The 60,948-nt window shown below is 44.6% G+C and overlaps 2 protein-coding genes across 2 annotated transcripts in view; one reads left to right on the forward strand and one right to left on the reverse strand.

Annotated features, from left to right (window-relative positions):
• LOC129387942 (diamine acetyltransferase 1-like) overlaps positions 1-15,954 on the reverse strand; it is a 17,610-nt gene extending 1,656 nt beyond the window's left edge. The window contains exons 1-2 of the mRNA XM_055077790.2: positions 15,592-15,954; positions 1,958-2,218 (exon numbers count right to left, since the gene is read on the reverse strand). Coding sequence (XP_054933765.1) covers positions 1,958-2,218; positions 15,592-15,900 — 570 coding nt within the window. The 5' untranslated portion in view covers positions 15,901-15,954. The remainder of the gene's footprint in view (positions 1-1,957; positions 2,219-15,591) is intronic.
• Positions 15,955-32,151: 16,197 nt separating this feature from the next.
• On the forward strand, positions 32,152-60,535 carry beta-PheRS (phenylalanine--tRNA ligase beta subunit). The gene is made up of 15 exons (XM_050168557.3): positions 32,152-32,350; positions 32,648-32,703; positions 33,237-33,334; positions 33,400-33,456; positions 36,113-36,295; positions 36,791-36,941; positions 41,710-41,818; positions 42,317-42,449; positions 47,069-47,120; positions 48,319-48,380; positions 52,440-52,725; positions 53,537-53,629; positions 54,575-54,692; positions 57,047-57,202; positions 60,073-60,535. The coding sequence occupies exons 1-15, from the start codon at positions 32,293-32,295 to the stop codon at positions 60,222-60,224; spliced, it is 1,764 nt and encodes a 587-aa protein (XP_050024514.2). The 5' UTR covers positions 32,152-32,292; the 3' UTR covers positions 60,225-60,535.
• Positions 60,536-60,948: the final 413 nt, after the last annotated feature.

The raw sequence follows: 60,948 nt of genomic DNA on the forward strand, positions 1-60,948 counted from the left end.
AAGAATACTGGTTCTTACGCGGTGACTGGGTTTTAACTTTTCCTTTTCGATGCAACAAACCTGATATCATTCTGTGGAGGAGTTGTCCGTTCCCATGTATATAGACGGGAGCTCCAGAGGGGAAGCTCCCTATTCATTCATGAGGCCCGAACTCCGATTTTCCTATTCAGATACATGCGAAACACGGAAATTCTCTAGTTAACAAGCCTGGACCCAATTTGAGCGACATTTGTTGCGTTTGAGCGAAGAAGCTGAATTCTGTCTGCTTTTTCAAGTATAATGTTGATTTGTGGTCTGGATGTTTTTACCTAAGATTGCCGAGAATCGGTTTTGGGTCTGGTTATGTTTATTGCAAATTGTCGAGAATCAGTAAGCATAAAGAATAAAGAGGTTGGAGCACTCAGTTAACAATTGCGTAACTTTGCAACACCAGATAATCAGGCAATCACAATTCTGCGAACAGAGATCTGTTAGAACATCGCCAGGGGACAAATATGGCATAACAGCTTGCGTGAAATATTTACATTGTTTACGTGACTTCTGCAAGACGGCTGTTCAGAAACGATTGCTATACTACTGTACATTCTGGGCGGGGTAAAATATGCCAGGTTTGCCTGCTTTGGATGTTCCATTAAATCAATTTGACAGACTTGTGATATCATTTTATTGCCGAGTAAGCATGACAGACGAGATTATTCTCCTTTTCTTTTTTTTCTTGATTTATGAAACTTTTTATTAAGAAAGACGAAACATTGTTTTCTTTTAAATCTACCAATGCTTTATTAAAATAGATTCAGTTGATGCTGTAGAAAATGATTTATCCATTCTTATGCATTCAGGTAGGAATTCCCATAGCATAAAGCTTCCTGTCATGTTTGATACGCACGGGAGCAGTGCGGTAGTAAGTAGGGATAAATTGTTCACGTTGCTTCTTAAAGTGTGCTTAATTGAACAGCACAACGTAAATAGGAGACACGGAAACACAAGTGCAAGTCGAAGCGCAGGACAAAGTGTGTTTTCGCTAGGTGCATAAAAGTGCGTCAGTGCGTCATCAATGTCATCTGTACGTAGAAACTGATTTCATAGAGAGTAGGTAGTAATGATATAGTTCGTGTAGGCGAGGGTGCCGTTTTACCTCTTACTACTTTCTTTTTTTTACAGCTCCATAAATATGACAACGCATGGAAAAAGAAACCGTCGCCAGTCGCACTTTGCCCTGTGCTTTCGTTTCTGCCTCTGTGAATAATGGGAGGAAAGAGAATAAGGGAAACCGATGGGGCTCGATTTTCTTTTGGTTACAACAATATGAAACAGACAGACAATGAAGCTAGGGAAAGCATAAGGGAGATCACCGGTTATGTTTAACTGAAATGCAGAAGTGATAAAGAAAATAGAAATGAAAGCCCGGTGAACAAAAAGACAACTTCTCGCAGGTGGGACCCGAACGCGCTTACTGTGGATTACGCATGCGCTACTTTCCCCTTAGGCCACCGCAGCGCCACCTTCCCATCGACTTTCATGGGTATTTGTGCACGTGTTAGCGGCCGCCAGTCATTTCCATAGCGGCGGCTGTGGCAGATCCTTTCAGCCGCATGCGTCACGTAGTTTGTGATCTTAGAAGCAGGAAACTGGCAAATGTTTGTTGTCGCTTCTGCTGTGTTGCTAGTGCTGAGGTTTTCGATAGAGCGTGCCTCGGGAAGTAACACGCGCGTAGAGCCATTCGATTCGCCGTACGACTAGTCGTGCAGCGCGTAATTAGTTGCTACGAAGCTTCGTATAATTCGAATTGCTTCCGAATCGACTGATTTCGTGCCGACAAGCATGCACTTGTTATATACCATGCGCGTCTTGTCGCTAAACTGAGCTCGGTAATGTTGTCGCTGTCGTTCAGCCAATGACGGCAGTGGAGGCAGTCGAGACGCAGCCCACTGTGTCCTAGAATGCAGCCGAGACTCGCCTTGAACTGGACGACCCGGCAGGTGTCCCGCAGCGCCTGTTCGCAGGCGGCGCGCAGCAGGGCGACGCCCAGTCCGCGTCCGCGACACTCCTCCGAGACGAACAGGTCCTCGATGTAGAGGATGCGGCCACCCAGCGCCGCCGAGTAGCGGTAGTGGAAGGTGACCATGCCGGCGGGTGCCTCTTCGGCCTCCACCATCGCTTTGCCGGTGTCCTGGCGCCGGATGGTGGCGAGGAAGGCCCACAGCTCGCGAGGGTGACTCTGTGAAGGCGGTGTACACCACACCACCCCGTACACATTCCTTGCATATACGTCCGTTTCTAATGCTGACTCATAAGTGATCGTTGTCGGCGTTCCCTGCCGGCATATGCATTTTTGAACATAGGTTTTGTTTTGTTTTGACCGACCAACCTCCCGACCGAACAAGGTGACAGTCGTTTCAGGAACCAACTGTGTATGTGCGCTTGCCTTCCTAAATTGATGTGCCCAACTGTTGAAACGTTTGCGGTGAATGCCCTCTCTTCTATGTTTTTGCACTTAGTTCCTGTCATTCTCAAACGGACAACGCCATCAGTTGCCCTTCGCCTACCTGCGCTTTCCGTGCCTCTGTGCCCCACATTATGCTTGAGTGCAGCCCCAAGGGCTGGTATAGACAACCACAGTACCGCAAGGGGGCGTGGTGACGCCAGTTGCGGACGCAACCAGGAGCAAGAAAGTTACAACGGCCGAGTGTACAGAGCGCGTCCTCCTGCATTTCGCTGCACTGTCGAATCATGATTTTTCCCGCGCGCCGGACAGCGTGCGCGAACTTTTCGGCGATGGTCTGCCACAAGTGCTTCGTGTCGAAAAAGGCAACTACACCATCTGATCTCGACCAAGTTCAAACAATTATTTTCACCATCGAAACGTCGAGAAAGCACAGCTAGCCCTCCATCGTTACCTGGACGGCGCGGCGCAAGCTATAAAACAAAAGTGCTTGTGCGAAGGAAATGCGTGTCTTCTGTGTCAAGTTTTCTTTCTTTTTCTGCCTGCAACACAATTCCATTGTATGTAAGACAAAATACGTTTTGACACAGTAACTTTCGAGCTAACTAATCGTATTTATAACTGAGGGCGAACAGCGCGAATAAGACAAGGACACGAAGAAACAAATACCACTTGCAAGCGCTGACGAGCGTATTTGTTTTCTCGTGTCCTTGTCTTATACGCGCTGTTCGACCCCAGTTCTAAGTATGAACCAACTAGCCCTCAGCAAGACTTTACTAAATAATCGTTATCGTCAAGTCCGTTCTTCTTTCTTTTCTTTTTTTCAAGTAATGAAATGATTGCAATGGCGGCTTAAATGAAGATCAGCCTGGACACTTATGGCAATTTCCTGCTTCTACATAAAAATTCGAGTCATCAGAAGGTTATGTTCACTCTCAGGAGTCTGCACAGACTTCTTGCATATTTCTTGATCTCGTGGGCGCCCCTGTCGAATTTACACTCCTCACTTCCGGAGCCGGAAGGCTGTGATTTAATTATTCTCACTCTGTATACGGCGTTTGTATTCCGATATGTACGCAAAATTAACAGATCATTCACACTATTTTTCTCTGTTTCTCTGCGTGTGGGAAATATTCATAAAGCTAGTGTTGTTCTTCCAGTACAGAGAAGTGTGAAAAGTGTTAGGTTATTTTAAATTGAGAGTTTTAACATCCAGAAGCTGAAAAGTTTTCTACGAGGGACACCGTAGTGGAGGCCTTTGTATTTATTTTACACCATCTGATGCTTTTGACTGCACATCCCTTCAAAGCGCGATACACGAGCATTCTTTGCATTAAATCTCTAGGAATGCGGTCGCCGTGGTCGGAAATCAAACCTATGGTCGCGTGCGAAGCAGCACAATGCTATGCAGCCGCCGAGCGGATTGAGTAAGCAGAGCAAATTTGAAATCAAAGCAATTAGGTTGAAAATGAGTCTATTGAAACTACTCGCTTTCTGTTAACTTTTCCTTTAACTTTTGTTGCTGGTTTTGTAACCATCAGAACAGTATATCTCTTCTTCCTGTTGTCACGAAAAATTAGGCCCCTGGGATTTACAGGTCCTGCTTGCACGTGAGGACTCTTGTGTATTTCGTATTCGTACTTCCCCACGGAAGAATCAGCTAGACCTCTCCGCTTTTCCGCTCTACCCTCGTTCCGTGACTAACATACACTCGTTTTTACAATATTTCGACTTCTGCCATCATTCTCTACACGCCCATTCAGCAATTTCATAGCTGCGTGTTTCCATCAAGCATTCGTGGAAGTTGTTGTTTCGACCCCGACAAGTGCCGTTGTTGAAAGGATGGCTCAGAGGCAACCCTTCTTCAACCAATGTTAATCTTTTCACGTGAATTGAATGAATGGTTAAGAGAAGACGCGCAAACGATAAGTACAGAGACGGTAAAATTGCAAGGTAGTCGCAAGCAGGAAAAATGGCTGGAAATTGAAGCGCAGCTGTATGACGAATCTATTAGCGTGTACGCCTTGACCGAAACGCATCTTCGAGATTTGGAGCAGCCGCCTGTTATCGACGACTTTGTATGGTAGGGGCGCAACTGAAAGACCGGGACAAGGAAAGGTGGAGGTGTAGGCATGCTAATTAGCCGAGGTATGAAGTGACAAAGGGTAAAAGAGAATGTACAGAACATTTATGGATCAGCAGCGCATGGAAAGACAAATAAAGACGTGGGCTTGGAGTAGCTTACCTATGGACAGGTAGTGAAAGCAGAGGTAAAAATAAAGAATTGATTGATTGAATTAGAAGCAATATAAAGGACTTTTCAAAAAATCAGACCAGGTGTTCTTAGTAGGAGATATAAATGCGCACATGGAGGATTTAGACGAATAAACGAATTACAACGCTCCTCAAGTGCTGGATCTGAGCGACAAATAGAACCTTGTAGTAGTTAACAGGGAGAATCAGTCTCATGGACAGGTAACATGGGAAACAGGCACTCATGTATCGACTACGCCTTAGTCTCAGAAATTTTCTATGAACGACTAGACAAAATGATAGATGAACATGTAAAACATAGCCTGCGTAGCGATCATAAACGTTTAACCTTAAAACTTGGGAGAGATACAAACGCAAAACATGACTCAGTAGCATCGGAATTCCTAAAACGAATGAAAAGCAAATGACAGAAATTGCGACAAACATAGAGAATAAATGGAGTTATTTCCTACAACAGTCTGGAAATTTCAGGAACTGGTAGACGTTATACAGCAGGAGATAAGACAGACACGATAAAAAATTTTTTTTTGGATTGGAAAGCAGAAACCACGTAAATGGTGGAACAAGGAAATAAAGCAAGCTATAGAAGAACGTAAGGAGGCGCAGTGGCGTAGCTAGGTCGTCTGGCACCCAGGGCCCATAGATCTTGTCTCCTCTACCGCCTGGGGAGAGGGGAGTGGGGGATGTTTCAACAACAGCACAGCTGCCGTGGATACCGCGCATGAACCCCCTTCCTTTCGTTTTCGTTCCCAGAGACCGCGATGTAGCAGGTATACATGCTGTTTCATTTTCTGCACCAAATAACACAGGGTACTGCACTGGTAACTTATGATAAGCGCATTTTCACATCTGCAGTCATACTGTAAGGCTCGGCAGCCAATACAGATGCGGCATCGTGGAAAATATGGCTCACAAATAAGCAAAATATTTTAATAAAATTTTAATTGGCGATTTTAGAGAATTGCATTTTCAAAATTGAATCCCGGCAGTTATATGGTTACACAGCGACAACTTCACAAAAATAGTCGTAAGTACTGCGGCGTGTAGTATTTTGACTGCGGGCAGCCCTGAACCCAAACGAAAATTAAAAAGCGTCTCAGTGATGCTCATCTCCCCAGCCTAACAGAAAACCTCACCTGCTTACCTGCTGCAGGGCGCTAATACTGTGACAATTATAAGTTGTTTTTTCATTCTGATCCATAAAGCCTTTCTTTATTTACTGTTATTGACAAACGCGATCATCTGAGCTGCGGCACCGCCACAAGGTTGCGAACGAAACAGCGCACGCTTCGCGTCGATTCCTGGCGTCACCATGCGCAAAAAAGCTGAGGCCGCGATGAACCACGTGCCAGCGAAAGCTTGCGCTACTGTTGGTCCGCACTCGCAACGGAGAGGATTGAGAGACCGACGTTACTGGGGCACTGTTTCATATTTCTTTCGGTACCGCTATACTGGGCCACCCGCAGTGTCAAAGTACTGCAGGCTCTAGCTCCCAGGACGATGTTGTTTTTGATGAGTTAATAATATAACTTTGGATTCTTAATTCGTGAATTGCAATGTTTCCTCTATAATTGCTAATTAAGCAGTTATTTAAGCCTTATTAATTACCACCCATATTTTTGCACGATACCGAGTTCCTAGTGGTCAAAAAGAAAGATAAACTGATATAATATCGGGAAATATCCTTACAAAATTCACCTTTCTTTATAATATCCCGTGCAGCTGAAACAACGCACTGTGTCACTCATTGTGACGTGATTAATTCAGACAATAAAATGATAAAGAGACGGTTAGCTAGGATTAGGAGAGAGTGCTTTTATGCAACACCGCGAAACTGACACAAAACTAATACAAGCGATGCGAAACTAATAAAGGGAACACTGTATACATACTGACGACGCACAAGCCATGGTGGGACATTGAGTGTTTTACGCTAAATTGTTGTACCCGGGAGGACTCAGTTCCTTCAGAAGTTCTTTTTCCGACACTACTTCTGCGAATCCATTAATTTCAGTAGCAAAGTTTACATTTTATGGGTGTACTTTTTCTGTGGTCACTATCGCCAAGTATCGCGGATTTCCCCGCGCCTCTTCGGAGCGAGGAGGAGAGGGAAAATAAAAGCGAGCCGAACACCTCTCTCGCAGCGCCCGCGACTGCGGCCTGTCGTGTCGTTATAAGCCGCCAAACTCTTCGGCCGCACCGAGTCTGAAGACGATCCCTAGAATCCCGTTCGCGCGTGGCCGGATTTGTAAACGTTGCACCGTCGCTCTCGAGGCACGCTTCGCCGAAAACGCGAGCACCGGGCGCGCTCGTTCGTACCGGGGGGATCGTGCCGCTGTTTCTGTTCGTCTTCGCGGCGCGGACTGAACGGAAGAGGGACCCAAGAGTCCCATCGCCAGACTGTATGTTTAGCGACGCCCGCTCCGAGCAAGGGAACACCGCGCATGAAACGTTCCGCTAAGACGAGCACTTTAGCGACCACATAGCGAATTAATTTTTTGACCCCGCGCACTCGTGCCAATATTATGTAGGATGTTGACAAAGCTGCAGCCGACAATCCTGCGGCTACATCAGGTACATACGCTCGAGCTGTTGATTACCGGAGCATTCGTTACCATTTACGCCCAGCCAAGCCGGCGGAAAGAGGGGGAGGGGGGGTATTCGGGCATGTATGACATCAACTGGCAACTGGCCACCCAAGCCCCCCCCCCCCCCCCCCCCCCGGTAATACTCCACTGAGAAGGCATCAAGGGATCATCGAGAAGTTGGGATTGCACGAAGAAGAGATACTCCTTAGATCGAACAAATACCGAGAAACGAAAAGGACGAGCGAGTTCATGCAAGAGAAAACTAAATGCATAAGTGAACGTTGGGTATACATAACATTCGCAAAAGAGACAAAGGCGCACCAAAAGTGCAGAAGAAATGTAGCGGAAACGTACTTCGCTACGCGTTTAACTGCGACTTCTGCAATTTACATGCTCATAACTACCGATGTACACCGCAGGATAACTTTCTACGGCACGTTTCTAAGGCAACACCGCATTCACTAGAGGCGCTTTTGTCACGCTTTGAACCATCGAACTCATGGCTGAGTGGTAGCGTCTCCGTATCACATCCCGGAGACCCTGGTTCGATTCCCACCCAGCCTGTCTTGCAAGTTTCTTTTATTTATGAATTGCCTTTCGAGATTTTTCGCTCATGGCCAACGCCACCGACACCGGCTTTTCTGCGACACGAGCTCCTGAACGCTGTCGCGTTAAAATATTTTGGAAGCATGTAAGCGCACCCGGATCTGCAAGTAAACATTCGCAAACGGCTATAAGAGATGAAGACGGTAGCACCTTCAAGAGAGACGATGCGCTGCTGTACATCACAGGCGTTATTAGGGATAACTTCGGCACGACAGAAAGCGTAGTTACGACTCAAACAGATCCATCAGCAACAGAGAAGCCTCTGAGAGATCAAAATTTAGCACAGAACGCGTTTACTCGAAAAAAGTTCGACTGCAGGACCCGATGAATTCCCAATACAGTTAATCAAAATCCTCTGACCAAAGAGCAAGGCACTGCTAATTCCATAGAGAAAGCGACTACAACGAAGAAAATTCCAATTGGATGGCGTGAAAGCAAGATGAACCTCATCTACAAAGGAAAAGGTGATAGGACGAGCTCGTGCAGGCCAGTTACGGTAACGTCAGTGATAATAGGATGGAAGTACAAGTAATAAAATTGCAACTGTCGAAGTGTATGGGGAAAAAAATGATGTACTGGGGGAACTACAGGATAGTTTCAGACCAGGCAGACGCTTAGAGGATAATATTTTTGTACTAAATCAGAGCATAAGGATTTCAGGAGCTCAGAATAGATCTTTATGGATAGCATTTCTAGATAATGAAGGACCCTATGACAGCGTATACAGGGAATTATGGGATATTCTCGAGCACGAAAACATAGATGACAATTTTGTGGAGCTACTGAGGGATACAGAAATATGTAGAGACGGCCGAGTACAAATTATATCGGTGGCCGAAAATATAATGAAGTGGTGGAAATTCACCAAGGACTGAAGCAAGGATGTCTTCTGTTTCCATTGTTGTTCATGCTTTATGCTAAAGGCATAAAAACCCGAGTGGAAAACAGTGAATTCGGGTTTGAGTTATCCTACATGCGCAATAGACTAATGGAGCAACAGGTCGTCTCCTGAGGGATGCATGCGGACGACATTGTGCTGGTAGCGGACAATGCAAGAAACTTGCAGACACTGCCGAATATCTGTGGCAATGCAGCGACAAATCTAGGTAGGCCTCAAGTTTAACGCAAAGAAAACGGGAATGATGATCTTCCATGAAGAGACGAGTAATTCATCAACATCATCATCAGCCTATGTTATGCCCACTGCAGGACGAAGGCCTCTTCCTGCCATCTCCTATTACTCCTGTCCTCCAGCGCCAACCAATTTCAACTTGCGCCTGCGAATTTCTTAATTTCATCACCCCACCTATAGTCGTATACAACTTTAGAAAAAAGGGGAGGCCCCGCCCAGATGACCAAAGCGCGACAGCCGATTGCCTCCGCGACTAAAATAGTCCCGCTAGAAAAATCATGCTTATGAAATGCGTAATTCTCGGTATAAATAAAAACTTTTGCATTTTGATGACTGGTTTAGTAGAGCTCACATGTGCTACAGCTGCCGGATAGCGACAGAAAAATAACCCCGTGCCTTCAACAACGCTGCCCGTCGTCTGCTCTTTAGCTTCGTTGCAAGTGACAAAAGTGGAAGCAGCAGCTCTGCAAGGCTTTTGCGCTTGTTCACATGTACACGGCGTATCTACTACTCGTTTTCCAAGCTTAAAATGAATCAGTTGCTATTGAAAAAGTACTTACATAAAACAATACATTTATCGCAACCACTACAAACCTGGGGCGAGAATACGGTCGAGGCAGGAAGGTAAAAAAAATGCTTCATTCATCGTTTTAAATAAATACTCTTGGTTTTAAATAGCATAAAATTTATATTTATTGGTTTCGTGTTTTCACAATTTCACAGCACGCACTCTACAGCTTGCGTGTGCAGTGAGCATTGGTGGACAGCAATCAATCGACGGCGCTACACAACGCTCCAACACCGTCGCTAGACGCTCGGCTATCTCACTGCTGACAATGATCGTTCACGGTAAGTTGACGGCGACAAATCTTTGCGTTGAAGGCTTCTTCTGCAAATATTTTCTGTTCAGACGCTCGTAGGTTTGTTTCATGCGCGCACACTTTTTCTGATTTCTCCTGAGAATGGTTTTGCTCCATCACTTCACCCCGTCCGACGAAAAACGCAGCGACACAGTACACGAACACACCCGCCGCTAACAGTAGGCACCAGTCTTTGGAAAAGCTTTCTCGTCGTAACTTCACTCGGGAGCGAAATAAAACAACATGGAACAAACACGCAGGGTGTGTGTTCGTAGCGGTCGACGCTGGATCTTGTTTTCAGGCAAAGCGTAGCGCAGCGCCAGCGATGCTCGCTGCAATGTTCCTTCGCTGGATCACGGCTCAGAATAAACGCACGTGGCACAAATGCCGCATCGCAAGCTCGCAGTAATATTTCGGGCATGATAGACCATCACAAACAGTTCTGGAATCCACTCTGACGAGGGGCTGAAGCACACAGCTGACGTGCCCTCGCCCAGTTCGAAGCGCGGGCGGCCATCTTCTCCGTCGGCGGAGTCACCGGCCGTCCGGCTCATGACGTCAGTCCAGAGTGCGCGCCCATTGGTGGATGCTCGTGTGCCTCCGCCTCAGAGGAGTAAACGCCTCCTTTTTTCTAAAGTTCTATCCGACTATAGTCTTCTGTCGTTCGCCACTGCGCTCCCCTTCTCTTGGAACCCATTCTCTAACCCTAATGGTACAACGGTTATCTAACCTACGCGTTACATGACCTGCCCAGCTCCATTTCTTTTTCTTAATGTCAATTATAATATCGGCTATCCCCGTTTGCTCTCTGATCCACGCCACTCTCTTCCTGTCTCTTAACGTTACGCCTAGCACTCTTCCTTCCATCACTCTTTGCGCGGTCCTTAACTTGTTCTGGAGCTTCTTTGTCAATATGCAAGTTTCTGCCCCACATGTTAGCACCCGTAGAATGCACTGAGTGTGCACGTTTCTTTTCAATAATATTGGTAAGCTTCAAGTCAGGACCTGACAGTGTCTGCCGTATGCACTCCACCCCATTTTTATTCTGTAAATTTCCTTCTCATTATCAGGGCCCCCTGTGAGTAATTGACCTAGGTAAACGTACTCCTTCACCGACTCTAGGAGCTATAGAGACATATAGAGAGGCTGATTGCACTCTGCGGATTTCTCAATTACCTGATTGATGACAGATTTTATCCATAGTACGGTATCCCTTCCTGAAGCCAGCCTGTTCCCTTGGTTGACTGAAATGCTGTATTGCTCTTATTCTATTGGAAATGATCTTGGTGAATATTTTATATAACACTGGAAGTAAGCTAATGGACCTATAATTTTTTCAATTCTTTAACGTCTCCCTTTTTGTGGATTAGTATAATACTGCCATTCTTCCAGTTCTCTGGGACCCTGGAAGTCGATAGACACTTCGTATCGAGCCGCCAGTTTTTCGAGCATTGTGTCTCCTCCATCTTTGATTAAATCGACTATTATTCCATCTCCTGCCGATTTTCCCCGTTTCATGTCTTGCAAGGTCCTTCTAACATCGTCGCTAGATATAGAAGGAGCCTTTGTAACTTGTTCATTACTACTTCGAATGGAGGTATCGTGGCTGCTCTAGGTACTGTACAGGTCAGTATGAAATTCTTGCGCTGCTTTTACTATATATTCAATATTGCTGATATTACCCTGCTTATCTTTCAGTGCATACATTTTGGTTTGTCCTATGTCAAGTTTCTGTATCGCGCTGATTTCAGGCTGCGCCAATTCTTTACGGATTCTTCAATCTTTCTCACGTTATAGTTTCGAATATCACTTATTTTTGCCTTGTTGATCAGTTTTGAGCTTTCCGCGAGTTCTATCTGATCTCTTTAGTTGGACACTTTCATTCTTTGCCATTTTTGTATTAGGTCATTTGTTACTTGGGAGTGCTTACCTACTGGTTGCCTTGGTGCCTTGCCTCCCACTTTAACTGCTGCTCCTTAAGCTAGCCTAGTTATGGTTTCATTCATTACCTCTATGTCATCTTCATCTCTCTGTTCTAATGCTGCATATTTGTTTACAAGTACTAGCCTGAATTGGTCGGCTTTCAACCTTACTGCGTCTAGGTTGGCCCGTTTCTTCCTGACCGATTTTACTCTTTCTCTTTTCAAATTGAAGTGAATCCTAGACCTATCGTCACTGCTTTCACGCTACCTAACACTTCTACATCCTGCAATACGCTGGGATGTGCAGAAAGTATGAAATCTATTTCATTTCTTGTTTCACCATTAGGGCTTTTCTAGGTCCACTTTTTGTTGCAACGCTTCCTGAAAAAGTGTTCATTATTCGAAGCTTATTCATTTCTGCGAATTCTACCAGCATCTCTCCTTTAGCGTTCCTAGAATCAACGCCGTAATAGCTAATTGCTTGTTCGCCAGCCTCCTTTCCCCGCACTTTTGCATTGAAGTCGCCCATTACTACAGTATACTGCGTTTGCACTTTTCTCATCGCTAATTCAACATCTACATAAAACTGATCTACTTCATCATCATCGTGACTGGATGTTGGAGCGTAGGCTTGTGCTACCTTTAATTTATACCTTAAATTACTTTGATTACGATTACAGCTACCCTCTCATTAATGCTGTAGAATTCGTCAATGTTGCCCGCTAAGTCCTTATGGATTAGGAATCCTACACTGTATTCCTTCATATCTGGGAGACCTCTATAGCAGAGGACATGTTCGTTATTCAGCAATGTATTAGCCTCACCAGTTCTTCTAATCTCACTAAGGCCGATTAAAGGTTGACAGGCTCAGTTTCCATTGGCGGCCTATCCGGGTCCAGAGATTCTTAGCACCCTCTGCTGCGTTACAGGTCTGACCACCGCCTTGGTCAGGTGCGCCGAAGCTGGTGGGGACTGAGGGCGATTGGTTGATCGAATTAGTCATTGCGGAGGGAATGGACGAATACTGCACCAGGGAGGCCAATTCCTGTTCTGGTGAGGGAGCGTCTTTTGTTGAGGCTCAGTGCGTCTTCCTGATTTGATTCTACCTGGATTAGTATAGCCCCGCTGGCTGTCGGCATCTTTTGCCGGTGTCAGGCGTCGCTCCAAGCCTGGAGATGTAGTGTACTGGAGGAGGTGAATTCGAGATTATCGCCTTCGGATAAAAAAAAAAAAAAGGAAAGACTCATCATACGAGAATTCGAACTTCTGACTATGGCAACCGAGATAGCTCAGTCAGATAATCCTGTAGCTAGCGAGGCCACTTTATCGCGGAGATGTCCAGCCCAGAGGATTTTACAAATCTAAAAGCTCCCTTGATTTATCCTTGATCGGCGGGTCTAATGCACAGTATAGCACTACTCGCTGTCATTTCAAAAGAAAGTCATACCCATAATCAAGCAATGTAAATGCCTCGGCGTACGCCGAAACGAAGGAAAGACTTACTCATGCACGCACCAAGACCATCTGAAAATAAAGGGCAAGCGGAATGCAATAATAATGAAACAGAGCGCTTAGGGGCCACAATAAGTGCGAGATGGTGCGTGTAATCTGGAAAGGAGTAATGGTGCAAGAGCCAACTTTCGCTAATGTCATTCTGTGCTTCAAATCGGATATCTTGTCGGGTTTGGAAGTTAACCAAAGATCGGTGAGCCGGGTGGCTTTGGGAGCCCACCGTAAAACTACAAAGGAGACAGTACAGGTGACATGAGTTGGGCCTCTTTAGAAGTCAGAGAAGCGCAGAGCAAAATTAGTTATGAAGAAAGACTCAGTAACATGAACCAAATAAATGGGCGGCTAAAGTGTACAAATATCTCTACCTGAAAGGCGTGGACACCGAATGGAGGAAGAGGTCAAGAAAGCTGGCAACCAAATGCAGGGTAACTGAAAGTGTAAATAGACAACGAGGAGTCATCAAAAAGAAAGTGAGAGCGAGACTGAATTGGATGCAATGAATGGAAACAAGAAACACCATATGGATTTACAAGATTGAGGAGAAAGAAATTGGAAGGGAAGAATCTGTACGATTACACAAAGGGCACTGCCTTGATGTTTGAGGCTCGAGCTAGTTGCCTAAGGAGAAAAACAAAGCGGAGCAAATATTCGCAACAAGGTGGGGCATGTGTATGCTGCAGCAAAAATCCTGAGACCACTCAGCACATCCTCATGCAAAGTGAAGGGATTCACCCAGTGAGACCTGTGGTAACCTACATCTTCCAGACGTGCTTGGATTTAAAGTGGACGGAAGCATAAACCGGTAAGCAGTCGATATAAGCAAGAGGCGTTTACAGTATTGGTGGGAAAAAGCAGAGGAGAAATTGATACGACCAGATCCTTCACATGCATAGGTAGCGATACAAGGTAAACAGAGACATTTTGAGAAAAACAAAACAAGAAAGATTATGGAGATGGGTACAAAAACGCTAGAATGAAAATCATGTACAATGTACCTGACTAAATCAAACAGGCTAGGTGACTAGTTGTCCCCGCCTCGTTTCAAAGTGGATGCCAATAAAGCATCATCATCATCATCATTGTCGTCGTCGTCGTCGTCGTCGTCAAACTTGGCGTGGGCTGGTCTATACAGAGATGGGCGCGGTATAGTACGAGCCGCGGCTGCTACACACTGCATGTTATTCGCAATTGTTATATCGTCGCGGCGATTCCCCATCCTCCTGAAACGAATTAATAGCGGCCATTGTTGAGCGAAACGACAACGGAACAAATGAAGCCTCGGTTAGAAACCTCGCGCGCTGTTTTATGGTCTTTTGGGTGTATTTCAAATATTATTATGTTATCTGCGACGGCCGTGTTTTGCGATACTCTTGAAGTAAATGGTTCCCCTCTTCCGCCATCTTGAATGCGCACGTGTCCATCCACTCCTGCTCTAAGCTATCCCCGTCTTGTCAGACAGACCTCCGCTCGGAACTCTCGCTCAACTTTAAAGAGCGGAGCTCCAGCACTACCCTTCGACTAAAGAAGCCGCTGTGTTTATCGGTGACTCCTGGGACGAGGAGTTGGTCGAAGCATAAGAAACACTCGCACTTCGTATATTGCAGATACTTATTGATCCTAATTTCTTGCTATGTTAGCCTTATTTACTTTGTTTAGTTTTGCTACGTTGACAATATTGCGTTAATTACTATATTGGTTATTATTATTAGGAGGTAACACTGACTGTTTTGTAACTCCGGGACTGCCTCCCCTACTAATGCTGTAAGAACAAAAAAAGAATGAGGAGCCCGCGTTCACTCCAGTGCGTTCGCGTGGGTGCCGAAAGCGTCTGGTCATGAAAGTTTGATCACAGCCGTGGAGGGCGTCGTCGTGGCGGGCTCAATTGCCGGCCGCGGCAATCGCATTCCGATGTGAGCAGAATGCGAAAACGCTCGTGTACCGCGTATTTGGCACACGTACAAAAAATTGAGATGGTAAAAATTAATTCGGAGCCCTCCACTATTCGGCGTCACTCATAGCAAACTGTGTATGCAGTTTCGGCGCGTTAAACCACTCATTTATTTTATTACTAATAATACCATGGACAGCTTCGACAGCCCTTTACAAAAGCCCTTGCTCACTGCCACCAATGTTCGCATGGGTTCTATTGAAGCACAACGACCTTATCAAATGGGATGCCATCCGCTTTGTCGGGACTGCACAGATGAAGCGTCGAGTGTAGGCACGTTCTGCAATAGAATGCGCGGCTACGCACCTTGAACATGGCGTGCTCGAGCTGCTGCAGGTTGATGTGCACGGCATCGGGCGTGTTGTGGAAGTGCGCCAGGGCGTGCACGAAGCGCATTATGGTGGGGCAGTCCTGAGGCTCGGCCCGGCGCACGGCCGACTCCTCCAGGTAGGTGCTGGGGCCCTCGGCTGGCGCCTTGGCGGCACCGCCGGCTCCTTCGGCCCCTCCGGCACCGCCGCCCCCGGAGCTGCCGCCGCCACCTTCCATGCCACCACCTGCCTGCGCTTGCTCTTCTTCCTTCTTCCCTTCGCATGCCCACACGCGCAACTGGTACATTTCTGGTGCGCATCATAAATGTAGATGTAGAGCCTAGGTGTCAGTGGCACATCATTGTTCATAATTCTTCTTTTGCCCCCCCCCCTTTTTTTTTTCTTTTTGCTGTGCAGAGTAGCGGGCCAGAGCGTATACCAGCTCAGGCGGACATCTCTGCTTTTCCTATAATGAATTCCGTCGTATCTTTACTTATTTGTTGCGCAGGTAAACATCATCGCCCGGCTGAGCACAACCTTATTCGCGTTTTTAACAGACACCGCGTGTTCTTGACGCGTTATAGGGGAACAAAACGGTATTAAAGAGGGCCGCTCAAGAAATAGCAGTATCTATAGCGCTAGGACAACGGCCTAACGACAATTATACAATGACAACGACGACGGTATGGCTACCATGTCATGACAAACACGACGATGTCGAAACTACACAGCGCACATGTCACCAACAATCACCCGCGTAGGCATGAGTCATGTTTTGATGACGCAAAATTAATGCACGAACTCGCGGGAACGCGTCTTGTAAAGGCATAAATAGTGTTTTTTTTTTTTTCTAGCGACTTCTTGTGCCTATGAAACATGATGGCGATATCTGCAAAAGAACCCACGAAATCTGTACATGAAGTGAAGAGCCGTTTCAGTAGCACTTATATTTTCGAGCTTTACATGCCAAAACCACAATATGATTGCCATGCCACATGCCAAAACCACAATACAGGAACCCTGTATTGATGGACTCCGGATTAATTTTGACCACCCGGGGGTGCCTATACGGTGCACTTGAATGCAAGCGCATTACAGCATTTTTGTATTTCACCGCCACCGAAATACAGCCACCATGAACGGGAATCGAACCCGCGACTTCGTGTTTAGCAGCGCAACGCCATGGCCATCACGGCGAATTTTCCGTTACAGTCTAGCCCTGCCATGAAGCAGAAATTTCACGTCTACGATGAAGCCGACCGGATCTTAGAGCCAACCTCGGAGCTCCACCGCAGCTTTTCAGGTACACACACAACGTATAAGTTACGAGTACGTGGTCTCTATCACACCGTCTGTTTGCCTCCGTATTAACTTAAGTATTGCGGAAACAATTACATGGACACTCCAGGCGCATTTTTGTCGTCGCCGTCGCCGTGATGTTCCGTGTAAAGTCCAAGGGCGATAACACCGTCACCGCGCGCCGTATGCTGCATGTGCGAGTGAAAGCGTGCGACGGTGAGCCGATGATCGCGGCTCAATCTCGCGCGCCCAAGGAAGAAAAGCGAGGAGGAAGCGCGCCTTCTTCCGTCGCGAGCCCGATACCGAGGGGGCGAGGGAGGAGCGTTGTAGTTTGGCAGCAATGTGCGGTAGCGCTGGCTGTATCTTGAAAGCGATCTGCATTACGGGTGGAGTCTAGGTGGGCCGTGGGCTCATAGCGTTGCGTTTGCTGTGTTCTCGCCCCTCAGTTTGCGTTGAAGCGACAGACAGCACGAAAGTCATTTCGCTCGCCGCAGCTGCCGCGCTTCAGGCAGCTCCCGTACTTCCTGAACTTCCCATAAAGAAAATCAATCGACCTTTCCTGCTGGGAGTGGACCACCTCCATCCTAGCTCCCCACCAGAATAACTTCTCTACACTCAATCTACTTCCACTGAGGTTCTAGTTGTAAGGGGAAAAACTTCCACTAATATTTTTCACCTACCTAAATGAACCGGCATTCCACATAAAATTGTAGACATGTGGAATTAATTAGCAACTGTCATCCAGAACGCTGTTCCACAGACTTGTACCTTTTATACGGAACACAGCACTACCTGTAACCAGCTTCAAGTGTGTGGGACATCGCATGCGGGCTATTTCATTTGAACACAGTCCCATGCATTTAATTTTATTGTACTGGAGAAGAACGAGCAGCAGGCACTGCTTCCAAAAAGACGACGACAACGAGTGGTTGGAAGCCTTGTGCCTGTGTTGCCGAAGCTCTGTGTTCTCTCGCTGCGGGGCTCTGCTATCAAAAAGATCAATAGATGAAACGTCGTTTCATACATATTGCAATTACGCCACGCGATTTTATGCCCTTCCATTTAGCTAAGGGGAAAATAGCAAAGACTTGGCACTTCTAGCTAAAAACTAAGTGGAGAATGTAGATGTAGATCCTTGAGATCTGCTGGCACGTACCCACTCTCGGAAATTGGCCAAGAATCGGGTAGGTCATAGTAAAGTGTAAATAAGTGGACATGATTAAGAGTTGTCTGGGTCTATCTGATTTTCTTTCTTAACAGACGCACACGCGCGCGGCGTCCGCGCCACATATATTCTTTGGCGACAGCGACGGAGGCTGTGTTCCAATACTCGCCGTAGACGTCCATAGGAAAGACTAAGCAAACAGCGGCCATCTTAACCTCATTCGAGTTCAGACGAAGTCGCCAAAAAGACAGGTTAACGAAGGCCGCATTAAAGTAAATAAAAAAACAATGCAGGCTACTTTGCTGTCCAAACGAGATTGCGGTTCGACAGAAGGCTTGAAAGCTCGACGGGAAGGTCGCGTGCTCACGGGTAAACGCAGTCGCCTTTTATTATGACCGTAGTGTAAGCTACGTTGGGCTTTGTGCGGGTTCGCACACGCCAAGTGTTAGGATACAGCAATACTACAGGCTTTTCTATAGCTCTTTGGTGTCGATGCGAGGTGGCTCGTTGCGTCGCAGAGACGCCTTCCAGACGGTTCTAGATACATTTCATTATAAGGGCTCGAAGCTGTCTTCTTCGCTGTGAACGTAGACTATCTCCTATGATGGCCAGAGTCGGGACGCACTCGATATATCTGCAATAGCACAAATGCATGAGTATTGTCGCGCAGTCGGTCACCGCGCTATGTCGCGTGTGGATGAGGTCGTAAATCCCTTTCCGTGTACACACTACACACAATGGCTAAAAGCTCTTCGCGAAAGCAAAGCACGCTTCCTCTTTTCGGCACCATACGCTCACCTTATATGAAGAGAGAGCTCGCGGAGCTCCGCGCTTCGAAAGCCCTCTTCAAAAGCCTGCGCTCACTGCCGCAAAGCGCTGTATGGGTTCCATTGAACCGCATCGACGACCGCCTTTTCAGTATAGAAAACTCCCTTTTGCCATAGAAGGATCCCTCACCACAAAGCATTGCTCTGAAATGTGTCATACTTTTTTTTTCAATAAAGAGAGGGAAGATGGTTTCTACTTATCATTATACCTTTACTCATGTAGTCATCTCTCTTTCTTTATTTCGTTTTTCTTCTGCTGTTGCATCGCTTCCTCTCGCTTCTGGAAAGTTAGCTTTATGCGCTCGAGTTCTTTTGCTTTCACTGTCACGTCGCTTCATTTCGAATCAGTTTTAACTGCAATTTCTACGAGGTGGGAGTGAAGGGTGAAGTCAGTCAGTCAGTCAGTCAGTCAGTCAGTCAGACAGTTAGTTAGTTAGTTAGTTAGTTAGGTAGGTAGTTAGTTAGTTAATTAGCCAGTCAGTCAATCAGTTAGTTAATTAGTTAGTCAGCCAGCCAATTATTTAGTTCGCTAGTTATGAAATTGATTAACTAATTAATTAATTAGTTAATTAGTCTGTTAGTTATTTAGTTTGTCAGTCAGTTAGTCAGTTAAAGTTAACTGATCAAACGAGCAACCATCAATCAGTCAATCATACTTTCTTCTGGCAACGGAATTGCACCGTACAGTGAAAACACTTAACTTCGAAAAAAGGGATACAAGCTGTTTTTGCACAGCGTTTAGTTCGGGCTATATTCAAAAGCTATCAACTTCGCTCCAGCCAACCGTAAAACTGCCGATGACTTACTCCGCGCTATATATTACTTAAACAACAGTAATCACTTCTTATTTCTGAAAAAATTCAGTGCCCTTCCACTCTCTGAAGAAGGATGATCAGCGAAGCTGTGTATATTGACCCCCTAATGGCGAACTGTACCTCCGACGTGGGTCGGCCCGGTATTGCACTACCTTCGGGATCAGTCCTCGTATGGGGACTGTTTAAAGCCTGTTTAACCTCCGCCACGGGTCGGCCCGGTATTGCGCAATCTTCGGGATCGGCCGACGTATAGGAAGTGCTTAACGCCTGCTTCACCTCCACTGCGGGTCAGCTCGGTCGGCTCGGGATCGGCCCAAATATGAAAAATTTTTAGCCTACGCGCGGACGCGGTCCGTCAGGTCCTAGTCATAGACAGTTTCTCTATAAAGAAAAAGTCGTGGTTTCGCTCGAAAGGCGAAGCATCAATTGCGATGGCAAATTGGTAGACAGCCTACGAAGTAAGGATAGTTTTATCGGCCGCATAAAATTGTGAACACTGGCTTACCAACTAAATATATAAGCATCATGTCAGCACACACAGGCAAAGATGCGCACATCCCACTTGATGGCCTCGAACACTCGCTGTCAAAACACTGGCGTGAGGAAGCGCGGCAGCAGCCGCGAGCGAAGTGACCTTTGTGTTGCCTATCGCTTCAACGCAAACTGATGGGCGAGAACACAGCAAACGCAAAGCTTCGAGCCCTCGTCCCACCTAGACTCTGCCCTCAAAGCAGATCGCTTTCAATATAAAGCCTGCCGAATTAGAAGGCCCCCACCTCCCCTCCTGCCCGTTCCTTGCGCGCGACGGAAGACGGCGCGCTTTCTCCCCGCTTTCCTTCCTTGCGCGCGCAAGATTGAACCACGATCATCGATTCACCCTCGCACGTTTTCACTCGCACATACAGCATACGGTGTTATCGCACTTTGACTTTATACTGAACATCACGGCGACGGCGACGGCAAAAATTGTCCTGGAGTGTCCATATAATCACTATGACACTAAGAAATATGAACATCATGAAATGTATGCACAACGGCAACACAGCCTCGTAACCGAGACTTCAAGCTTTCTAGTGGGATAGCATCTACTGTACCGCGTATGCGTGTGCAGAAATTTTAAACAGCTCAATAAAGATTTGGCAGCGTTTTTGATAGCAGTAATTTTTCTGAACCGTGCAGCGATGACGTACACCGAATTTGGTGAAACAAGAATTGCAGGGGACCGTTTCGGGACGTCCCCGCATGTGCATTAAGTAGTTTCCTTCGATGACGGCAGTGACGAGGATGACGATGCTGATTATGATGACGACGACGACGACGACGACGATGATGGTGATGATGATGATGACCTTAAGATCCCTGCCACCTACCAACTGAAACGCACAGGCCAAGAGCCAACCCTCAAGAGGTCTACCTTTACATGTATCCCTGCCTAATAAATATGTATCAAAGGAGTTAACATTAAAGAATTTTAACATTAATGATAGATGAAAGCAAGGAGATCAGATATTATTTGTGACGGTTTGCAATATACTTGATGGGTTGCACCATTTTTTCTCTTCGGTCCTCTTCTAGTTCTTGTCCGGACGAATATTTCCTCAATGAGAAGCTTGACCTTGAGGAGTTCGGAAATGCTTCCTTGGTATCATTCAACTAGAAAAATGTGAGGCCCAATTTGTGCTTGCGCCGGACTTCCTGTATCTTATCGAATTAACTTCTGTATGTCCACAGAAGTTATTTAAACATTTTATCGAAGTCGTACCACTCTGTTGAGAGTACCCGTATTTCAGCCATGGCTTTGCAAAGCGGTAGTACATCGTCTGCCCCACAACTTTGATTATTATTATTATTATTATTATTATAGTGATGATGATGATGATGATATGATGATGATGATGATTATTATTATTATTATTATTATTATTATTATTATTATTATTATTATTATTATGATGATGATGATGATGATGATGATGATGATGATGATGATGATGATGATGATGATGATGATGATGATGATGATGATGATGATGATGGTGGTGGTGGTGGTGGTGGTGGTGGTGGTGGTGGTGGTGGTGGTGGTGGTGGTGGTGGTGGTGGTGGTGGTGGTGACAGTGATGATTTATGGGATTTATTGGCGCAAGGGCCAGGGATGACCACAGTACGCCAGAATCAATTTTCGTTTATGTGATATCATCTCGTACTTCGTTTCATCATACAGCAATTTATTGCTGAAGCCAGACTTTTGACAGCCGTTGCGACATTCTTATTGTTATGAGAACAAATAGAACAGCCAAGCACGAGCAACGACGGACAACGTGCATCGAATAACATTGAGTTCAAATTGGCGCTGCCCACAGGCCGGTGACTTATTTCTCTGCTTTTCTTCATTCATTAAAAATGACCTCTAAGGCAAAAGGGGCCCAGGACAGACTGATCGAATACGATGCGAATCCAGCAGCTCCAGTACAGAGCACAAACTTCTGTAGAGTTCGCACCTCAGGATGATCCCCGCATAGCGCATGCGGACAAGGCACAAAAGCAAGCAAGCGTCTCTCGCAGGCACGGGGTCTCTACCGCGGGCGCCGGGCCGGTTGCTCATTTCACGCTCCGAGGCGCACCCGCCATACACAGCAGAAGAGCGAGGGTATTCAAACGATCGCACTAAACCCGGGCTGGGCCCATAAACGGGCGCCGAACCTGAAGCCTCCGGCGGACCGGTTGGCGTCTTAGTTCCTCCTTCTCTTGCCCCCACCCTCTTAGCACCGTCAGGATTATTTCGACCGGGGCTGCCGCGTCGGTGCCGTTTATGGCGAGCTGGCTCTCCCGGTTCGCAACTGTACCTGCCTGCCTACCTGCTTGCCGTGCTCGGCGTTCTTGTGCGGGTGGCAATCGGCTGATGCGTGGACCGTGCCCGCCTTGCCGCAACCGACTCGCCTACGCGTGAACCGTGGACAAAATCGCAACCGTGGAGCGACGGAGCCCGGCTTTTCGCACGCCGTGTAGCACGGAGGGTTATATACACTTCTCGCGTCGCGGACTCCCGACGAGCAATTTCCTTCCCCTTTCCACATACAGTATATAAATGTTGCACGTGAGCGTTTGATACTGGCGTCGCTGTGCATTCACTGTTTCCTTGCAGTGCGGGACGACGGCTCCGTTGTTGGGGCATAGTCGAACGTTCTCGGTTAAAACACGATGGCGGGCTAGTTGGTTTGATTGCACGATAGAATGTGTAAGCGCGACTGAACGAGGACGCAGAAAGAAACAAATGCACAGAGACAGCGCTAACTTTCAACTATAGATTTTGTTTTCGCACGCATCGATAAATATGCACCGCACGAGCTGAAACAAATGGTACAGCAAAAAATAACATTCAGTGGTTCATGTCGATGAACCGTACACGTGTTCAAGGCATAGTCAAAACATACACTGCAATCGTTACAACGATAAACTGAGGAGTCGTATTTCTTTTCCAGATAGCCACACTGATTGCTTGCTGACGGCTGTGTATCTGTTTCTTTCTACGTCCTTGTTGAGTAGCGCTTTTGTACACTCTATCATGAACCTTCTCGCCTACGCTGTGTAATAGGTGTCGGTCTCTTGACCATGAAACCGGCATACTGGCGTCTTTCGTATGGATCGCACTATACTCCGAGGTCATTTTCGAAGCAGTGCTCGAGCTTGAAGTTCGGCTTGCTGCATGAGAGTTGCCCTGACTTGCATTTGCGGATGGGGTGGGTTCATAGAACTCGAATCTATTTATGAGATTGCGCGTATTTTTGGTGAAATATGCGAGTAACGGAACTATCTGGTAAATGCTGCCCTAGCTGCTCCTTTTCCTTAATGACTAGACACCCGCGGTGAAGCCATCTCTCAGTGGGGTCCAAGAATATTTGTTTAATTGGGTATAGATTTGGGCGAGTTGGTAAACCAGAGTTAAACTTGCAAATGTGTGCTAGAGATGCCTTTATCGCTCACTTGCAAGTTTTTTATCACTATTCCTCTCACACTATTTCCACAACTGATTAGCAGTTGTCCAGAACCAGAATTGTTCTGTTTTCGTACCGTCAAGTCTCTCTTCTTGACGCTTGAAAAGAGAGACATTTCGCGCTGCCGTACATTTGCCGAAAATTTCCAAATTGCGAAACCTAAGAGTCTCGCTATATGAAGGGGTTTTGCATCATCGCTTTTGGTGCCATTCAGAAATCGCTCCTTTAAAGGGGCCCTCAACCACCTCTCGGGCTTGGCGAAATAACGTAGTCCGCGCTGCGTGGAACTCGCAAGCGGATCGCGAAGTCACCTTTCCCTCAAGCACTCTCTTTTCAACGGAAGGCCCTGTCCTCACTCTCTTCTAGACGCACTGTTTAATCATTCCCCTAGACTGCTGCTATTCGCCGATAGCTGACATCAAGCTGCGGTCGGCAACATGGCGTAGATGTCGCGGCTACCGCGAGTCCACTGGCTAAGCGCACTGCGGCCCGCCGAGGACAAGCGCGTTTGGCTTATGTTTAGCGCGTCGTAGGCATCAAAGGCGGAAGTCGTGGCGTCTATGTTGACATTCAAAATGAAATTTGAACTGCGCGCCACGGTGACATTTAGAAGGCGGGAGCATTGTGGGCACGCTTAGCAGTGCAAGGCATTGAAGAAGGAACGGGAGCACAGCGGAGGCCGTGTTTGATTGCCAATAACTCCGCTTCTGCTGCACGCATTGAAGTACTTCTTGCGACAAAGTATTTCTAAAATAGCCTATTTTCCCTTCAAATGCCTCTCTCAACTTCGATAAAAAGGAGTTCAGGGCCCCTTTAATGTGCAAGCATATATGTCTCAGAGCATAGCCGCGGGTGCCTTACGGCACATCCAAGTCCGTGTATAACTGAATAATCTTATTTTCTTCTCCCCCTTCACGTAGGTCCCCTTATTTTCTTCTCCCCCTTCACGGGGCTCGTCTGATTCGTGGCACTCCTTGCATTTGCAGAAAAGGTATTGCAGGCCATATTTAATACTCAGATGTAGGCCAAAAACGCGCGAAGGCACCGCCAGGGTATTGCCGCATCTGAAGAGCATATATGGCTCCGGTTATACAGGTACATCGGAAGAGGAGATGTGTTCTTGAATTGGGAGATAGAGGCGTCTGCTTCGGACGCCGCAGCCAACGACCATAACTGCCTCGTCCAAAGCCACAGGCCTGTCCTTCACGAGAGTAGTGTCTTCACCACGGCATCTACAAAGGTTTGTTAAGGATACCAAGCTTGTCAATGAATGGTCACACTTGCCTCTGTATTTACGAAAACGACTCGAGAGACTGCCTGGTCCTTCATATTCAAATAAATTAGACCGCAGAACTGTTTTCATTATGCAGGTATTCACTGAAACAGTTTGAACGAAGTCGCTCGTTGCACTGAAAATGAAAATTCATATTTTTGTGACTTTTGAAGCACATTATTTGTGTTAATACGCTAAATGTTCTCAGAAAAAACTGATGAATATACTCGGGAGGTACTGGCGGACTAGTTAATTGTTCTGCTTGTGTGTCAGCGCCAGTGTGTCCATGTATATTAATGTTCATTAAGTGCGCTGACGTTCAGTCAAGAATGAAGAAGACAGTAAGCTTTAAAAAAAAGAAGAATAGACGGGAACACAAGCTTCACGCTCACAATTCCCTATAACTCCGGCAACAACAACAAAAAATAAACAGGTATTGTAATTCTGTCTAAAGATACGCCTATAGTGGGCTATTTAAAGGAAATTCGCGTTTCATCGTAGAGTTGAGGCGAAATCGTACTTCTAGTACGTGAGCTTTGTAAAAGTCTTATTGTAGAAGAGTATGTTGGTTATATCGGCAAAATTTTGTCGGCATTACACGTTGTCATATAGATAATTTTAATTGGCGTCATGCTGGCCGCCGTCTTAGGGTACAAGCACGTCAAGAAGCTACGTAAGCAAGCAACTTAATAGCATGGTAGTTTGGCACCTACTGATAAATTTTAACCGTGATAACCCGGAAAAGAGCGTTCGCTGCGAAAAAAAGAAGCAAAACGATGCACACGTGATGATAAGGTGCAGTGACGTCATCGTGGCCGCCATGTGTGGGTACTAGCGCTACGAAAAGCTGCGTCCGTCATATGAAAGCTACCTATATTTACAGGCTTGCGTTGTTTTTTCTTGTTCTTTCTTTATAGAAGCGATATTAATCTTAAATATCATAGCTCCCCCCTCCCCCTCCTTCCCTCTTTTGGCGTGCATGGAAGCCTGCTGGTGGTGGGTGCGTCGATATTTCGGGGATATATTTGTGGATATATGCAAAGGTTATATGAAGGTACGAGCGAATTGTATTTAGCAGGTGACAAAGTGGGGAAGGGGGCGACGCACGCAGGTTGAAATAGATTATAAATATGTATCGGGCCCTCCAACTGGCAGCAGATTTACTACGCAGTTTTGACATTCTTTATTACTGAATTTTACTTTCAAATCCATAAGAAGGCTACGTACGCATGAGCTGGACACACGTAGCATGTTTCTTATGAAGTTAAGAAGTATTGTTGAATGGGCGAGTTGGTGCATCATATTCTTGCCCTGCTTTAGCACAATTCAGTTTGAGTATGAAGGAGCAGGGACAGGTGACAGGATGAGCGCTAACTTCCAATTGCAGTTGGAAGTTAGCGCTCAACCTGTCACCTGTCCCTGTTGCTTCATGCTAAAACTGAGTTGCGCTAAAGCAAGACAATAACGTGTTTCTTATATTTGTACATATCGAGATCATGTGCCTACCTGTGGGACTTTTTTTTTTTTTTACTTGGGTGACAGAACACGAATGGCAGGAAGTTTTCTTGGGTCACAAGCACACTCCTGCCACCGCGTAGGTGAAATGGTACTATCAGAGTCGCCCTTGCTCATTTGGAATCGCTTTCACTATCCATACTTTTATTACATGTTCCACAACCGCTGTTATGGCCATGGGTGCCACTGGCTAACACTTCCCGGGTTAGATATCTTGTACGCGTACAAGATACCCAAGAACGTGGATGTGAGAACAGACGTACGCTCATTTCGGAGGTTTCGGGTTCAGCTCTCACCCGTGGCAAGATGTTTTTATGTTATTAGCATTCTTTGGGAACTTACCCGAGTTCGCGATTTGTCTCTATGTATGTATCTAAGTCCGTGCCTAATCTCTTTACCGCGTCAATTTTGTGATGACAGGTTCCTCGAGTGCGAGTTGTTAAACTCAGGCAGAGCCTCAGCTCAAGTCTACCTGGCTCCCTACGTAGTCCATAGTCAAATGGGTAAACCACCGGGCTGCAGTGCTGGGGGAACCAAGTTTAAAACCTGACCAACTTTGCTCGCCGGGTACGTAACTCTGCGTGGGTGTGTGGTGCCCTTCAATGAATCTATCCGACGTCAACTTGCGTTACTGGGCATGTGCCACTGGGTACGAGCCACACTGCAATGAACCTCTTCGACGCCAACTCGGGTCGCGATGTGTACCATGCATTTGAATTCAAAGCTGGAGTTACCTACACTACCAGTTGATTGTTCATGGTGAGCAAACATGTTTACTTTGTTGAGCGGGAGAGGCCAATTCCTTACTAAACCAATGGCATATCAGTTATTTTATATATATTTAGTTGGAGCCACTGAATGTTTGTCAATATTAAGTAATACATGTGATGCGCCAGTAGTAACAACTGTCTTTTCATATTCTTTCATTTATATCTATCCGCTTAAGTCAGTGCCTTCGTGTGTGACATATTCAAAAATAGTCGTTTTTCTTTCTTTCTCCTTTCTATTGTGAAGTATGTTTGTGCTGTACCGTTTCTTCTTGTTTGTACTGTTGCCGTGTAGTAATTTTTCTCTTGTACGCTTTAGTACCTACATTAAAGCAAATTCTCTTAGCACTATGTTAAATCCGCTGATGCCAATTCGTCATAACACAAGGAAATAACGCGATCAGGCACGTACCCAAGGGAGGGCCCGGGGGGGCCCGGGCCCCCACCCCCCCACCCCCCCGAAATTAAGATGCATACCCCCCCCCCCTCCCACACGCCACAATTTCTCACACACATTCTTAATGCACCGCCAAATCAATGTTGAGGCTTGACAGCTATTCGGCGGTCAACATTTTGCTGCCTTTCTCACTCCTTTTGGATGGCGGCAGTTATCGGCGTCTCCTGGGATTTTATGGCCAGTTTCCTCATCAATTCGGTGCCCGCGCGATTAATTCGAGATGTATTTAGCTGTCACCGTTTATTCAAATGTCACGCCCATCGTTGTTGCTTCGTATATTCAACCTTCCTCGTTTAGACTGATCCAGAGGCCAGGAAAGGGATTCAGTTCGTGGTCAGCTGGTCTGTGTGCACGTGGAGCGAGTTGCGGCCAGAGAAAATACCAATTGCCTTTAACGTTTCTTGTTGTTCCATTATTTCCTCGAGTGACGGCTCGCCGCGACGCTGACAGATCCTCGGAACAATATACCCGTGATATGGATTAGATAAGGTGGAAAATAAAATGATGCGAGACAGCATCCATCATCAATCCCTGCAATAACCTTTAAACTCATAGCCAATATGACAGTCACTCGTTAATTTGTGTGGTTTTTCCCTAGTTCTACAGCTCTTTTCGTGCAAAATTGCCAACTGGAAACAATAGTCGCAGGGATTTGAGAAATTAAGCGATCTCCTAAGGGAGAGAGCCAAGGCAACAACCAAACAGGAAGGAAAAGCGAAAATTAACAATTGTAACCACTGTTTATGAAAATATTTATGGATCAACATCTTTTTATTTAAAAAGGAAGTAGAGAAAACGCCGCCGGAGGTGGAGGACAATTTCGTGTGTTCTGAATGACGCTTCTACAGTTATCATTTGAGCCGCTTAACGTTGCCATTTCTCTGCTGTGCTTATGTAGATGTTTTTCTAACCTTCCGCGGTGGGCGCAGTACGTGTAGAATCGCAGCTTCCTGCGCCATACGCGGTTGTACGCGGCTCGCGGGCACGCATCGTTACGTAGTTTTCCAAAAAATATCAATACGAGTCGGTTGTGGCACTTGTTAGAGCAGTAAACAAGGGATCCAAAACAACTGAGATTGTTCCGCAAATATATATTTCTGTATATTTCTTCCAGAGCTAATTCAAAAAGCGCTACTATAGTCGGATACAACTTAAGAGGAAGCTTTAGCTCGGGCCCAACTCCGACGCGGCCTATTCAAGTACATGTAAAACGCAAAAACGTTTTTCTGAGATAGCCCCTGGACCGATTTTAATAAAGTTTGTTGGATTTGAGAGAGACAGCTAAACTATAGTGACTGTTGGAAACGGAATTTCGATTTAGGGCCTGAATTTTGTTAAAAAGATTTTCAAATATTCGACAGTTTGAAAAAAATAGAAGCAAGAAGTCTACAAATCCATAGCTCTGCATCAAGAACAGATATCGCAGTTCTGTAAACGGCATCCATTAGACCATTGAAAGCGGAAAAATTTTATATGTCATTTTATATTTCATGTGAATTTGTTACGGTATTTACAAGGGTTCAGGAAAAGCTGTATTTCCATATTACTATTTTTTTTAGATTCATGTGTAACATATCAATTTTGTACGCTTTAGATCTACTATTAGGTGCAATTTACAGAATTGCGATATCATTTCTCGTTGCCGAAAGACAGAGTTGCAAACTTGATAGTCTCGTTTTCTGACAATTTTTGATTTTTGCCAATTTTTAATAAAACATTGACAAGCTAAAGGAAAAATTCGAAGCCAACGGTCACTGGAGTTTAAGTTTTTCTTTTAAATGCAACAAAGCTTGTCAAATTTGGTGCAGTGGTTGCTGAGAAAAACAAATTCTCCTTTTACATTACATATATTTAGATAGGAGCACCCAAGCTAAAGCTTCCACTTAAGTCTGCAATGAAGCCCAGCCCACGCCCTCATAACCGCCAGCCACTGCTCCTCCGCGAGGCTGCAAATAATTCGTACTTCAAACTTTTTTTGTTAACGAAATAAGGCGGTAACTATAAAAATAAAATTATTAGCGCGTTATTTTATACCTTTCCCCTCGCCTATTATTGTGGAATGGCGAATACCTAATTCATTATTGAATTGCAATAACATGCTCGCTTCGCTACAACTATTCGCTGTGAAGTTTCACTTCAGTTGGCAGTGAAGTTTCATGAGTAAAACGGGTTCAGCAGTGAAATGAACTGCACAGCAGATTTTGAAGAGTGAAATGCTCAGATTCCATACATTTTGTGCATGTCTGTTGCACACCTCATTGCTTCCGCCGATGAAAAGACTCTTGAAGAATAGCAGACGCTCCGGAGGTATCAAGTACGACGCCATTTTGAAAAGGCCGCATGACAACGATTTTGTTTGCTTCTGTGATTGGCTGGCGGAGTAACACAACTCCGCGCAGTCCGTGTGCCTTTGTTGTCAGCTGCTGTTTCTTAAAGTTCTATTCTACTAAAGCAATATTTATATTACACGTTCGCTTCTGTACTTGTTCTTGGCAGTTTTATTCCTGCGCTTCTTTCCTGCGCGAGTCCATTTGACGTGGTTCTTTGTTTGCCAAGTAAGGGAGAGGCGTATCGCACAGGCGTACCTGTAAAATACACCTTATTTCATTTCTCTTTTGTGGGTTTACGCGTTTTTATGGCGAATGATGGGCGCTATTCATATTTGTACTAGTCAAGGTAACCCCCCCCCCCCCCTCATTTGCACAGAAAAGTTACCTTGGGTTGGGCCCCTCCCGAAAAAAAATCCTGCGTACGTGCCTGAACGCGATACATTTATACTGACGTTTTCCTTCTCACCGATTTACAAGTTAAGTAAAATGTTCTTCAATCCAGTGATGCCAACTCCGGGAACTCGGGGATCTGGCATCTTTGGTGGTATCTACAGATTTGTTGAAAGATGCTGATGACTTTTGGCACGCTTCCCGACGGCTGCTTACAACTGGGAGTGCATATTTGTAATCATCAAGTTAAATTCCTACTACACTTATACCTCAATATAACGAACTCAGATATGATGAAATATCTGACATAACGAACTAAATATAATATCTTTCTTGCTCATATCAGCATTTAACGACTTTACGCTAGTAATGAATATCGGATATAAAGAAGGTATTTTCATGTCGAACTCAACTCTGTTATAACAAGGTTCGGCTTTATTTTTGCCCTTTGTTGTTGGCTGGGATCCGCCAGGATCAGTAATTTGGCACGAAATTAAAGTATGAAGAATGGATTGTTACAAAACACAACCTCTGCAACTGGGTCGATGTTAATGCCAGCTCCACAAGACATTGAAAGAAGCAAGTGGCTGGTTTCCGTTTTGCTTCACTATCTTGGTTAACACTATCATTTAGGGTAATCTATACATATGCATAGTTTCCATTTCTGGAAGCTAAAATAAACATTATATTTTAGGTCATTACCGCTCTCGAGAAGCTCGGCAGCACTGCAAACGAACAAGGATGTCAGCGGACAGCAATACCCATCGTAACTTCTCATAAAGCTTCGGGGCTTTTCGTGTTGAATCAACTGGCGTTATTACTTCGAGCATAGAAATACTGTCAAAAGTGTTTTTAAAGCCTGAATCAAAGGATAAAAGGGGCTGTTAGAATCCGCGCACCAGATAAGTCACTGCTCAGGTAGATAATTTATAAAGGTATTTTTTACATGAATCGCTGCACGTGAACATTTAGGAAAAAACTTATTGTGTGTAAGCCCTTTCTGGCCCTAGTTGGCCCTATATGAAGGGCCAATTAGCCAAAATTTCCGACAGGGCAATGGTGAAGAACCATTGAAAATTGTTCAAGGGCCCGTCAAGGAAAAAAATTTTCATGGGGCGGCCTCCTAGCCAATAGGTTAACCCGGCCCTGAATGCACTCCGCGCCTGAATTAAACCATCCGTGATCAAACTGCGTCCTTGCTGTGATCGGGACCAATACCAATACATTATTTACATTTATGCGGGTTTGAGTGCAGAAGCTATACGTACTGCCATGCGTACTGCCAATGACACAGCTGGTGCTTGCGGTCCCTACCTGGGTCCCAGGGTTACGCCAATGGTTACACTTAGGAAGGAAGAGGAACAGAGCGAGAAACCCGGAGTGGGTTAGCCAGTCAAACAGGCTGGCTAACCTGCGCGGGGGATAAGAAATACTAGAAAGAGTAAAAAAAGAAAAAAAGAGGACCGCGAGACAGCACGACAACGGCGGCGGCGGCGGCGACGGCGGCGTGAATGCGCTTCGAGCGTCCGTATAATTGCTATCAAACCATCCCAATAAAAAAGTATAATAATACAAAAAAAATCCTTTCGAGTGAGATTTTTTTTTTTTTTTTTTTCACATTCAAATTAACGAGTTTATCGCGCGCTACCTAAGATGGTAGCGCCATCCGCTGAACAAATCTGCAACTTTTCTTCGCATGAGGACGTGACAATAACGCTTGTTGCTATTTTACACGTCAAAATAAGTGTGTGTCTGGCACGTTGGAAGCGAGTGGCGAAGCCAGGCGAAAGTTGCATCTGCCTGCGCGTGTTGCCGACGGTCCGCAGTATTATTTGTTGACATACGCTTGCGAGGGAGTACCACGCCACAATGCCGACTGTAGGCGTTAAAGCAGCTCTGCTGTTTGAAGCCTTGGGGAGAACATACAGTGAGTAACACATGCCTGCTTGTTTGCCACGCATGGTGCCGGATGTTAAAAGGATCACTCGATGTAGGGTCTTGCGCCATCCCCTTAAAAACCTGCGTTGTGATTTTGTTTTATGAGGCTTGTGGATTCATTATTTCAATTCGTGCACAACACTCCATGTGTAGTACTAGCTTCACTGGTATCACCGGCAGATGCCATTCATTCATCACCACAGAACATTCATCACCGATGTTGCCTGCAATGCGGTGCTACCGACAGATGTTTCTGCCAGTTTTGATATTGTCTCGTTATGTGCAGCCGAAGAAGAATTCGCAGACCTGTGCTTCGAGTATGGATTGGAGCTGGACGAAGTTGTATGTACCACGATACATCTCCATGCAGTACATACGCTACACCCTAAAACAAAATTGCACCCTTTGGGTTGTATCTTGCCACGCAGCAATAAACGTCATTTGCCTTGTCCGCATTTTCTTTCTTTAACGCTGTGAGCCAGGTACTTCCCAGTAACGAACGGCATGCGCGTTATCAGCGTGACATTGCATAACCGACAGGAAAGCAGCGGGCGCGGCGTTTTCAAGAAAGGCAACGCAAGCAAGGCAGATGACGATTATTGTTGTGTGGCAGATATACACCCCAAAAGGGGGGGGGGGGGGTGCCTTTGTCTAAGAGTGTACCCTTTCTCGTCGTGGCACACGCCAACTATATTTAGCATATTCAACGTCAGTTTATTTCTCCGATGACTTCACGGCATGCGCTCTTTTTCTTGTATCTAGAAGTACTTCTTGACATAAAGGTTGTCGAGACATAAAGTTAATTGTGGGAATGATAGTAGGGATATACCTCGGCGAATGCATCATTTGATATACATTGTATTTTGTCAATGCAGACAAGTGAAAAACAGATGCTCTCAAAAGAGCAAGGCAGCATGAAAGCTGAAGGTGCGTCGGAAGAAGTCATCTTTCGTGTTGACATTCCTGCAAATAGGTGAGTCTGGGATTGTTACTCATGTATTGGTCGATCAAACTAATTTCGAATTACTTTTTGCACAGGTACGACTTGCTCTGTCTCGAAGGACTGGTACGGGCACTGCTCGTCTTCAAAGGAAAGTAAGTGTATGAGTAAACCAGGCACTGGAATGCGCATTTGAGAAAGCTTCTTTCCGTTAAATGCTATTGGTTTGTGCATTATCCACCTCAAAGGAACTTGTTTTTTCAGCCTTATACTGCTATTTGTTTTGTCATATATTTGCTCCTTTACAGTTTTAAAACCAGTTCCGGCCCCAGTCTTTTCTTTATTGCCCCTGTCCCAATTAAATAAAACTAGGGGTGTTTGAATAGCAAAATCTTAATGAATTGAATATGATTATTACAGAAAAACAACCTCATATTGAATCATGTACTGAATATTTTCTTATTTCTTAACAAGGTGAAATGTAAAGTTAGCATGGAGTCAGTCTCGTAAGAACGCTTATCTAGATTATTTGATACATGCATGTCCAGCAAACTGGGGGCCTCCTAAATAAGGAGCAGCTTTCTTGGGCACTACGACAGGCTCAGTAATGAAACGGGAGCAGCATGTCGCCATTAATAGGGACAATAGTTGGCAGAGTTGATATGGATGCATTGGTACCTGTGCTCGACTGTTGCATTTCTTACCTTGTGTGTCCTGTCTTTTGGTGTGATTTGAATCAAAGCTTGCCACCGGAATGCATGTAGAATGTTCTGTTCATCAAAGTACATAAGTACAGTATGGCATGCAGCACCACACACTGTGGTGTGTGGTGTGGTGCCCCTAAAGAAAAGCCTGTGTCTACATGTACTATGTAGACACAGGCTTTTTTTTACCTCTTTCACTCGTACAATGGTCAAGAACAACAATAGTAAGCGCATGTGCTGCGTTTCCCAGTGCATAAACTAAGTTTCCCGCAATATAAGTTCTTCTTTTCAGCTAAATCCGTCGAGAAACAATGGGTGGTGAGGCTATGGGTAGGTAGAGTCATGACCCCCACTGATGAAGAGGATATACATAACTAGACATAGAATATAGAAAGGCACTCACACGTATGGGCTATGTCTACACTTGCTTTAGTTTTTCTTTTTCTCTCTTTTTTTAGTTTCAGTGCACCAGTTTGGGATTTTCGGCAGTCATATTAAGCAAATAAAATTTTTGTGGTATGCTTATTACACTTTTTTGTTTTACAGTATGATCAACACATTCAAGTTTACATGGCATATGAAACGCTACATAAATTAGGCTGAAAAACATGTTTTTCCTAGCAACCTTACAAGAAGTCAAAGCAATATGTCAAAAACACGCAGCAATATGTTTTCCAATATAGTCCGGTATATTTGTTGAAATTATTCACATCGTACATGCATTGCAATACATTTTCCCGGAGGGAAATGTGCAAGAATGGAGTATGCTAAATATTGATCGGATATTGAAGATTACTATGAACATCGGCGAATAGATTTCCTTACCTGCATATGTAATGTTCATAAAGTCGAGCATATGTAAGTGTTTGAAAAACTGCTTCATGATTAATAAATGCCACAAATTGCTGAGAGATAAAATGGTATTACTTGTCGCACATTACAGCTGACAGCTTTCTTCCCCTTTTATGTTCGAGGGATAAAGCATCAGGTAGGGCATGTACTGGGGCATTTCCGCCCTCCGCTAAAAATTCTCCCGTGGCACTGTCATGTACCTGAGTGGAACAAGCTATATAATGCCACAGAAAATGCATTAGAATCAATTTAACTTGTACTTCTTCATCTTTAGCTAGCTATATAGTCACAGTTCTGGTTTCATGCGGCTCAGTATGCCACGTAATGAAAGTGACGTGATACCGCAAAGTTGTCACAACATGCTATACAACACATTTGCATGCCCTCTGCTTTGCTCATGATCCTCCCCCAGACAGCCATCTTGGTTTACCACTCAAGCCACATATAGGTCGTGGGCATTGCGAATGTGATAAGTTGTGTTGCCTAAATTGAGACAACGAATTCATATAACCTTATAAGCTGCCTAAAGGCAAAGCATTCTTGCTGAATGACTTGGAGTTACTGAGCAGAAGTTATCTGCCTTGTGCATTCACTCAGAAACTGGTGTCTTTGTGCAAACTGCTTCTCTATGGCAGCAGAATTACCAGGAAGAGTTGCATCCATTGCATCAATTATTTTCTCTGAAGACTCCCATGAATGTGGTTATCCGTTAAGTTCAAACAGAAACAAATGTGTCAAAATGTCAAATAGTGGATTCTCTCACTGATTAAGAATCAAACAGCATTGCTTCTATTTGTATTCATAATTTAAAATATTTGAAAACATTAAAATAAAACAATGTAATTCACATGTGCTGTCACAAGCATCATGTCTAGCAGGCAGATTCACCATGGTGCCGGTGCTAACGAAAAGTTCCGTGAGCAGGTAAGCGATATGGCTTGTATGAGGGAGCACTCGTGTTTTCTTACAAAAGTTACTTGTATGACATATTTGTTCTTTTTATTCTTCACAGCAATTCTCGTAATTTGTTACTCATTTTCATTACCTCATCCTGGCATGTTACAGACTGATCATTTGGTAAAATTAGCTTAAGCAAAGTTTGAAATCATGAACGCACATGTTACATTCCATTACAAATGTAAATGTGGTTATTCAGGCAATGTAAACATCAGGATTCGTTTTTGTGAACTAGAGCCAACCCTCAGATAGCCGGTGTACCTTAATTTGTTGCGAATGAGTCGAGTAATGACTGCAGGATTGAACCACCCTGTTACCGAGCCCTGCACCCAGCTGCGCTGCAAACTCTACACGTCAAGCCTAGCACTGCATCAGTACGGCCGTATGTGGTGGCTGCCATTCTGCGTGATGTGACCTTCAACCAGGACCGGTACAACAGCTTCATTGACCTCCAGGACAAGCTACATCAAAACATTGGCAGGTACGGCCGTAACTTGTCTGTATAGCTGGCTTGACACCTTGTTGTGTGTCATCATGCATGCACTCACTGTTTATATTCTTATTGGATGCATTTCTGGATATTGTAACTGTGTAGTTGTTTTTTCATGTATTTGGTTCACCTGTTAGAAGAATATTGCATGAAAAGGGCTTACGGTGCAAATAATAATAATAATAACAATAATAATAACAACAACAATAATAATAATGTATAGTTAAAAAAATGCCCTGTATGAACTGACCCACGAGTTTAGATTCGGCTATTGATGAGTGGGCTCACCCCTACCTTTGTGATTTAAATGTAGCGTTCGTTTCTGGGCATAAGTTTGTTCAGAAGAATTCTTAACTCACAGTTCTGACAGTGTTGGGATCTTGACCGTCGCTACAATGTGATAATACGCTAATTTGTGGGATGTTTTCTGGTGCTGCTGAAAAGGTTGCTTTCTGATTCTGTCTGCTCACTTTCCCCTCCTTGCAGGAGGCGCACAATTGTATCCATAGGAACCCATGACCTGGACACTGTGCAGGGACCTTTTGTCTACGATGCACGGAGCCCCGAGGACATTCGCTTTGTACCGCTCAATGATACAGTTGAACGCTCAGCTGAGGAACTGATGGACCTTTATTCGGTACGTCAGTCTATTTTAAGAATACCTTTATTGTCTTTTCATGCTGTAGATAATAAGGATGATTGGTACTAAGTAGGGGTCTGCGAATATCAAGATGTTCGAACACGAATCGAATATTGAATAATGATATGCACATGCATTTATTAGCAAGGTTGGTTAATTTGTTAACGTTGGAACATTGCAATAGCATGTCATTGTTAAACACTAGACTAGTAAGCAGTTGTACTGAAACATTGTTTACTTGGCTCATGTTAACTTGGAACATTTAGCAATTCCCACTAGCTGTCCTCGCCAGCCTGTGCCTTATTATACCGTATCAAATGGCCATAAACTCGGAGGCATTTGACCCTGTGCCAGTCGTCGCTCATTGCACATACTTTCAAGCAATAAGCTCAGAATTGATGGTGGTACTACAAAAAAAGAAGAAAGGAAGAAAGAAAGAAATGATAACCCCTCTCCTACCGGGAACAGGGGTGCACATGAAGCTTGTGCAACCCTAAGGGTTGGTTTGTTTGAGCATGTGTGACACATTATGCCACTACTGTGAAGAGGGGTACAAGCGGAGATTGGGATCTGCGGCTCTTTGTTGTCATAATTTCTCGGCTTCGCACTCTCTCACGGTGAGGTCGTCGACAACGAGCCCTTTCTCGAGCAAGTTCCCGGCAGCGTTCATCAAACGCCGCGCGTTTTTCGGCTGAATGCATGACACGCGGCCCGCACCCATTGCTGTTCCTTCCTCGCAGCTTTGGTAGAATGAACCAAACGCAGCCTCCCCATGCATCTGACTGCGGGGCCTGAACTTGCGGGAAATGGTGGGCGTGAGGTGAGCGAACACGCGTTTACACCCTTTTCATTCCTCCTCTGGAGGGAGGGCACGCCTGTGATTGGCTTGCGCCTTGCACTGCGCCTACTTCTTCATGCGTACAAAACCCTGCTTTAAAGGGTGCATATGATGAACCTGCAGTGGCTGAATCGGGTAGTGTGGTAGTCGAGCAACCCGGAGGTTGGTGGTTCGAATCCGCAGCCCGACAAGCAATCTTAATTTTCGCACGGCTTGACTTTTTCCGTACCGCAACACCGACGCCGACCCGAGTGAGGCAATACAAGCTTCGCTTGAAAAACAAAATGCGCACTTGCCGTCTGCAAACCCGTGCTCCTTACTGCTGAGGCTGGCTTTTCCGCAATATTCAGACGTTCAATGGGTAAGTGTGCTTTACAGGTGAAATTTCGCTTGTAGCACAAAATTGTCACAAATTCAGCACAAAATCGGCCCAGTATTCTTCGATTAGATAAAAACAAATGCTTAGAACCATGTTTGCTCCCGCACAGCCGGCAATATATTCGATTTGATTAGAATATTTGTGTACAACCGAATATTCGAACATTTTCGAATATGTATTTTCCGAATCAAATACGAATATTAAATATATAATATTCGATAATATTCGAACTTTTCGAATATTCGCACACCCTTAGTACTAATGTGTTCTTAGCCAATGACTACTTGTTCCATCCTAAAATCACATATAAGAGGGGTGAAACTTTTGCTGCATTTGCTCCAGACTGCTGTAAAAGGGGCAAATCTTGCTGTGTGCTACTACAAAAGCCCCATTCTGGCAATAATTGTGCATGTCAGTCCTCCTTAAGGACTTCTGCAAGAAGTCAGGCAATAACAATTGTGAAAACGAAACCAGAGCTTGCACCTCCACAGCTTTGTAGCCTGTAAACAGTGTCAGTACTTGCTGTTATAAATCTGAGTTGTGAGGGGCACATTGCCTCGGCCTTGTGTAAGTGTGTCAATTCCAATAAGCCATTAATTGCTCATAGCGGTAAAAGTTGACTGCAAGCAACGGCAATAGCGACTACTAGAGGCATTATTAGTGAACACAACACTGGAACAAAACTGAAGTGATTCTAATGTAACTGTAGAAAAGCAAATCAAAGGAATCTTGAGGATATAATCAAATCAGCAAGAAAAGATGCTGAGCAGTGCTGAACTCCTAATTCTCAAAGGAATGAAAGTAAAATATTTCTTCAACATTCAGAGCGGTGAGACACTGTTGAAAGAGGGCCACAAGATGCTCTCAGAAGCACTAGCAGGCACGGAGTCTCCAAATTAAGAAGTAAAGCTATAAAGTAATGTTGCACGCATAGTGAGATTCCGCCTTCTGTACATATGTCATTTTGCTACTGTCTTGTAAGCAGCTTGCCACGTGGTGCCTTTCGTAACTTTGTAACTCATTACATGATGTTTTAATTAAACTATGTTATAATTCCTTCTTAATGTGAGTTTGCACAGTTTTTTATGTCTTGACAGCTTTGTAAAATTATTTAACAGTTTCAGAGCTTGCATGTATTGTTCTTTTTTTAACCAAAAATGCCTGATACAGAAAGTCATTTTTTCTGCTACAGAAGCTACTACAAGAATCCACCACTCACACAAGATATCAAACTTCTGGACCTTGCATTAACTTATACAGCAAACTAGTCATGCTGCTGACTGCTTGACTTGTAGGATGGCAAAGAGTTCCTAAGATTGCATTTACATACCTATCTGGGCTTGTAAGTAAGGGAGTGTCGCATGAACTCACCGTGACTCCACATTTCAGATTCAGCGTGGCAAATCGCTCCAAACCTGACAATGAAATGTTGTGGACAGTGCCTGGTCTTAACTGTTGGCCCCGGCTACACACGAAGTGGTGAAAAAGTCACGTGAATTGAGTCTGTTGCACAGATTGCCCTTACGATAACCCACCTGCCGCAGAGTTGGGTTAGCCCTTCTGTATCTTGGAGAAAAACTGGAAAGCAAGACTTTTTATGCAACAAATGAAAGGTTGCCCCAAACTTGGGTCCACTATCAAACTGAGAACCTCACTGGTATTCAGTAAATAGAACCTCACTTATTCATTATTTTCAGAGGAAAACAAGCACTTGATTCTATTCAGTGAAACTTCTACAGTCCAACCCACTTATAACAATATATAAGTGCACGAAAATTCCATTGTTATAACTGATAATTGTTATTACCGGGTTGCATGAAAAAATTTAAATAAGGGGATGGCAGAGCTGATATGAGAAAACTATATAGGCAGGGAGGCCAGTGCCCCTCCCCACCACCTTCCTCCGCCCGGCTGCTGATTGTGTTCACTCGTTTAACTGCTTCCTGGGCGCTCTGATCGCGTGTAACAAGCCGCGGCTGTCGGCGTTAAAGAATGGCACTGCTATAACAACTGCAAAGAGGTGTCACGGGTGGCAAGCGATATGCGAGCACCACTGAGGCATCGCATTGGTGGCCCGGCCTTTTAAAAGTTGCGTGAAGGCTACCATGTCAGCCTGTCAGCTTCAGAAATCCAGAAGAAATGCTTAGGAGAGATCGCCACAAGCATCTCACCATGTACACTGGCTTGCACGAGAAAAGCCTATGTCCGCCAGCCATGCATGCTTTACATGAAGCTTGCCGACATCCTTCTCCAAGGTATCCAAGCGCTCCACGTAGTGCAGCAGAAGGTTCCGCACGAAATGGAAGCCCTGGAGGGACTGCATCATTCCGGGCCTCCTGTGAGGGCAATGTTGAGGCAACCTGCCCTACTGCGTCCCATCGTCGCCGTCGCTATCTGATGAAAGCACGTTCATGACGATCGTCTCATCGGTTAGAAGCACTTAGTTTCCACATCTATAGCCCTGCGCTTTCTTTTCACCCGCAACGTCATGCATTGCCAATGATCAGCAGGCAGATCAGCCATCTTCCGTTTCAGCGGCGAGTCAAGCGAAGTTGAGAAACTGCATGGTTGGGAGCAATTTTGACACAATCAACAAAAGCAAACGCAAGCGATTAAGCTGTTTGCAGAATTGCACTGAATGACGAGCCAGCGAGCAACCTGCGAGCAATCTGCTTGCGGCACAGTTGGCGCGGTCCATTTGTGTTTCAGAGGGTGGGGTGGCGTAGAGTTATGGGCGCAGCCCATTCGTGTTCAGAGTGGGGGAAAAGCAACGGGAGATAGCCGCACGGAGATGGCTGGAAAATGAGCGCGCGGCTGTTGGAGCAGCGGCCCATCGTGGAGCGGCTTGAATTTGTCGTTTCCTTTTTTTCTTTTGAAGGATTTTGCATTTCACTACCTTTTGGCTTGGACACCCAGCAGCGAGGCTTCATCGTTATAACTGATAATGCAGCATCGGGGCATTGTAATAACCGGGTTATTTCACCATGGAAAACACACAAAAGCAGACGGTGCAGCAGCTTCTCGTTGTAATATCCGATATATTGTTAAAACCGGTATCGTTATAAGTGGGTTTGACTGTATTCACAAAACAATATTTTCTAGTCCTTTATATACAAGAACTGAGCTGCAATCAGTGCTGGCATATTAATTTGGTATTCCCTTTAATAAGACTAGACCGTACTGTATATCTTGATTTCCATGTACTTAATTAAGTTACTGATTGCTTGCTACATTCTTGTTATGCTATGCTAGGAGACTCCTGAGCATGTGTTGCACTGTATCTTCTTGCCCAAAATTTGTAAACATTAAATTTTGTGGAAATTTTTCTAATGTTCAATTTAATATTGAGCTTTTCTTTCTTGATTATATTTCATGTTCAAATTGAAATTTACTATTCAGTATTCACACACCTCTACCGAAAAACAAACCGTGGCTCGTGTTTCCTTTTGTTTTCTTATATCAGTGTGATCATTCATTTTCTGGTTTGACTGGCAGTTTCACTGCAAAATACTAATTGGCTCCCTCACTCATGGTTGTGTTCTTTACAGAAGGACAGTCACCTTCGGCACTACCTGCACATTATCAAAGACAAACCCGTGTATCCAGTTATCGAAGATGCCAACGGCACCGTACTCTCACTACCTCCAATCATTAATGGTGAGCTAATTAGGCATTATATGATCATTGAATCGGCATGACACACATCATGCATTAAGATTGACGCAATAGGCCAGCCAAATATTATAGCCAATGTGTACATCTATTCTCAAGTGAGATCATTTTATACAGTAGCCAAGTCAGATTATTTCTGCCAAACATATGAGCATGTTACGAGCATAGTAAGGACAAGGGCTAATGTGCTAGCAGTTTCGTGCGTGACCACAAAAAGGCTTTTTCTAAGACAAATGCTTGAAGTGCCTGAAGCACTTGCTGCATTTACTAACGTGGGCACATTAGTCTATGTGCATTACATAGGACCTAAACATTTGTGAAATATCGTTCTTAAATTTTGTCCTTAAGCTGGAAGGTATTAGATTATTTAGAAGAGTTTCATCGAAATAAGGGATTGTGTTTTTGTTTTTGTTTTGGTGTCCTCTGTGCAATATTCTGAAAATGAATGGAAACTAGTTTCAAGAAGGAAGTATGTTCTTGCAGGCAACCACTCCAAGATTACATTGTCAACACGTAATGTGCTGATTGAGGTGACGGCTACAGATCTGCACAAGGCAAAAGTTGTTTTGGACACCATGGTCACAATGTTCAGTGAATACTGCAAGGAGCCTTTCACGTGAGTAGGCTCTTAAACTTTTGTTAATACTGTGTCATGGTGCTCAATTTATGGACGTCTGGATGAAAATATGAGAGTTCTGGCCAGATGTGGGAGCATTGCCATTATTATACTACTGCAGTGCTTCGATCTAATGAAGGCATCCTGTAAGGTTGCATTCAATTGGAATGAGAAATGTTATCAAGGCTGATTCTTGTCATGTTGGATACCACCTTTTGGTGAAAAATTGTCGTACCAACTCTAAGATGATGTTGCTCCCGAAGCCATTACTTTGCAGTATATAATTGGAACATATATGCACTCCATCTGAGCGTGCCAAATTAGCCATGAGATGTGTGGATTCTGACAATATTTTAGTTATAATGGCTGAAGAAAGTATCTCTCTGAAACCAGATTTTCAGATTATCACTCTGTCTACTGAAAGGTACCTGATACAGTGAGAGCATTGTTGATACGTTTCCGTTACGCACTTTTTACCGGCGCCAATATTCACAATTGAGAACACAAAAAATGGCTCAATAGAGCTACGTTCATTTTTTTCTGGTTGATATGTTCCCAGAAAACACTATTCTTCGGCACCAACAGTCAGTGTGTTTTCCGGCTGCTAGATCCCATGTAAACAAGAAAGTGCAGGATGTGCACGCAATCGAGAACAGTATACAGTAGAACCCCATTCATATGTCTTGGAAAAAGAAATGTGAGAAACACATACTAACCGGGAAAACGAACGATCTGAATTAACCAAAAAATTTGAGACTGAACTATTGTTGACATGTTCGTAATGCGAAGCGTCGCGCAGATCGTTGCGGCACGAGACGCTGATGCGTGTCGAGCTGGTGGTGCTCCGGCAGTCTGAGAGGCATTTTGTTGCTTTAGTATTGCGTGTTGCTTTAAGAGGGCGACGGGAAACCGAAACAAAATCGAGCTGGTGGGTGGCGCTGGATGCCGCCTGCAGCAGGGAACCGTAGCACGTTTGGATTATTGCCTACTAAAAGCGTGCAGTACGCTACCAATGGCACTGTGCACCACGCACTGTAAAACGGATAGGTGAAGATGCTTATCGCAATAGGTTTGGCGGCGATAGCTGTGAATGCAGCGTGTGACGACCTGAACGGAGATTTGCTGGTACCAGAATAAAAATACTGTGCACACTGTCGCTTTCCCGTAAGACGAGCAGCTATATACTGTTCACGATTGTGCGAACATCACGCCTTTTCTTGTTCACATGGGATCTAGCAGCCGGAAAATGCATACGATTTCAGTCTGCAGCAGGGAACGGTGGTGTATTTCGGTTATCGCCTATTAAAAGCATGCACTGTGCTTCTGACAGCAGCACGCGTTATGAAATATATAGGCAAAAATGCCTATCGCAATAGGATTAGTGGTGATAGCTGTGAATGCTGCATTCGGCGACTCCAGAGAAGATTTGCTGGTACCAAAATGAGAAACTGAGTGCACACTGGCGTTTTCACGTGAGACGGGCAGGCGAGTATTGCGGTGAAGCAGCCGTGTTGTGCCACCATCAGCGTACTTACACTGCGATCACGCATGAACTTGCTCGGCCACATGTCCGTTACAATGCCAACAATACATACACCACCTAAATGGCCAATTGTCATACCTAGGCAACAGGTCAAGCAGACTGTTGTGTCGGGTTTAGGAACCGACTTCCTGTTGGAACCAGTCGTCCTCGCTTCTTGACTGCCCTAAATGTTCACATGTCTCTTCGTGCATGCCGCTCAGTGCTCAGATGCCTCATTGCTGGTACATCCCTTCATTCTTGACAGTCTTGCCTCTCCGGCCCCTGTGTCGGTGACTGCCGACACAACAAACACACTGTTAGCTTCGGGAGTGGCTTTCAGCTTGCAGAACATCCAAGTTCATTCCCACTCACGTGTAACCGTGCGGGCACAAACAAATCATGTTCAACGTGGGCCCGTGAATCGCACAGCAACAACTCTTGCACACTGCTGCCGCAATGGTCTCCCTGCAAAGTGCACATGTGGCATGCGGTGGCTTTGTTAAGTTGAAGCTTGCAGAATCCTAAAATTCCATTTGCGAAATGCTCTTGTCTACAAGACAAATCAAGCAGTGCGCATCCCAAGCTCAGCATTGCATGCCTGGTGCCACTCAGTAAAAAGATCAAGCATTATCCACACTTTCTTGTGGAACATGTATCAGATCGGGAGGCCTTTAGCATTCTTGAAGCAGAGTGGCAATCTGCTCTTGGCCGATAACGAACGGCCAAAGTTTGCACAAGCCATGCGTATGCGCAGCTAGCAAAACTGAGAGCACCCTACTCATTTTTTCTCCGTGGCATTTACTGCCCTTCAAATTCAATCTGTTGCTTGACAGCGTCTGCCAAAACAGTGCCGTTTCAAATTTGTCAGCATTAAATATTTCTGAGAACGGGAGATGCGATTGTGTATCCGTTAGGAGAAGCGGCAGCGGTGCGGCATTCAATATATCGACTGTGACAGTGAACAGGAGTTTGATGTAAGCATAATACATCATTATACTCCTGGTATTTTTAAAAGGTTTTTTACAACTGTTCACTATAGACAATAATTCGATATATCCTGCAAGTGTGCTTCTCCTAATAGGTATGCCATGACTTCCTGCACCGTGGGAAATATTTAATGCCGACGAATTTAAAACTACACTGTCGCGGCTGTTGCTGTCAAAGAAGGCATTGAAACTGAAGTGCAGCACATGCCATGGAGGAAACATGAGCAGAGCTAGTTTTGCTCTCTGTGAATATGGATGGCTCATGCAAACTGCAGCCATTCATTATCAGCAAGAGCAGATCGTAGCTCTGTTTCAAGAATGCGAAAGGCCTATCAGTCCGATACGATTTCCGCAAGCAAACGGGGATGACACTTGAGCTTTTGACTGAGAGGCTCCAGGCATGGCATGCCGAACTGGAGATGTCTGTACTGCCAAGATTGTTTTTCTTATTTTTTTGTGTACCAACAGAACGGCATATTAGTGTCCCACAAACAGCCAAAACAAATCCAACCACAATGTCGCAGCCTCTACTTGAACAATTTTTTACATTACAGTTTGGATTTAACGAAACCACTGCATGCCACATCTGCACTTAAGGGGGGCAGGTGGCGTTCGATAACAACTTTCTTATTTCTTCGTGGATTTTTATGAAAATTTGCAGACTTATCAGCAACATTTCTGGGATACTACTGTATAAATTTCATAAATATACCTTTAGAACTTTTTTATTTATAATATTTTTCTCCTTCTGGCATTGTTCCAAGCCTGAATCACTTAAAATATATGATAGAACACTTGTGCAAAGCACTATGCATTCTAAGGTGAATGATTGAGGTTGTGATATTCTTAGATTTTTTTTTCATTTACAATGCAATTTTTTTTAGTTCTCATTTTTTAATTCGTGGAAAGACCATCGCAGCTTACCATTGACCGTGACAGTGGTGCGCGAGACTCAACGCTGTGCAGTTCGTGGCCCTACAGTCTGGAGTGAGCACGTTTCATTTGTGCTCGAAAAGCCATTTTTGAATGTAACATTGCCTGTGTATTGCTAACACTCACCTATGCTGAGGCCGGAGGGGAAGAGCTGAGAACTGTGAGGCGCTTAAGCACCGAGCGGCATGCGCGAAAAGACGGGTGGATGAGAAACAATGATGACTGGTGACGAAGGGAGAGGACAGAGTTGATTTCAAAACCAAACTCCAACACAATAGTCTGATTGGTCGACTCATTGCCAACGTATGATGATTGGCCATTCAAACAGCATATTGCAACAGGGCATTGTTTGGGTGAGCTGGTGGCGGCGTGGTGCATATCCAATCAATACTAACTGGCTTGCTTCCGTGCTGCAATCTCTTATATGTTATCCTGAATAAATATGTGCAACAAGCACTTGTACACATGTAAGGTGCACTGCGGTCTAGCGGCCGGGCGAGGCAGGGTTAGCGTTGCAATCAGTACATCAAGGACTATTCCGCAGTGCGAGCATCTTCCAACATTTGTGTGCAAAAAATTATTAAACTTTTTGTGTATTTGAAACGGCCTTGGAGTTTCAAACTAGTAAATCCTGCTTTTCACGATCTCTGGCAACTGTCCAAGATGTGTGGAGGTTTCAGATAAACTTTAGATAGACATACTATGCATTTCGAATTATCGATATATTAAACTATTTGGCGGTCCCACCTGAGTTCGATATATTCGGGATCAAAGGGGATTGTACCACTCCCCTTTGTAATGCCTGCTTTTGTCTTTGACAGTAACATCAATAAATAAACATATTTCAGGTAGAATGTCAATATTTGGCTCTGTTCACGTCTCACCTTGAAGTACAGGGGAAACCGCTACAATTGTTTTGTTCCATAAGTAATTCTTATATTGTATAAGTGAAGAGGAATGTGGATGAGATTCTCCATCTTGCCGAAACTGCAAAACTACATTGATGTTCTTGGCATTGTTGTCACTTCTGTGTTGTGACAACTTTATCCGACTGGTATCATTGATGACTAAACTACAGCATCCTTAGCAGAGGGTCTAGAACTGCATCTAACACTAGACGTATATTGACGCTGTTATTGAAAGCACTTCCTGACATTTTTTATTCATGGGCTTTGCAGTGCAGAGAAGGTCCAAGTCGTCATGCCTGATGGGACGTCGGCATTTTATCCTGTAAGTTTCTTGCCAATAGCAAAATGAACAGCCACTGCTCTTTTCTTTTTGCACAGTGTTATGTCATAAAGGTTATGTTGCCCCAGTGCAAATGCATTTTAGCAAAACATGCGGCCTGACTTCCACAGCTGCAGTGTCTGCCTTCATGTTGATATAGGAGTGGTATAGATGTGTCAAAGACATGCCATCTCCCACCAAAAACGCAGATTGTCAACCTGGCATAAGCAAGGTTTCAAGTGTGAACTGCAGCTTACAATGAATAATTATGTATTTACCCTATTCACATGCACACGTTTCCTTTCTTTATCTTTCTTCAAGAAAATGGGTCTGAACATTGCTTGCCTATTAGTATCAGACAATAAACTGAAACTATGTTGGTGGCATCGGCAACAGCCCACCGACAGACCCAGTACCATTGCCATCAAAAGGTGGTGACAAGTGTATTTGTACCAATTGGTTGTGACAGTGCACTGCTTTCATTACCAAAGCTCATTCAAAGGGAAAGTTATTTTACGTACTAAGCTAGTGACAATGGAACCACGTGACATATTTTCTGTGTGAAATTTGTTGAATGACTAACTGGTGAAAGGGTTAGTCTAGGTGGGGGCCACAATTACGTTTACAGTCGTTGGGTCATCCGAGAAATGCAGAATATAAAAAGCATTGCGCTGCACGGACAACTACATGTGGCCCATAGCAATAAAGAACTGTCTGTCAGTGACAACTATGGACGGTAAATGTGGAAAAGTTTTCATTCCGCAAAGGTAAACTCGACAAATGAAATCTTTTTTGGATTGCCAGAATTCGAAGCACGCTACATTTTTCTGGTTGTAAGTTTGGGTGCCACTTGTTTCATTCTTTGAAACTCTGAAAATATAAAAACTGGGTTGCATTAGAATCAGATTACAATTACCAAATAATCCAGCTGTGTGTTTGCACATCTCCTTTGCACCTTAATTTGACCTGGCATTTGGTATATTCCATCGGTCCCATCAAGATGGAACTAATGAAAGTCGACTGTATGAGGTTTTGTTATGTTGGAAGATTGGTAACTTTCTTAAAGACCGCACGTACAGTGCTCCTACTGGAATCATCAAACTTATGTCGACTAGACTGCCTAACGAAGGCACTTTCTACCTCCATTGCCTGCTCTGCTGTCATTCCATTGTAGCACATTGAGTCTGTTGCTCTTGCGCAGGAGCTGAAGTACTGGACACTGGATGTCGAAACTAAGGACATCAATGGCCTGCTTGGACTTAGGTGGGTAGAGCAAGCAGCTGTTGTAGCATCCACTGACAGCCATGGGTGACACCTCAGGGGTCACGAACGGAGCCTGTTTTACAGTAACTGAGTTGGTGCTGTCCCCACTCACGCTTTACCCTGTGTCTTGCTGTTAACTGTATGCCTGCTGATTGAATAGCTAGGTGTAAACAAGCTGCTACTGCTATAAATTGAATCCTCTTGCCGCTGTTTTGGCAATAGGCGGAAATAGTAGGTGACAAAATGTGTCATATTACTGATACGTCACAAATGAACAGTTTACTTCATTATGGTGGTTGTGTTTAAACACATCTTATATGTGTAGGATTTTTTTTTTTTAGCAGAAAGCACATGCAGAATTATGATTACAGGTTTTGATTGCCTCAGCATAATGCACATGTCAGACAGGCCAGTAAAGACTTGAGAATGTCGAAGGCAGTGCTTAAGGTTGAGCAATGAGGGACCGTAGTGGTAGGTGGCACGTCATGGTCTCTACACATTTCAGCTTCACGTACTGCCTCTGCCTAAGGCCTTGTTCACACAGCTAATGTCACTTTTGTTTCGCGACTGTAATAGCTTTGATTTACACAGTGGAACCCCACTGATACGTTCCTCGCTGTTGCATTTTCCCAGCTACCACATTGTGTTTTCGTGGTCCTGACCTAAATCCCATTGACTCTTATGTATTATGTTCCCACCTGATACAGCACCATTCTGTAATGTTTCCGCATCTTACGTTGCATTTGAAAGTGGCGGTCACATAAATATAACGGCGCAGGGAGAAATTCGCTCTCGCATATTGCAACAAGCGACGATTCGTTGCAGCAAGCTACTAATTCATTGCAACAAGCGACTAAAGTTTGCAACAAACAAACACAGTTACACCAGCCAGAAGCTGAACAAACATTGGGAGAAAGCATGCACAGAGCAGCTGGTGAAGCCTCTGAAAAAATGTGCATCAATTAAAACCTATCGGGAACCGTGCACACTGGGCCAGTTCTTCCAAGTGCAGGGCTACATTTACTTTGAGGCTTGCAAGGGTCTTATTTGCATTTCACAATTGCCGGTTCTCTTGAGTCTGCTTCGGTGCAGTAGATGTGTGTTATGCGGTGAAGCATATACAATATATTGTGGTGAGACCACTGTCACGGAACACCGTATGTGTGTCTGAATTATACATGCATTCATGTGCCGTTCCTGGTCACAGTACGACCACCGAGACCTCTAATAACAGCACTGGCAGCCACTCGGACTGTTTTTGACGTTGTGCTGTGGTGATTTGCGGCCTTTCTCACAGTTACATTTTCCCAGCTGGTACGCATTTTTTTTTCCATGGTGCCTTTAAAGATGTATCAACGAGGTTCTAGTGTATCAGTTGAGTGGGTTTCCCAGTTTGCTTACCTGCACAAATATGCAATTAATGCACCAAGTTTTAATGCCTGTGGAACATAAGAGTGATGACTTGGCTGAAACCGAGACATCTCAGAATTCATTCAACTGTGTGCTTTGGTTGCACAAAAATGGTATAAAAAGCACTACTTCAAGATATATAAAAATTCAGATAACTTGAACTCTCTTTATTACGGATAATTCAGACTGCTCTATTGGTCCTGGCAAAGTTGTATGTATTTGAATAAGGAAAAACACCAGCGAATTCGAACTCCAAAAACTAAAACACGGCTATATCAAACAAAATTTCTCATTCCCATGGACTGCTTTTCGGACAAATCTGAGCCAAAGGGGAAGGTTTGATGCTTCGCTAGCTACCATAATGTTGCGTGCCGAAAAATGATGAGTTAAGAGACACAGCAAGCCAAGACTGAACCGGAGCAAACAGAATTTCGCATGCCATCCTCGCTCATCCTGCTTAAAAGGAGGCATTAAAAGGAGGACCCCAGAGTGCTTGATCGCATTACCATGCCCTCACCTGCCCTCGCTCTCTACCCACCCTCCAAGTGCCCTTGACCACATCATTTCCAACATTGGGTACAGGGAGGACAGCGCACATCAAGCCACCATCCTTCTCGGCTCACCCTTGCACGTTGTCCCTCACACCCACAGCAAATGGTGCATGAGCCATGATCTAATTGCACTTGGACTTACACTGAACCTAGGCTTCTTCTATCAAATGTCTTTGCATGCTGATGGAAGGAAAAAAGAAAGAAGACGTCTTTAATGAGCCTAGTGACTGTTTTGGTTTTGTGCACTGTACCGCGCAATTGGTTGGGCGCTATATTTTAGGGGCTCTCCATAGTTGAAACTGGGTTTTATGCCATTAAATTTCCTGTCCTCTTGCACTTCAAATTAATGACATTTAACGAGAATTAATGTGTGTTGTTACGGTGTCTTAGTAGCTGCGGCATCCTGCTCCTGTGCACCAGGTTACAGATTCGATACCCAGTCGTGATGGCTGCTTTTAAATGAGCACAAAAGGCAAGAACGCTCATGTACTTAGATTCACATGCATGTTAGAGAAGCACAGCTGGTAAAATGTTCATAGCTTTCTACAATGCTGTCTCTCGTAGTCCCTGTCGTGCTTTCGTACATTAAACTTGGTGAATTGATCAATCAAGAATCGGTATTTGCACATAACCATTCATTTTTATGTTAAGCTGATGTCAAAAGAAGTGTTCGTTTATGTAGCTTTCAATAATACTGTACTGGCATAATTCACTTTGGCGAAGTTGAGGATCAGTTGACCACCTAGATAAAAATGCAGCAATGCCCATTGTACGGTAAAATGTAGCAGTACAGCAGATAACCGAGCAAGCTAAAGCAAGCACCAAAGAATCGCAATCTTCTGCCTGCATGTGACCAGTCTTCCGTGCCGTAACGTCATGACACATTCGCCTCCTGGGAGGTGAAACTGGTTTGTAGAAAAGTTAATACTGACAAATTATTGAAGGCATTCTAAGGCTTGCCTGTATTTAACTTAGGGATTCGAGGTCTAGGGCCTTCGTTTAATGCAGAAAATGAAAAGCAGAAATGGCACAATATTTCTTCCTTTAGCCCTTTCGCTGTCGGACCTTTCTGGCCGTGACGCACCCCCAGTGTCGGCTTGGTTTCAGGGAACGAGCATAACAGGGAATGAACATAGCAACTTATTTTTGATTATGATTGGTATACAAATAACATAGTCAATGCAATATGCACATTTCAGTGTTCTGCAGCTGTTGTTAGTAAACATTATCATCATCATTAGCCTGACTATAAGATCCGTTCAACATCCGAATCTGGCGATGCGGAACCCTCTTCCTCGCATGCGACTCTGTCCGAGTCCGAATCCGAGCTCGGCTCGTATTCTGAATCGGAATTGAGCCACCGCTCCAATGAGCAGACGAAGGTCCCGCACGCTCAGCCATCCGAAAGTAACTGCGCGCAGGGAGGAGGATGCGCTTTCAGTCGCCCGCACAACGGAGAGAAATGGGACGTTGCGTGATCAAGAAGACACAGGGAGATGGACAAAGGCTAAACAGAGTTCGAAGGGCTTTACGTTTACTGCTGCAAGTCAGAAGCGAGGGTGCGGCGAGAGAGCGAAAGCAGCAATCGAGTACTCTTTTCGGAGAGGCAATGGCACGTGTGCCTGAACTTGATGCGGCGTAGCAGACACACCAACAGAAGAAAAATAAAAACCTTCAAACCAGCGGAGATGGCAGAACAACCCTTGAACCCATAACCACACGCGCGCGACGCATGATCCAGCGAACGCGGAGCCACCGCGCCACTCAGCAAAGAGAAAGTGGGGAGTGGCAGTCGCACCGTACTCTTCAATACATGTAATAACAAAGGTCCGAGCTAATATACGAACTTGTAGAAAGAGTGAACAGATGGCGTGGCCAATCCAGGAGCGCCAGCTTTGCGCTCAGGCGCGAAATTTTGAACGCACGATAGAGAACGTACCAGTACGTCAGTGACACTGTGGGGGGGAAGCGCGATGACTTACCGGTACGTCCATGACAGCGAAAGGGTTAATCGTGATGCTATCATGTATACTTTGGGCTTGGAGTTCTGTTTGATCTTGTGACTAAAAATGAGCCTCCTCTGCATTGTTACCCGCAGTCAGAGCGAGCAGCAGCTGTGTAACCTGTTGGGCCGGATGAGCCTGAAGACCAAGGTGGCAGAAGGGGAGAAGCTGCAGGTAGAAGTGCCCCCGACGCGGCACGATGTGCTTCATGCGGCCGATGTCTATGAAGATGTGGCCGTCTCGTTTGGCTATGACAACCTGCCTCGAGAGATGCCACCCACTTGCACTACTGGACAGCAGCTGCCTATCAACAAGCTCACCGAACAGCTGCGAATGGAGATTGCGCATGCAGGATTCACTGAGGCATTGACTTTTGCCCTGGTGAGATAATTTTTGTCTTTCTTGATGGCAGGTTCTTTGATTGCCTGTCCTTGTTGGCCTGTTTTTGATGGCTTGTTGTTGGTGGTGGGTGTTATTGATAGCGAAGTGGTAGATATGCACTGGCAATTTGTCATGCATAGTATCCTAGAAACTGTACTGAGAAATACCCACTGCCATAGCTTAACTGGTAGTTCATTCATATTTAAAACAGTGCCAAAAAACACGGACAAGGGAGGACACAGGACGAGCGCTGTTTTAAATATGAATGACCCGTACCAACTAGCTCGCACCCAAACCCTTCGTGTTTTTTGGCACTGTTTTAAATATGAATGATCTGTACCAACTAGCTTGCACCCAAACCCTTCTGAGTCATTAACTGGTAGCCCAGTTGATAGCAATGATGCAGCAGTAGTGGCCTTGATTTCCATTGGTAGTAAGGGCATTTTCTCCTCTGCATTGATTATTATCTTATTAAAAGCAGGAACATTGAAAGTTTTGTTATTATAAGCTTGACTTTACACTAGCGCACTCTAATATTGTTTATACATTCTTGGTCAGCAGTAGTTCTTGCCTTTTCACCAGTTATGAGTTTACTAAAAATCAAGCACCTCAAGCTGCATTTATTCTTCCTTTGTGCCTTTCATGTAGGCGTAAATCTCTCTGGTATAGCATGTTCTTTATTTGTAATTTTCTGCAAGTTTCATCAATATGAACACCATAAAAAACTCTGGGGCTTTACATGAATGTGTTTGTGCTTTATTATATATATTACTTATATTTGTACATTGTGACATGTACGACTCATTTTTAGTGCTCAGAGCAGGACATTGCTGAGAAGATTCGCAAGCCTGATGGCAGCAAAATTGCTGTGCATGTCTCAAACCCAAAGACACTTGAATTCCAGGTTTGTAGCTGTCTTTCTTCCTACTGCGAGGGCAAATCAGAAAGTCAATGCCCTTATTTTTTATTAGCCAATATAAGGTACATACAAGTAATTACAAATACACGTACTAATTTACACACCTTACACTATTTTTTCGCATAGTCCGCACACTGGTTCAGACATTTGTCCCATCACAGCACTACGTTAAAGATGCCCTTGTGGTAGAATTCGCCCGGCTGATGCACACGGCCTCTTCGAACACTCATTGTCACGTAACTCTTCACAGCCTTTCACGAACTCACAACAATGCTTCCTCACACTTCTCAAAGCGAAACACCTTTCCCCATACATGGGCTGCATTTCCCTGTGGATTCTGATGGCTGTTCCTCGCTTGCTCCATGGAAAACGAATCACACTTCGTTGTTTGTGTGCCACGTATGCGTGAAGCACAACCGCCATCTTTAACAACTGACAGCAGCACCATGCTGTGGAGCTACCAGCAGGTAAGGCCGGGCCTGTTCAAGAAAGGCCCGCCGCAGGGAATGGATATGTGGACTTCGCATTTACAGCTGTAATTTGGCAAAAGAAAGAATTGGGGGCAAAGACTTTCTGATTAGCCCTCGTACCTCTTGTCATCATTGCTGTTCAACATTCTGCAACTGCAGTAGCTTCTGTTCACTTATTGAGTGACATAACCCCCCCCCCACCAATTTATGTTTTCTGTGTGGTTCTTTCCATGTTTACATTATTATGCCCCTTAAAGCAAGTAGTGCCATTATTCATTATGGCTGCGTCGTTTATGACATGTACAGTAAATGTTGCACATATCGCTGTAGTTGAGAAATTATGTACACTTCTTAATAGCCTTGTGTGATATCTAAAGGATAGTATTTTTTTCTTGGTGTGTTGGGTATTATTTTCTTTCTGCCTGTGTTAATAAGCTGCATCTGCTTCACCTTGACACAGGTAGCTAGAACAACACTGCTGCCAGGACTGTTGAAAACACTGAATGCCAACAAGAAAATGCCTCTGCCCCTCAAGCTGTTTGAAATTTCAGATGTTGTTTTGAAAGAGGATAATGATGGTAAGCGTTTTCTCATACATAAAGTGCAGGTGAATTACAGCTCTACCCTAGCTGTATTCATAGTTGTCTTGCTCTGTGTGTTACACAGAATGTGATCAGCGTTGCTCTCTCGTGCCTGGTTCCACATGCACAGTGTGCCACTGTTTGCCTACCAAATTATGGTAACACATCACACATTGCACTTTGCTTGAAAGATCTAAGAGGACCGCCACATGCCATTTTGATGCTCTTGCATTGGTGCAACTGCATTTGTGCGGTAAAAACGCTGAACATCACTGTGGTGTGTCATGCCATTGAACCTGATGTCCCCAAATCAGGCTTCTTACTGTAGTTTGAACATGCTTGCATCGACACCTCTCCTTGTTTCCCTTCCTTGTGCTCAGTTTCGATAATTGCAAACCTGCATTGCTTGCTATAGAGACATTGGCTTTCCTGCCACATTGAGTGGCCTGGTAGCTGAGCTCATCGCATCTCTTGGGTCATGTTTGAAGCATGGTTGCTAAATACCATATTTACTCACGTAATGAATGCACTCCCAACTTTAATCATCAAAATTTTTTTTCTCCTGCATAATAAACGCACCTCCAACTTTGATCCCCTGCAGTCCCACCAACAGCCGCACTGTAGCTTTCCCACTTCACTCAATCTGGCTGATGTCATGGCAACATGACCAGCAGTCGGGGGTTGCCTCCTTGCCCTAGTGCTCGTCTTTCTTTGGTTTTTTTTCATGCCAACCCCCCTTCGGCCGCTTTCTCACCCACGGCGCTCGCTGCCAGCCCACTTGATCTCAAAGCGTTTCAAGAAGACTGGAATTACAAATGCGCTGGACGGCAGCTAGGACAACCAGTTGTGGAAGCACAATGTGGAAGTGGCCAGCGACCTTCACGATGGGTCTAGCGGTTCTGATGAAGAGTGAACTATAGAGAAAACGAAGATGAGTAAAGTGCAATAAAAAAGCTGTTTGCAAATAGTGTGCGCATATATTTACTGCAAAGAGTGAGCTATCTAACGCATATTTTTTTTTTGCATTACTGCATTTTTTGCTCATCCCAAAAAGTTTTCATAAAGTTTACCCAGCATAACAAACGCACCTCCCAACTCTGCTTCGGTATTTCATTAAAAAAAGTGCACTCATTACACAAGTAAGTATGGTATAGCTGGAGGTACTACTATGTCAAGCTCGTAATTCTAGAAAGAATGTACATTATATTTTATTTATTTACATATACTGCAGCCCAATATAGGGCTATAGCAGGAATGGGAACATTATACATTACTACGTATACATTGCACATTAAAAACACACCTATACATACACAAAAAGATGAATGATCAAAAAGAAGCGCTTTGCATGTTAGCGAAGTGCTTACCAGTGGTAGCTATGAAATCTTTTAGTGATAGTGAATGAATGTTACCGGGTAGAGAATTTCAAAGCTCTATTGTATGGGGAAAGAAACTGTACTTGAACGTGTTAGTACGGGCATAAATAGGTGTTATGTTCAAGGCGTATTCAGGCAATTATATTATGTCAGTTGGCTTCCTATAGGAGGAGAGTAGCACCTCGTTGACAAGGTCTTGTTCTGTACAATTTCTGGGTGCCACTGTTTGCTATTGAGAATAGAGAAAATTACCCATACAGTTACACTTTTTTTCTACCAGTTAATATGTTCCCAAAAACAAAATTTTTTGGCAACAACGTTGAGTGAATCGCCAAACTGTGTACATTTTCCGGCAGCTAAATCCCATGTGAACAAGAAAAGGCATGAGGCCCGCGCTAGCGAGAGCAGTAGCTGCTTCCCCGCAGTGCTCTGCCATTTGTGTCACGTGAAAGTGTGACAGCCGATGGGGTAGGCTCACTTTCGTTTCTAGCTCTATTTAGTCACCATAGTCACAAGAAGAAGCATTCTGTTTAAACGAAGTTTGTCAACATTGTTCCTATGGGTGGCCAACCAAAGTTGTTACCTTTGTCCTGTTTATGCGGCACTTCTGTTTAAGCGAGTTTCATTTATCTGGAGCCTTCTATTTCAGCATAAAAGTCCATTATTGAACACAAAGACAATTCAATTATAAGCCCCCCTCACCTAATTTCAGGGTTCAAAATTTTGTTTAAAATGGGCACTTAACTGGAGGTTTATATGGGAACTGCTTCAAAGTAATGCATCCATTGCTGACTGAGAGCAGACATGTGAAGTCCACAAGCTTGCAAAAACATTGCGGAGGTGTAATGCAATGGCCACGGGTGTTGGCAGTCCTCACTGAATAAGTGTACAGTTCCCGCAGGCTTGTCTGCCGAGAAAATTAATGTGGGCACACTGTTTGCTGCTCTCTTCTCATTGCCTCGTGGATACTTCCAGAAATCGGAGCCGTGAACCAGCGCCGCCTGTGTGCCTTGTACTGCGGCAAGACAACAGGCTTTGAGATTGTACATGGCCTTCTTGACCGCACCATGCAGCTACTGAGTGTTCCCTTTGGCGATGGGCCTGAGCACTACCGCCTACAACCCACTGAGGGTGAGTGAACCTTTGCATCTTTGTCACAGAAGCTATCAGCATGTGGCCTTCGGCCACGTTGTGCTCAATGCACAAGTTCTTATATCCTCGTAGCTAAGCAGCATTGCATTTTCGGGGAGGGGGGGGGGCGCATTTTACATATGCCCATCACGCAGCCTGATTTGTGTCATCTGCGACGCTGTCGGGTTAGGCTGAGTTGCAGGAATTGGAGTTCCACTAATTGGAATTGCAGTTTAGATGGAACTTTCTGTCTATATGCGAGCTTTCCCCACCACGTCCAGTAACCACACACAAACGTGGTAGGCATTGGCAGCAGTTGCTTGCGGATCGTCTATGGACCAGATCTCCACTTCTACGGCAGCCAATTGAGCTTCTGCTCATATCGGGCCCTATCGCTGAAGAAGTCTACTAGTGAATGTATTGACATCGAGCTTCCCATGATGGCTTGCCACCTGCTGTCATACTCTCTGTGCATCTAGGCCTAACTAACACTCCTTTGTCTGAATCCAGCAGCAAAAGTTGTGGTTTGGTGCATAATCGATTAAAATTTCTTAGTAGTAGACTTCCGTTAATTCGACCCCGGGTAAATTGATCCCGATCGAAGGCCCCGGCCTGCGCCCATAAATTTCTATGTGTCTAAACGTTCGTTATTTCTATCCTAAAATTGGCATTTGCCTGACAATTCGAACTTGATGAGTAAGTACACACGTGGCTGACCCCAGTAACGACCCCTTTAGTGGCAGCGCCTGTCTCGGCGGAGGTTAGGGAACAGTGAATGGGTTCAACACATCGCCTTCCGTCGAAAATGCCTATTTTCGATTCATCTCAGGAAGATTTCCACCCGATAACAGTAGCTCAAGATGTCTGATTGCAGTATCTGCCCGATTTTAACGCGTGCCTTTTGTTTTCCAAAAAAATGGGTCAAATATTGCCTGTGCTTGCAGTCGGGTATGAAACGTAAACCGTGTTCGCTGCCTTTCTACGTTTTACCGCATAACATGGCTGTGTTGCAGCAAGTTGACTTTAAGAAACCGGGCGCCATTTGAAAAAAATGGGTGCACTTTAGATATTCACTTTGTTTAGGAGCTTTAACACCATATCTACATTAGTTTCCTACCTAGGACACTTAGAAAATGGACATGCATTTGATTCGGGGGCGTTATTTTACTTGGGCAAATACTGTCAAATCAATCCGTGGTGTGTATTGCCGTTTTTTTCTGTATCTTGTTTAATTCCACCTGCTGGATGATTCGAACAATTTCGTCGGTCGCGTCACAGTTGAATTAACGGAAGTAGACTGTATAGAGGTCGTATGGCATTCTGATAGCCGCGAAACCGTCTCAACAACAATAGAGAGGGCAGCAACTTTGTTCATGGCTGCCATGTTTGTGACATCACATGCGCAGATCGCATTATAAAAATTGGGCAACACATCGTACAGCATTTGAAAGTTAATACATTGTTATGCATTGGTTCTATGGAAAATGTTGTGGTGCCACGGGGACATCCAAATATTCTTGCAGGATTAAAAAAAAATAGTTGGCAACCACGATTGTTTCTAATGGTCAAAGTAATGGCAAAGATCGAATGAGATTATGGACAATATTTCTTACATTGAGGAAATTTGTGAGTAACAAGATGCCGTATTTACTCGCATAATAATCACATTTGTGTAATGATCGCACCACTGAATTTTGTCGTCAAAATTCGATTTTTTTCTTTCCAGTGTAATGATTGCACCGTGAACTTGTCGCAGCGATATGTCGTGTGCCAAGTCTAGCTAATGATGATTGCGCTTACCATCTGTCAAATGCTACGCGAACGACTCTTGAAGACATACCAAGTGGTCTGCATGCATCCAACATTCTTAAGCAGATGCCCCATTTCATTCCTTTCATCACTTGCCGCACTTCCATGAAAAACACAAAAAAAGGTAAAACAAAACTTGACTCGGCTTTGTTATTTGTAGGCTTCATAAGGGTTTTGGTCAACAACAACAAAAAAGGCGCCTTTCGATTCTTCTCGTCTGCACTCGTGAGCATGCAACAAATCGCGAGCAGCAATGATAGTGGCCACGTTTACACTGATACGTTAGAAATGTACCCTAATCATATGCCGACGCTTGTAATGCAACTAAGATATTCGCCCACCCTTAGCGGAAACGTGCCGTATTAGCATAGCAGTGAAGACAAATGCCGCAGTTTCAGCAGCATGCCCGCCATGTGTTTCTATGTCACTGGCAGCTAAGAGCGCCCATCTCTGTTTCTGTACCCTCAAAGTGAACATGGCTATGTTATTGTCACAAACTTGCCGATATTAACGATATTATTCATTACTGATATGGAAGAAACTGTTTCAATGCACGCAATGTACTCACGAGAAGAAAAAATAATCGCGTTCGGCGCTCTTGGCTTGCTCCGCCGGCCGCCATTTTTGTTTTGGTGTCCCACACTGACAGTGGCAGCCGCCTGCTTGTATACTCGTTTTCATCCCGCAGCAAACGTGGGATGAAAAAAGAAAATGTTTCTTTTCGCGGGAAATTTAACCCGCGTAATGATCGCACCCCTAAATTTGCGTCAATTTTTTTTACAAAAAAGTGCGATCATTATGCGAGTAAATATGGTATTTTCTTTAACTATGTATTGGCAGGTCTCTTCACTGCTTACAATTTATTGAAAAGTAATTAATTGTTCCAACAATTTATTGACTAGTGATTGCATTGCTCTTACTTTATGCAATTGTGTCTGCTTGGTTTGTGTCATTCGTTCTCAAATTTCTTTTTAGTTTTCCCATGTTTCGTCACATGCCACTAGATGGTATTCATGCTTTGGTAAATATTCAAGGACATTCTTTTGATACATGCTTTTCAGATGCCACCTTCTTCCCAGGCAGATGTGCAGAAGTTCTAGTCCGGGGAAAGGCTGTGGGCACTATTGGTGTTCTGCATCCTGAAGTAATAGCAGCCTTTGACCTCAGTCTTCCTTGTTCAGTTCTAGAAATCAACATTGAGCCATTTGTCTAGCTGCTCATAGCAAGCGATCTTGGACTTTTCCTGGTGCAAGCTTTTTTATGGGAACATAAAGTGGACTTTGCAAGTGCAAGCTAAATTAATCTGCATGCTTTGGACTATTTCTGAACAGCATGCTTTTCTTTTTTAAACTGTGGAAGTTGGATCACCTTTGAACCATTCTTGGTATGCACATGTACGACAAAGGTCACTTCTCTACTTATCTCGCCATTGCAAAAACTGTGCATTGTTCAGACCAAATAAAGAAAGAAGGGCAAGTGACAAGAAAGTTAGTTCCACACTAAATAAAGTCCTCTTGGCTAAAAGCTCATGTGTGTTTGCCATAGCGCTACATACATTTCTTTTAAATCACATGAGCTCAAGACAAAACCATGACCACAGGTTGGAAGCTGTGCCTTTGCTACATGTATGCATTGCTCATAACTTGCATAACACAGCCTATTGGCTTTGTGGTTGACAAGCACTATGAGAAGGCAGTAAGCAGCATTTCTTTTACAGCTGCAAATGCAAATTAGGTGCAAGCATAATGTTTTTGTTTTAGTGTTGCCATTTGCAGAACAGCAGCACCAACATATACCACTAACTTCCGTAATGACAATTGGTCCTTGACTTGAAACTTTTCCTCATCCACACTGACTGGAGTACAGTGCTGTGCCTTAACTGAGGAAAGCACTGTGCTTCAGTAACATTCTTTGCTAATTTCTACTTTGAGAACTTT

Source organism: Dermacentor andersoni, chromosome 3, assembly GCF_023375885.2.
Source record: "Dermacentor andersoni chromosome 3, qqDerAnde1_hic_scaffold, whole genome shotgun sequence".
Taxonomy (NCBI): Eukaryota; Metazoa; Arthropoda; class Arachnida; order Ixodida; family Ixodidae; genus Dermacentor; species Dermacentor andersoni.

Coding starts and splice junctions, on each gene's coding strand:
- beta-PheRS (XM_050168557.3), top strand. CDS start 32,293: ATGCCGACTGTAGGCGTTAAAGCAGCTCTGCTGTTTGAAGCCTTGGGG. Junction 32,704..33,236: donor GATTGGAGCTGGACGAAGTT/GTATGTACCACG, acceptor TTGTCAATGCAG/ACAAGTGAAAAACAGATGCT. Junction 33,335..33,399: donor GTTGACATTCCTGCAAATAG/GTGAGTCTGGGA, acceptor CTTTTTGCACAG/GTACGACTTGCTCTGTCTCG.